Source organism: Olea europaea, chromosome 18, assembly GCF_002742605.1.
Source record: "Olea europaea var. sylvestris chromosome 18, O_europaea_v1, whole genome shotgun sequence".
Taxonomy (NCBI): Eukaryota; Viridiplantae; Streptophyta; class Magnoliopsida; order Lamiales; family Oleaceae; genus Olea; species Olea europaea.
In genome coordinates this window covers 15091326-15158397 of record NC_036254.1, presented here as the reverse complement: position 1 = coordinate 15158397, position 67072 = coordinate 15091326, and the positions used below count along the sequence as shown (strand labels likewise).

The following is a 67072-nucleotide window of genomic DNA, read 5'->3' as shown; positions in this document are numbered from 1 at the left end:
TTAGGTCGAAAGGCATAACCACCCATTCAAAACATCCTAGAGACCCAGGGCATCTAAATGCAGTTTTGTGTATGTCTTCTTCAGCTATATAGATTTGATTGTATCCTGAATACCCATCCATGAAAGAATACATGACATGTCCGACAGTTGAATCTACTAAGAAATCCACCGTGGGCATTGGATACTCATCTTTGGGTGTAACTATGTTTAAATTTCTAAAATCTATACACACCCTTAGTTTACCATTCTTTTTTAGTACTGGCACAATATTTGACAACCATTCAACATATCTGGCTGTTCTTATAAAACATGCTTTCAATAATCGCTCTATCTCTTTCTTAATTTCAAGGAGTACATTAGGAGCAAAACGCCTAGGAGGTTGCCTATGAGGTTTAAAATTAGGCTTAGTTGGTAATCTATATTCCACTAAGTCTCTATCTAAACCAGGCATTTGTTCGTATTCCCAAGCAAAACAATCTTTGTACTCTTTTAACAAAGCGATTAATTTGTAACTAACCTCTTGGTCGAGCATCTGGCTGATGAACGTTGGGTAATCTTCTCCTTCATCGCCAATATTTACTTTGATCAGAGGGTCTTGCGCTTGAGCGTATCCAGGTTTGGCAATCCGCATCACTTCGTCGTCCAGTTCTTTTGTAAGTACTTCCTCTTCCAAACAGTCCACCTTGTTGACTTCTCGGCCAAGGCTTTGCTCTAACTCGAATACTGCCAACTTGTCCTTCAGCGCTTTTAGGGCAGTCTCTTCCTTCGCTTTGTAATTGCATTCCTTATTGAAAGCCATCAGTCTGGCTTTGAAGGCCTGAATATCTGCCATTTGCTTTTGCAACTCAGAATCCATTCAAGATTCCTTGATTATTCTTTTGCCAATCACTGGCTCTTCCAGGGCCACTATATTTGGCCTCATCTGTTTGAACATCTCAGTGAGTGCGTCCACTGAGAATGGTTCTTCGCTTTGCGCGATAACTTGAGTTTCTTCCCCGTCTTGTACCACTCTGACAGGTCCATAGTTTCCTTCGTACATGAACTTTTCCACCGAGTTTGCTTCCGCGACAAAAGGCCTATGATCGGCCTGTACCACCTCTGCTTCGCCTTTGTCATTCCAAAAAATCAGGCATTGATGGAGCGACGAGGGTATACAGCGGCTTCCGTGTATCCAATCTCTTCCTAGGAGCACATTGTAACTAGTAGGGCCATCTATTACAAAGAAGACAGTGGTCCTACTAATCGTACCTATAGTTATGTCTAAAGGCATAACTCCCTTAGCTGAAGTTGCTCCTCCATTGAAGCTAGTGAGGATGACTTCTGTAGGAATCATATCACCCTCTGTCTTTGCGAACTTTCTCATCATCCTGGATGGAATGGTGTTTATAGCCGCTCCATTATCGACAAGCACCTTTGCCACTGAGACGCCGTTAACTAGAGCTTTAACGTATAATGGCCTCAGGTGTTTTGTCAATTTCATGGCTGGCCGTTTAAAAACAACCTTTTCGGCAGCCTCTATTTCTACTTCTTGCTTGTTTTCTGTCGAATTATCCCCTTGTGATAGGTCGACGTGTAGTATGTCACGCTGATCCTCTGTCTCCCGAATTTCCTTCTTACTTTTTTCTAATGCTTCCTCATCAGTTATCCAACCTGTGGGAGGGGGCATTATCCTTGGAGGTGACCCATACTTTTCAGAGCGAGGTACTCTCTTCTTCCTTTTGGGTGTCCCGTATAGTACGTAAAAGTCGAAAGGACGCCCAGATGGCTCCCCCAACAAGTCTACTTCGCGAACTCCCTCTTGGTGTAGTTGCTTAAACAGAGTGTTGCGCGATACTCCCCTCTTTTTCCTTTCTGCTTCTAGGTCGATTTCTTCTTCAATGTCTGTCATCCCATCGTCCTCTTCATCGTTGTAGGCCTCTCCAGAAGTCTGGCCTTCTTTACATACCAGCATGCAGGCTTCTCCTTCGTTGTCCTCCCTTTCTTCTTCCTTTTCTTTATTCTTGAATTCATTGGCCAGTAGGTAATTATTGGCCACGACAGGAGGCAACGTACCGAATTGGATAGCAAGGGGCTGATCTGGATCTTTTTCATCCTTTTTGTCTCTCTCAAACCTTGATCTCCCAGAAGAGGTTTCTGGCAACTCCTTCATTGATTCATCTGTACCAGTCTCTTTACTACCTTTCAGGACGTTTTGATTGGCTACCTTGAGTAGTAGAGGCGCTTTAGGATGTGCATTCCTTGTTGCTGCCTCATCATCCGTCCGTAGTTTCGTTGGAAACACCTTTGTTGGGTCCTAGTCATCTCATCGAAGGGTATTGCCCTTCCTGCACTGTACTGGAATGAATGCCATACATTTGGCCGGCGAGGTTGCGGCCTAAATGTTCTTCCAATATCTGCTGGTCTGAACTACCTTTCAAAAGGCGGTCCTCTATAGAATGATGTACCTCGCCCTCTACCAGGCTGAATGTTTGGGAAGAAGGCAGGGCGATGAGGATGCTGCCAGGTCCTTGGTTTCTCCGTGTCTCCATTTACTTCCCTTTTACGCCTTGCACACAGGACGTTTTCGTCCTTTTTTGGTTCTTTCCCTTTGATTCGTTCGAAGACACTGGGATGTGTTTTAGTATCCTCTTCTCCATCATCTATGACCAACTTGAATTTTGGCAACTTGTTCTTGAATCCAGACGTCACCATGTTTACCCCAAGTGGCTGTGGGAAATGATTCTTGTCCACTGCCATCTTTTTCTTATCATCGAACGTAATTCGTCCTGATTCAATAGCATCCTGCAATACGTGACGGAAAATCAAGCAATTGTTAGTCAAATGTGACCATGCATTATGCCACTTACAATATTTTTTACCCTTTATTTGTTCAGGGTTTGGCAATTTGTGCTTATCGCTCAGCTTTATGTGCTTATCCCTATATAATTTATCGAATATAAGGTCAGTTTTGGTCATATCGAACGAGAACGTTCTAGCCTTTATGTTTCCATCCTTTATGGGCTCATCTTTGCCCGATGGTCTAGGCTTGGCCATTATGGGACAAGTATATGTATCCCCTTTTACCAATTTGGCCAAACACATTTCGGCCTGATCGTATGATTCGTCGTCGGTGATATGAACGTCAAAATTTGGGTCTCTGTAATAAGTCCCTTTACTAGAATTTTTCATTTGTTTTTCTTTTCTTATCAGTCGCTCATACCTAATCACATTCGCACTCAACTGGAAAAGGTCGGGAAATTCCTTGTCCTGGAACTTCTTTTTTAAATCAAAGTTCAAGCAGCCTTGTGCGATCTTGACAAATTCTTTTTCGGGCAGAGGTACAAAACACTTGCTTCTTGCTGTTTTGAACCTTTGGAGAAAACTTTCTGCCCATTCATTTGGCATTTGACGTAGATTCGCCAAATCAACCAAAGTGACTTCAGATTCAGTTTTATAAAACCGAGCATGAAACAACTGTTCCAGTTGTTGCCATGTTTGAACAGAGTTCACTGGCAAGTTGATAAACCAGGAGAAAGCTACTCCTGTTAACGAACTAGGGAAAAGTCTCATTTTATGGTAATCGGTTACATCACCACTTTGCAACGTGAATCGCCCTATGTGTTCTAGAGTAGACACCTCTCCTAAACCAGTAAACAGTGAGAATTCTAGCACTTTGTACCCTCTAGGCCATGGATATGCTTGGTCTACCCAATCAGGATATGACTTTGTGTACGTCGGCCTAATGACAGGACGCACCCCAAAAGGCCATCTGATCCTGCACGATTTCCATAATCTGGTTTCTCAACAAGACATTTGGATCATATGGAATTCCTACAGGCTGATTAACCGGTTGATTTGCATGAGGTCTGATGTTTGGTCCTTGATTGGCAACAAAATTACCATAATTAGGTCCATTACCGTTAGCCTGGGCATCTGTTCCCTCATTACCACGTGGAATATTCTGTCCATTGTTTAGGATATTATCTCTCACGTTTGAATTACCCCCCAAGTTAGGCATGCCACTACCATTATTTTGATTTGGCACTGTAGTACCTCCTTGGTTTGAAGTAGAGGGACCAGAAAGCGGTTCTACCCCTTGATTCGGATTTAAGACAGAAGGATTATGTTCCACAATTGTTCTGGTTTGAAAGTGGTTTGTAAGAGGTATAGTCGGTTGACATATTTGGCCTACTAACTTATTCATTGTTTCGTTTAACGTCTTTAGCTGTTTGGCCATATTGTCATAGTGTGCATTTTCATTTTGTGTAAATCTTTCCATATTATGAATACTTCGAAGATTTACCTGTTCAACGACATCTTGCGTGAGTTCTCCAAGCAATGCACGTATGGTTCGAGGACTCAACTCCGTCATTGGTTCGTAACGACTGTTACTGCTCTGATTTTGTCCATCTGTTCGTGGAGAGGCATGCTACTCCTCATATCGCTCGATTACAGACTGGATTCCTTCCTGACTCGCTCTTTCCTTGTCGGATCTCTGAGGCATATTGTTTCACCTTTTGTACTTTCAACACCTAACACCACTGTCCCACTGGGCGTGCCAAATTATTTCGCGCGGGTTAATTCGCTAACAATTAAAAAGGATCAGACGATTGTATAAGGGACGAAACCTCTTGAGACAAAATCCCAAAAAGGGGTGTTCTTTTATTGGCGATGAACTTTACAATTGGAAACGAAAAACAACGTGCCTCCAAGGGGCGCAAGCACACGAGTTACAGAAAGAAAAGTGTTTAAGTCTAAAAGCTAAGGAAATGAAAGTTACATATTCTCTGTTCGAGAGTTTTGGATTCGGTTCTTTGCTTCTGCGTCATTTCTCCCTTTTATATCTCATAGACGATCTCTTTGTGATTAACTACCCTAAAAACTGCTTGATCGTCCTATAACTACCCACTTTCTTTGTAGTGGTCATTTTGTCATGAAACTGCCTTTTAACTGCTGCCATTATCTTTTCATCGTTCAACCGCTTTCGATTGAATTCCTTGAGTCGTGGAACATGATAAGGCTACTTTAACAACTGTCTTGATAACTGCATTCCTTGATAACCACGATGCGTTATGTTTGTTGATACCTTGGGCGACTTGAAGGTTTGGGCGAGAGTAGAATAACAGTTCTGAGCGACCGTATGACACTCCATTCGTTCAGATTCTGGGCGACTTGCAAACTTGGGCGATGGCGTCACCGCATTCTTGGGCCCCTTATTTGGGCCTTCACCTTGATTCGTTCGATTGGGCTTCCTTCTTTGGGCTATCCAATTTGAGGATCCTCCAATTGGGCTTTACTCCTTGGGCTGTTCGATTTGGCTGAATTTTTATGTGTCAACAGTATCTTTGTGTTTGCACTGGACATCATGGGACTCAAAGATCGATGCCTGAGTGGAGATAAAGCATCTACGTTCGTGGAATCTGCAATGGTGGCATTCAGTGGATTATCAATGGAGACATCAACTGAAATGTTCATGCCTCTTAGTGACAAAAACATATCTCGAGAACTCATGAAAGTTGGAAAAATACAGCTTCAGAAATTTATACAGATCAAATAGAGAGACTCTTATCTCTTTGACTAGTGCTACCCCTTGAGCAAGTAGCAGCTGTTAATTCCCTAAACAGGTATAAAAAGTCAATTATACTTAGAACTTATCTGGGATGGATTTTTGGAGCCTAAAATTTTATTTTTTTGTCCATTGGAAATCGAAAGCAGCCATTATTTTTTACTGATCCTCTCACAGGTGGGACCCACAGTCCACTTCAAAGAATTTTTTTTTTTTTAATGGCTTAAAATCCATTGAAGAAGCAGAAAACAGACAGTTTGTTAATTTACAATAGTGATATCCTGGGAATTATCCATATTTTTCTTAAGAATTTGCTGAGCTCTCCTTTTATTGTCATATTTTTCATCATGCTTGTCACCAAACCAAAGAGCTATTTTCTCAACTTCCTCATTCCAAGGGTTGATTGCCGTACCCGAGCACTTCCTACTATTTCTCAACTTAAATTTTATTGTGGTCCTTTCATTCAATGGAATATTTCATGCATATGAACTATCATTCTTTACTGTAAAAAATTATTTATTTATTATTCAAGTATATAATTACTTTCTATCAACAGGACAATACAAGCTTAAACCATAAACATCTTGCAATGTCACACTATGGAAAAAATTTATCAAAACATCTATCATGAAAGAAAAGAAATAGTGATGACATCTCCTTTAGGCACACCAAGTGTTAACCTCCATGATGTATGGTACACCGGCCAATGAAATATCTTAATTCTATAAAGAATGCGACATTTTTTTTTTTTTTTAATTTCCGGACATCGAAAACCATAAAAGGGAATGGAAAAGATTGAGATATCTCCTTTGGACACAAGCATCATCCATTTTATAAGAAACCAAAAATACCTTAATTTTGTAAGATATGCCAGATTTTCAAATAAAACTGATATTACTAAAGATAAGGAAAATTTATACATATGAATTATGCATGAAAAGATGACTCACTAAATAGTTATACAAGGATCTCATATTTACAATCTTTTTTCCAACTAAAAAGGCTTGAACATAACATTCTCAAGGACAGACAAAAAGAAAATGTCTACAGAATATGAATAAAAAAGAGTTCAAAATGATATCCATTTAAGCCCTTTAAATTGTTTTTAGTAAATCAACATCTTATTAAAAAGAAAGGGAAAACATCAAATAAACACAGCATACAAACATAAGACATGCCATATTAATATAATAGTTCTTAACACTCGTAACAAAACTCAAATTAATTTAACTTCGACATGCCTAGTTAGACACAACTATAAATAATTTGAGCATACCAAAGAGAGAGAGAGAGAGAGAGAGAGAGAGCTCACGGGCCTTCTAACAACAACTCTCAAAGATTGGGAGGTTGTTTTTACTTTTGTGGGAAGTAAAATAAGAAGGCCAAAACACTTCTCCTAGTAAAATTCTTTATTTATACAAGAGTTCAAACCTCACAACACCATGTGTAAATACGTGCATGGAAGAAGTGATATATTGTTGCACAGGAAAAAAAAATTTAAGGACAAATGTGTGAGAATTTGACCAAGAGAGAAGAAGAGGCAAAGAGGCAGCAATCGACAAGGACTAATAGACAAAAACACGCAACAAAGTAGAAATGACGATCGACGCGATGATTTCGGTGGTTGAAATTGTAGCAGCCGATGAATCATGAGGAAGACAATGTAAGGTTTTCAATAGAGGAAGTGTGTGAGTGAGTTTGGGTTGATTTTAATTTTTATGAATGATACGGGTTGGGTTGGGGTACTTTTCAAATTGGCTGAATCAAAAAACAAGTTTAACACTTTGACCCCTTTTTTTTTTTTTTTTTTTTTTTTTTTTTTGTGGCATTCACCACATTGGCCTCTTGTGTTGAAAAAAACAATTGTACCCTTATTATGTTCCATAATTACAAAAAGGGAAAATTGCAGCTAAGGTACCAAACCTTTCGTTTATTAGCAGACTTTGCCCAAACATTTAGTTTGTGCCATCCATGAGATCAAACCTTTCAAAAACTCGCAGTGGAAATCCAAATGGATGGAAATTGTTAATTTGACCGTTAGTTGACCAAATATTTAATATTGACCATTATTTTGACTAATTTTAAAAGGATAAAATGATAACTTTACATTTTTCAATAAAACAAAATAATTACAATATATTAATAATTAAATCAAAATACAAAAACACTGTTCATCTTCTTCTCCACTCACCCACCCCCCCCTCACACCTATCCACTCCCTCTCCAAAACCAAAACACACAAAAATTAGTTCACTAGCTTGAACATGTTCATCAAGATTCTCTATATGTTAAAGAAGCTGACGGGTATTTGACGTAAAGTGGTGGATCAGTTAACAGCTCAAGGACGCCATTTGTGGCCTCCGTTTCAGGCCAGAGATCTTCAGTTCCAACACCACCAATTCTAGAATTGCAGCAGGAACTCGAAGATAAACAACGCGAAAACAGTAATATAAACTGCACCCTAAAGAGAGATCGTGACGAAAAATACGGTGTTTCCACCACCACCACCATCGATAGAAGCGCCGAGGGGAAAGAGCTAGTGCCCGCCACCACCGAAGGGGAAATGACAAGAAGACCTAGACGCAGACCCGCTGGTTCAAAGAACAAACCAAAACCCCCTATAATCATCATTTGAGATAGTGCAAATGTACTCAGATCCCAAGTCGTGGAGGTTGCCAATGACTGCAATATTCAAGAAAGTGTCTCCACTTTCACCACTTGGTAGCAGAGAGGTGTATGCTTTATGAGTGGTAGTGGATTTATTTTGGTGGGTTTTGGTTTTGCGTGGGTGGGTGCGAGGGGGTGGGGGGAGAAGAAGGTGAACAGTGTTTTTTTTTTTTGGGTTTTTCAAATTTAATTATTAATATATTGTAATTATTTTTTTGTTGAAAAATGTAAAGTTACCATTTTATCCTTTTAAAATTAGTCAAAATAATGGTCAATGTTAAATTTTTGGTCAACTAACGGTCAAATTAACAGTTTCCATTTATTTGGACTTCCACTGCGAGTTTTTGAAAGGTTTGGTATAGTGGGTGATACAAACTAAAAGTTTGGACAAAGTCTGCTAAAAACTAAAGGTTTGGTACCTCGGCTGCAATTTTACCTTACAAAAACATGTTAATTCTTTGAAAGACAATAATACCCTTAAAAGTTTAAATAAATTCAATCACTTCCCCACATAAATTTCAAAATCAATTTTGCTTATTAGTTTCTCCAATATAGTTAAAAAGAAATTTCCTCTTCCATCTACTAGAACATTGAAATCCCACAAAATTATCAAAGGTTCAACAAAAAAATTACTCATAGTCGGCACTCGAAATTGGTAAGTGTAAATACGTATTTTTAATTTCGTTTTAGTTAAATTAGTATATTGTTTGAATTTTTAAATCTTATTTCGATAAAGGCAGATGAATTATTATAGTATTAAATATATGTATAATTTTTTTTAACAAAAACGAAGAAAAAATTCATTTATATGCATATTATTTCAAGCAAAATTCATATTGTCTGTAAAATATATATCTAAACATTATTTCATTGAAAAAAAAAGGATCGAGACTTTTCCAGCCGGCCCAGAACGTTCGGCTTTTATTTTTAATGTTTAAGATTTTACAATTTGTTTGTTCATATTTAATGTATATTGTTTATTGAAGTAAATATTAATGAATATTTAATACTAATTGAAATAAATATTTTTGAAACAATTAAAATAATCAATGAATTATTGTTTATTGAAGTAAATATTAATGAATATTTAATACTAATTGAAATAAATATGTTTGAAACAATTAAAATAATCAATGAATTATTTTAAATAAAAAATTAAATTAAATATGAAATGAACAATTTAAAAAATTATATATTAATTCCTTATGTTTAATCTAATTTCTAATTTTTTAATTTGTGGCAGATATGGCAGCATGTATCCCAATTTGTTATTTCAGTAAATTCCAAAAGAATGAAAATGCTCAATGGGAATGGAAATGGACGAATGAATGAGATGGGGTTAAAGCAATTTTTATAACAATGAGTACATCGTTTACGGAAATGTCTTAACGTCGATCCCTCTCAGTACGATGTGGAATTGAGATTTTTTTTATAAGCATTCAACCATTCTGATTCCACCTATGAAAGTTACTTCTGAAGTAGAGATGAAGCATCTAATTAAATTGAACCAAGGCCGAAAGTCGATTCCTATTTGCATAACTTTATTGAGGAAGAATGTCTCCGAAGATGAACACGAAGTTTTCGATTAAGAAAATCGTAATGTAAATGATGTTTGGGATACAATTCAGATTGTTCATGAAGATGATGTGGTTATTCCCGAGACCACTGTTATTCACCATGATCACACTATTACGCACAGAATTTTATCGACAATTGAAGACAACGAGAATGAAAACGTATTCACAAACGAGGATTTGATTGCTTTATCCTATAGGAGACATGAGTCGAGTGGGAGCTCATAGGCTGGACCGAGTACACGGTCCTGTAATTGTTTGTGTGCGATTCTCGATGATGAAGATATATATGTCGAGCTACTGTTCAAATCAAAGAAAGAATTGCAAGAACTTGTATACCGGATTGCTTTAAAGCATAACTTCAAGTTTAAAGTGAAGAAATCAAACAAGTCGACGTACACAATTATTTGCATTGACGACAGTTGATATTGGCATTTGTGAGCAACGAAGATGGACACGAATGAGTTCTTTGTAGTTCGTAAGTATGCACGGGAACATACTTACAAAGTGGATATTCGTCGAAATGATCATAAGCATGCCCTATCATGATTCATTGGTTGAGAAATAATGCACAAATTTCAGGACCCACGAACGATGTACAGAGCTTCATACATCATTAATGACATTCGACGAGAGTACGGTGTGGGCATGAGCTATCAGAAAGTTTGGAAGGCCAAAGAATTCGTATTGGAGGATTTGATGGTTTCGACCGACGAGAGTTATGCTAAATTGGTAAGGTATTTTATTGTTTAGGTATTTATTTATTTGTTATTTTAATTGTTAATTATTTTATTTCAATTGTTTATGTAATTGTGTAATTCAATTGTTTATTTAATATGTAATTAATTATTTAATTGAATTGTTTATTTTTCTATTCATTTAATATTTAATAGATTAGCTAAATTATGATTATTATTTATTTACATTGATTAGGTATTGCTATAACATGGGAAGAATTAATACTTGGTCGGCATTTTTTATTGAGAATGATGACGAGAATCGCTTCAAATATTTCTTTATGGCCCTTGGACAATGTGTTCGAAGATTTCAAAACGCAATGCAACCCCTAATTCTAGTCAATGCTACAATCCTTAAGGTAAGATACGGGGACAAGTTGACTATTGCAATATGTCAAGATGTCAATATCCAAATTTACCCTCTTGCGTTCGACATAATCGACGGAGAAAATGATCTAGCAATGAGTTGATTTTTTACGAAGTTGATGAAAGTAATTGGGAATGTCAAAAACCTTGCATTCGTAGCCGATTGAGGGAAGTCAATAATAAATGGTATCCCCGAAGTCTTCCTCGAGGCACATCATGGTTATTGTATGTATCCTATACAGGGAAACTTGAAGACCAGGTATCAAGGCAAAGGCATCGTTGCGTTGTTTAGGAGAGCTGCAGAGGCTTACAGTTTTGAAGAGTTTGAGCAGTTCATGGTCGACATAGATAGTAAATCGCATGTTGTATGGGAGTATCTAATAGAGATGGGGATCGAACATTGGGCACGATTACATTTTCCAGGACGTCAATACAACATGATGACGTCGAACAATACAGAGTCGATTAATGCTTTATTCAAGAAAGATCGAGAGTTACCAATTCTCACAATGATTGAGAACATTAGTGACAAGCTACAACAGTGATTTCATGATCGACGTGAGGAATCACAGAGTTGTACAAGTGTGTTAACCACGGCTCAGGAAGATAAACTTTTTAAAACTCTAGATGTGGCGAGAAAGGTATATAGAACCACTGGATCAGTTTTCGCTTCTCCGTGAGATGTGCACGTTATTTCGGATACATTGTGGACTTGAATGATAACACGTGCGCGTATAGACGGTTTCAGTTGCAGAGTTTTCCGTGTACACATGCAGTGACAGTGGCTATGCATAAAGGATTTCCACCACACAGCTTATGCAGTGCTTATTACATGACTGATTATTGGAGAGCAGCGTATGCCGAAACAATATTTTCTGTACCAAACGAAATCGAGTGGGAAGTTCCCGACCATATTCTCTCACTGAATAACTTGTTGCCACCAACAGTCAGATCACGTACTCCCGTACGTACACATACGTGTAGAATACCATCTTCCGAAGAGTTTTTGCAGCCTCGTAAGTGTGGTGTAACAGGGCATACTAGAAGATATTGTATAAGTCGGATTCCTCTGCATGACAATGTAATAGATGTGTAATTTTACATTTGTTAATAACTATTGACAATGTAATTATTTATAACACTAACATTAATTATTTATGCATATTATTTATGTTAATTATAAGATTTAGTTTTTTATTTAAACATTTCATTCATTAGTTTCATTTGTTACTCATACTATTTATGCATACTATTTATGTTAATTATTTGAAATCGTAGTATTCGAATTTTTTTAGACACTCTGCGTTCTCCACAATACACACAAACATTATAAATAAACACATAAACTGTAAAATAAATAATTAAATATTACATAAATAATTAACATTTTACAATTCTTTCTTAATTATAAATGAATGAATGAAATGTACGATATTTAAATAAATGTAAAAATATATACAATTATTTACAAATTCTCATTAAATTCAAATAAATCACACCAATTTTGTATCTATGCCTGGTTGATTGCATCAACCTTATGTGCTACACTTAAAAATTCTATGTACTTGATGACGAACATGCGGCAATTACCTCTACAATTAAACAATATTGTATTAGCACATCACCATCTAGTTAGAACCTAAGATGTAAATTAAAAAAAAAATACAAACACTTATGATATTTGCTGCCTCGCCGTCGTCGTGTCCTGCACGGTGGCCAGACTGTCCTGCACAGTAATATTCGCTCATCTAGCCATCATGAAAACGATCACAGACACCGATTCCAGATTTCGTTCGAGCTGACCTTGTGTTAGGAATGAATGATCGGGATCGTACACATACATGGAGTCGGCGAATACAATCTCTACTGCGATGTAGTGATGATTTACACACACTGGCATGTACAGATACATACAGCCCTCCTATGGCTTCTCTCCGACACTCGGTCACAACCCTACGACCCACTCCATCATATATGCCGGCACCGTATACTTGTTACCCATAGTTTGGTGCGACTGGTACTCAATGTCAACGATACGGGTGAACTCGGTGTTTAATATAAGTCGCCCAGGAATGTTGAACGATTTTGAATGTCGTTCAACTCGATCTTGTAGCAAATCCATGATCGAGTCGATGTGCAACATCAAGAAACACCAATAAAAATGGAGCTATTCCATGAAATTGATTCAAAAATCAATATTGAACGTACATAATAAATAACAATATTTTAATTTCTCTTATATCGTCGGATAGTCAAGCCCCCGAAGTGGTGATGTCGTGGAACCACTTGTAAGCGTTTGAGATTGTCTTCTGAGCAATCGTGCAGCTGGCTCTGAAAAATAAGAACAGAAATTTTAGTTACAAGAAGTATATATGTGTCAGCATCTGCGTACTGTACTAATTCTATGAAATACAAAACTTACTCGGGCCTAATTGTTCTAACTCCGTCTCGAAGGCTTTTCAGTTGGAGTGGTCCACCTCCCTGAATAAATTGGGGTACGTCCCATCGACGAACCTCCTTCTCTTCGCCTCCACGATAAAGGGAGAAACGACGTACTGTGATAGCACTCTCGGTCTCTTGCTGACCACCAGCTCAAGCAAGTGAACATCACGCGTCCTCTCCTCCTCCGTCTCAGGGATCTCCATCTCCTTGACCATCGGGACCACCTCTTCGCTCACTATCGGGATCACCTCCTCCGACACAAAGACTACGTCCGGAGAGTCTAGCGTCCTCTCAGGTACCACCTCCACCTCTGGTGCACTCTCCTCCTCTGGTACACCTTGCATGGGAATTCCCTCCTTCTTGGGTATCCTCTCTGCCTTGGGTGACGTCCTCTCGGGTACCACCTCTACCTCCAGTACCTCTTTGACATCCTTGGGTATCCCCTGCACGGGCACCCCCTTCTCCTTGGGTATCCCCTCTCGCTCCTCCATCCCCATCGTGTCATTTAAAAATGAATCGAATGTAGCAACCGATGGTTAACACAAAAATTGAAATGACAATCGATAAATTATTTTTAAGTAACATACTCTATCTTGATTGACGCTGGACTTAGGCATCAGAACCTCTGGCGTAGCCGGACGTGATCTTCTCAGCGGAGGTGACATTCTTGCTGGACGTGATCTCCTTGGTAGAGATGACATCCTCGACGGAGATAATACTAAACAACCCTCCTGAAAAAATAAATATTACAAGTGAAGCACTTAATTACAAGATCAACGCGATATTCAACAAATCCTGCACAGTAACATACCCTATCTCGATCCACCTTAGACTTAGGCATCTGATCGTCATGCGCAGTCGGAACGACAATTCGTGAATATAAAGTTGATTCTCCTCCTCGATCGACAGTGCCAACTTGGTGAGAACTTCAAGCTGACATTTTGACATTTCATAATTAATGACTATGTATTGAGATTGTAAAATGACATACAACATAAATTACAAATGTATAATACATAGCTCAGGATCGTTGAGGAAAGTCGATAACTGTCTGGTAAGTAGCTGGTCTTGTGCTCGTCAGTGATGCATCCGAGGGCAACGTGTCTCCCCTCTCATCGCATGCCGACTGGCAAAGATGGGGACAGTCTCGTACATTCATATTTGCAGGAATTACAATTATTATGTATAGAATTCAATAAAAAAGCGTAGGTAATTCATTAACTTAAACATATACCTGCAGCGCCAACGACAGTCTATATACATAATAATTGCACTCGGGCTTATCCCCCTTAGGCATCGAAATCCCCATCATGAACACGCATAATGTATCTAGAAAACATCTCCGGCCCATGGGTAGTTGTTGAAGGCATCAATGTGATCAACAACCTCTAAATGGAAAATGTCAATCGATATCTTCTTGTGATGACACCGGAGTACACTCTCGATGATAAGCACCAAGCCTAGCTTTAGCCTATTAAACATCTGATCACATCTTCTTAATGCATCTACCAACTGCGCTATAATAATTGTCGTCTGTCCACGAAAATATTCATTCAACATCCTCCTATTCTTCGAAATACGGACCCTCATCGCTTCTTCGTCTATACATTGCAGTCCGGTGATGAAAGCAAACTCAAATATGGAGAACGTCGCTACCTTGCCCCCAAGATCAAAATGGAGGGTGTCTCCATCAACTGATTTCAGCAACTGACATAGTAGGACATCAAATAGCTGTCCAGACACTGTACATCACGCAACGAATACAATGACCATAAGCATGATCGACGTAATATATTCGCGTACTCGTCATCCAGCAAATCTAATACTAAAGTGAAGTTGGTAAAGTTACAATTCGATGTAACTTTACAGGAATCTATCTGACAGCGTCGTTCAGATGATATTCCATCCTGCAAAATTTCAAATATTAAAACCCCATGCAAATGATGTTTGATAAACCAAAATTTTTTTGATAGGTAATCAATAAACAAAAACATTACAAAAATAAACAAACGCACTGCTACTATATGCAATAATCAAGAGATAACAGAATAAAGGAAATGAACGTAAATTACTATTTTTCGTATACTTAATTTGTTAATTTGATTGATATTTTAATTTCTTAATTTAATTGCTTATTTTTATTATTTTACTGATGTTTAAATATTTATTTAAATTCTTTATGTATATTACTTATTTGATATTTAATTATTTATTTTAATTATTTTACTAACACTTATTTTGATCGTTTATTGTAATAATTTAATTGTTTATTTTAATTATTTTACTAACACTTAATTTAATTGTTTATTTTTAATTAATGTTTAAATACTTATTTTAATTCTTTATGCATATTACTTATTTAATATTTAATAATTTATTTTAAATGCTTTGAAAATAATTAATTTGATTAATATTTTAATATTTTAATTTAATTGCTTATTTTTATTATTTTACAAAATGTTTTAATATTCATTTAAATTCTTTATGTATATTACTTATTTAATATTTTATTATTTATTTTAATTATTTTACTAACACTTATTTTGATAATTTATTTTAATATTTTAATTACTTAGTTTAATTATTTTACTAATAGCTAATTTAATTATTTATTTTTTTAATGTTTAAATACTTATTTTAATTCTTTATGCATATTGCTTATTTAATATTTTATTTTAATTGCTTTGCAAATAATTAATTTGATTAATATTTTAATTTCCTAATTTAATTGCTTATTTTTATTATTTTACTAATGTTTAAATATTTATTTAAATTCTTTATGTATATTACTTATTTAATATTTAATTATTTATTTTAATTATTTTACTATTACTTAACATAAAATAAGTAATTGAACTAAATTAGCAAATAATAAATATTTAGATAAATAATAAAACATTTAAATTTAGCATTTCAAAGAAATAATTTTAAATACATAATATACATTAAAATTAAACTATTCAAATAAATAATTAAATATTAGACAACAAAATATAAGCAACCAAAATAAATAATTAACTTCAATAATTAAAGGAAATAAATAAATAATTAATTAAAAATTTAAAAAAAATTGTCTTGGCCGTCCAGTCATGGAGATCAACGGAAACTCTATTTTCGACGATCTCCACTCTATTTTCACTATCCCAATAATCATAATTATCCAAATTCCACATTTAAACCATAAACACAAGGATTTCTCAACACATATACATAAAATTATGTTTTTTTTTTCCAAAAATTAACATAAAAACATGCTTTTCTACTAAATCAAAAACTTACATTCTTCAGAGAGAAATGGTCAACTAGGTCGCGGATTTTTCCTTTTTTGTCGGTGTTTGGGTTGACGGTGCTACAGTAATTTTCCTCTTTCCTTACTCTCTTCTCTCTCTTCTTGAAATGGTAAGGATAAATTTAAATTTTTCTTGATTTTCAAGATTTTAAACATTTTTGCTTTTTTTTTTTTTTAAATTGGTCAAAGGTCTCTTTGGAAAAATGATCGGGTGAACTGGCCAATAGCCACTATTTCCTCAATTGGGGGTTAACCCATAACCCGACTTACCCAAAAAGATCCCAACTTAAAATAATACAAAAAAACTGAAGGATATAGGGAAAAGTAGCATTTAATGCGGTTTAACATGTGTATTTTTTGAAATAAATAGTGTAGGTTGTCTCAAAATTTTATTGGTCAACACACTTTTTAATTGTATCAAATTTTTTGTCTTTTGAGCAGGGTTAAAAACGCTAACAAGTGTATTTTGGTCTAAATTATTTCAAAATTGACATTGAAGAAATTTTGGACATTTTTACAAATGACCATATGAAAAGTAGACATTTCTTGTAATTTCATCAAAAATAAATTATTTATAGTATAAAAAGATTAAATAACCTATTTATAGTATAGAAAGATTTAAAAAGACATGAATAAAAAGATAAAAATAATAATTTTCAATCTGATTAAGCCTTTGTTAGACAATCAATAAAATGATTTTTTTTGGAAAAAAAATAATTTTGTAATAATGATTTTTTGGAAAATGTTTAGTTAAAAACTAAGAAAAAATTTTGGGTTACACTCAAAATATATTATTATGAAAATTTGTAGTTAAAAATGTGTGAAAAAAGACGGTTCTCTTTTAGTGATTGTGGGCTTAGTGCCAGCTGGATTCGACCGATAGCCCAACCCAAAGTTCAGTCACCCGGCCCAATAAGGTATTAGGGTTTTGGAATAGTAGCAGTCAGTCATTGGGACCCATATAACCTCCCCCAATTGCGAATTGTTTATGCCTTTCTGCTTTCAGTGCCATTTATTTCTTTCAAAAGCTATTCTAATCTCTCTCTCTCTCTCTCTCTCTATATATATATATATGTAAGCAATTTTTATGTATTGCACGATTTTAATAGTGCAATTTGAGTATATTATATTCAATTATAGCTATTGGATTGGATGATGCAAATGACGACAATTACTTCGAATTATGAGAAGCGCCTGCTTTTTGAAGCCGAGCAATGTTTTTTCCTCATACTTCCATGACTCTGATGCATCATATATATTTCTTATTTTTAATTAATTTTTTCTGATATTTTAATATTTCTTCACTATTTATTCTACGACTTTTAATTCTGGGTTTTCTCATCCTTTTTTTTTCTTTTTTTTTTTTAGGATTTTATTAATATGAAGCAATATTTTTTATTCCTTTGACTGTTGGAGTAATTTTTCGAAATTTAATCTTATTGAAATTATAAATAAATAAGAATGGTTGTTACGTATGTAGGTCTTCAATAAACTGGACATGCTGAAGAACAAGATTTCTATTTTTATCTTTATGACGGAATATATGCTATCACATGACGGTAAACTAGTTAAGATTTTGTTTTATTTTTTTTACTAATGTAAATATTTAATAAATAATAAATGAATATTAATATTCATTAAATTTCCTTTTTTTTTCCGAAATATCATATATAATATCATTTTATTGTATTTAGATAAATTAAATATTTCACACTATGTTTTTAACTTTTATCTACATTTTTAAACGGCTAAACATGAATTCAGCTTTTCCAAAGTTTAAGGATTGCAACAGGTGAGATCACCTGTTCTGATCCCCAGTCCCTGAAATTTTGGGATGGGAACAAGATTGACATTAATAAGTAATAATTTACGTTCGGTTTGCATTCTTTTATTATTAAAATGAAAAATATGATCGTTATCAATTACATCAAATCATCAAATTTGAATTTCTATTTCTTGTGTGGGGTTTGTAACGATTATATTTTTCATTTTCATTCTTTCAAAAATGAAAAACAAACAGGGGTTAAATATATTTTTTAAAAATAAATTGAAAATACAAAGAAATACAATAAAAAGATTCAGGGTGGATATTATGAATTTTTCCGTCCCTATTCTAGAAAATATTTAAGATTAGAATAATATAGAGGATTGAGCTACATGACCTACACGGATGACCGAGGGGGATAATTGCACTCACTCATACATAGAGGTTGGTATTTTTTTAATCACTTGGGACTCACCTCGGCATGTGAGTGTGCGGTCACCCATTATGTCAACCATAATGTTTGTTTAGCATTTTCCTAATATAGAATTGATATCCTATTCTGATTGATAAGAATCTTAATTTTTTATGACCGTTTCAGAGATCCTTAGACATGATTTTATGAATTTATGACTTTTTCAGATATTCATAATTAAGGCTCCTTTATCACATGTCAACGATGAAAATTTTTGATTTTGTCCTACAAGTACAAGAGATCAAGACTATAGAATAATATTATTCATCTAAAATTCATATGATTATTTGTTTTTGTCAATGCGATCATTGTCACATTATCCAATGTCTAAAAGTGCATGGAATAAAGTGACGATAATCCTATTAATGATGAACATCTAAACTTCCGATAAATAACATTACTCTTAGAAATATGCCTTTTAAGGGATGTAAAACAAACTAACAATGGATAACTAAGTGTCCTTACTTTACGTCTAAAAAATGCTGAACACCCTCTAAGTGCATCCCATTGTCTTTTTTATCAACTTTCACGAACTTTATGTCAATAATTTGGCCATAGAAATAGAATATAATTTTGCATGATGAGTATATCGAATTGGACGAGATTGAAAATAGTTATACATCCATTGTCTTGTTTAATCCATCTAATCGAGAAAAAGTGAAAATAAATCTATTGTGTATCCAACATTCATATTAAGAGAATTGGGCAATTATGCCCCCCGGGCACATCTCCAAGTGGTAAAAGGGGAGGGTGGAGAAATCCAACTTTGTTTGAGGCTACTGCATCAAGGGTTCGAATCCTGAAATATGGATTTGGCTCTTGGGTAAGTGCAAGTGTACAAGCAGCCTTCCACCCTATACCCTTGGAGGCATAACCTGGGATTTACCTCCCTCACGATGCTCCAGGGCAGGGGTGGTGGGGGACCCTTAAGGTTAGGGTTTAACCTTTTTTTTTAGAATTGGGCAATTATATCGGATCAAAACACTGCTTGTACATGTAGATTCTGCACCAGCTTAATGCAGAATATAAGCTGTAAATATTAAGATATTAATGTCAACACTTCAGGATAAAGAAAATCCAAGAAAAACAAAAGACAATCATTCAAAGTACACAAACAAGAAGAATTAAGCAGTAATACTGAGCTTTTAGCGTTTATTCCTCATAATGCTCTTCCTCACCCTCATCATAGTCTTCCTCCTCCTCTACAGTGGCATCCTGGTACTGTTGATACTCAGCAACCAAATCATTCATATTGCTTTCAGCTTCAGTGAACTCCATTTCATCCATCCCTTCCCCGGTGTACCAGTGCAAGAAGGCCTTGCGTCGGAACATGGCCGTGAACTGCTCACTCACTCGCCTGAACATTTCTTGAATCGATGTGGAATTTCCTACAAATGTGGATGCCATCTTCAGGCCAATTGGGGGAACGTCACACACACTGGACTTCACGTTGTTAGGGATCCACTCGACAAAGTATGAGGAGTTCTTGTTCTGGACGTTGAGCATTTGTTCGTCGACCTCTTTGGTGCTCATTTTTCCTCGGAACATGGCAGAGGCTGTCAGATAGCGTCCATGGCGAGGGTCAGCTGCACACATCATGTTCTTGGCATCCCACATTTGTTGAGTTAGCTCGGGGACAGTAAGAGAGACATAATGCTGTGATCCGCGAGAGGTGAGGGGTGCGAATCCTACCATGAAGAAATGAAGACGTGGGAAAGGTATCAAGTTCACAGCCAGCTTCCGGAGGTCAGAGTTCAGCTGGCCTGGAAACCTCAAGCAGCAGGTCACTCCACTCATAGTTGCAGAGATCAAATGATTCAAGTCACCGACTGCCAACAAAAGGATAAAATAAATACAAGCATCACCATACAATCAAACTTCCCAGTGAACATTTGAAAATGTGAAGTGGATCAAAAAAAGAAACTAAGATCTTGTATATTGAACTGTACAGTCACGTTTGATACTGCATATTTCTTTAGTAAACATGCGGGTACTCACAGCTTGGATTGCTCAGCTTCAATGTCCTGAAACATATGTCATACAATGCTTCATTGTCAAGAACCATGCATTCATCGGCATTCTCCACCAACTGGTGCACTGAGAGTGTAGCATTATAGGGTTCTACGACAGTGTCTGAAACCTTTGGTGAAGGGAAGACAGAGAAAGTAAGCATCATTCTGTCTGGATATTCCTCCCTTATCTTTGAAATCAAGAGGGTCCCCATGCCAGAACCAGTGCCACCTCCAAGCGAGTGACATACTTGGAATCCTGTCCACATGAAACAATTTGCAAAAAGAAAGGTATATCAGTCAATCTCTTTCCTCTGTCGTCGATTCATTTTTCTTTCATATTATTAGATTTGCCATTATGATCGCATCAATGCATTGCACAAACAAATGTAATTGATCATTTTGAGTATATTTAACAATTGAAGTGACAGACGTAATTGACACAAATCAATCTGGAAAAATCTCAGTCAACCAGCAGATCCAATCAGGATGCAGATGAATCGACTACAGACTTGAGACGGTTATTTTATTTTATTTATTTAATTTTAACTTTATCCAATTTACTTTTTCCAACTCAATGTGCAGATCAAGCTTAAAAACATTGACTACTGAGACCTGAAATTTCACACTCGTTGGCAATTGGTGAAAAGTAATAGAACTCTCCGTGCCATAGATTGATGCCATTACAACAACACAATAATTAATGATGGGGCATCAATAGTTTCTCCAAAAATGACAATAATAATGCTCAAGACATGAAGGCTTCCTACTTGAAACAAATAGGGGGTCCACTAATAATGCATCATAGAGAAAATATTAACCAACCAAATAAAGAAAAACATATGATTAAATGAAAAAAATGTACAATAAAATATTCCTGGTTAGGATTTATCAAATCCTTTTTTAAATCACTGTACAAGCTAAGTTCTAATTAGAACTACAGATAAGTTACTCTCTTTCATGCCTCAATTGCATGGTAATGCATATTGACCTTACCTTATCAGAAAGAAACAAGGAGTAAATAAACAAAGTTTGAGTAATAGGATGTTTGGTAAGTCGACTTGGACAGAAAGGGAAAAAAAAAAAGAGAGAGAGAAATAAACCAACAAATCTATCATTACGAGTTATATATTCGCACTTTATCTTGTCTTTCCTGTTGATGTGATCCAGTCATGTCTAGATGAATGTACCACAATACATCTATATCCTTAGAACTGAGTCTCCATTCCCGGTGGTCCTAACATTTGGCTATTCCCTTCATAAAATGAGAATATCATATGTAATGAAATAATTGTCATAAAAATCAACAAGATCACCTATTGATAGATAAATATGTACCATAGAAATCTGAAAAATAAGTATCTAACTTAATTCTAAATTCCACACGCCTTTTTTTTTATTTCCACCAATGCATGTCGAATTATCCAAATCATGACATTAGAGATCTAGAAACTCATATCTAAAATTGATCAAATTCCTCAAAAAAATCCAAAGATCCAACACCGCATTTCAACGACTACAAAACAATATAGATAGATCCAAAAATATGATATGAACAAGACAATTAACATATCTAGATCATGAGAAAGATCAAAGATGCACGCAAACATTCATACACTCATGCATATACATACAACCCCGCTAACATCACTTGGCATCGAAAATTATGAAGACGTATGTATGTACGAACATAAATGAATATAATATAAATAAATATATGAAAATAGAAGTAAAAATATTATTATGACCTTGCAAGCAGTCACAATTTTCGGCCTCTTTCCGCACAACGTCCAGGACGGAATCAATTAACTCGGCTCCCTCAGTATAATGCCCTTTCGCCCAATTATTACCCGCACCGGATTGCCCAAAGACAAAATTATCCGGTCGAAAGATTTGTCCAAACGGGCCCGATCTGATTGAGTCCATGGTACCGGGCTCGAGATCCATGAGAACGGCCCTCGGAACATACCGTCCGCCAGAAGCTTCATTGAAGTAGACATTAATCCGCTCCAATTCTAAATCGGAGGATTCATCACCCTGGAACTGACCCGTGGGTCCAATCCCATGCTCGCCGCAGATCACCTCCCAGAATTTGGACCCGATTTGGTTACCGCACTGACCTCCCTGAATGTGTAAGATTTCTCTCATTTTTGTGCGTGAATTTTGTGTGTGTTTTGCAGAGAACGTCGAGGGATGAAAGAGGGAAGGAACGGATGGAAATGAATAGAGAACAGAGACGCACACACAGAGAATGGAGGTATGTCGCTATGAGAAGAGGACAAGGAGGCGAGATTCTTCTAAAATTACAAGTCAGGTACCCAATCTATTATTTTTATTATGTTTTTATCGTTAACATTTTAAAGAAACACTAATCTGTGATTTTTGTTGTACCTATGTGCTTGGCACATGATATTTGTCTAAGAGCCTGTTTGAAAGTGATTTTGAGAATTGATTTTTTGACCATTAGGAAAAAAGTGAGGTCTATTAGTGAGAGAAGAAGTCAAATATGACGGTTATAATAGTGAAATAACGATCAAAAATCAATTTTTTGGGGCAAAAATCGCTCCCAAACAAGCAATAAATTAATCTTCAAATAACACATTTACTTCACACTATCAATGGTTTTTTTTTCTTTTTTTTTTTTCCATTAGTTTTGTTTTCTTTAATTTTAGCTAAGTAAATTTTAATTTATCCCAAAAAAAGGACATGCCTTACATGTCATTGAAAGGTAATTTTGACATAAAATCATCTTTTGAGATAATTGGTGCTACTTAAGTGCAATAGTTGAGCAAAACACCTCGCTAACTCAAGAAAAATGCAAGATGAATATATGACTGTTAAGAAAAATCATTCAACTCTATTAATCCTCTCCTTATTGCAGACATGATTGGAGTGAGTTTTATTAGACCTCAGAAATTGTTTTCTCATTGTCATTCTTCCTATGCGTTTCTTTGGTAGGGATGTTAAGTAAATTAAAATTAATTTTTTGATCGTTATTTCACTATTCTTGTCGTCATTTTTGAATTCTTCTTTCACAGGTAAGACCCATTTTATATCTAACGGTCAAAAAATCAATTAACAAAATCTCTCACCAAATAAGCTCTATATAAGTACTCAAATGAAAGAGAGAGAGTGAGAGAGAGATATATTATTGGTGCAGCAAAAATTAGAAGGTTGGGAGCAAAATGTTTTGTTTCAAAGGTTGAGTGTGAGAATGCAATGAGAATAATAGATTATGGACTGTCGCTGCTATTTTTTTCTTAATACATCATTCGTTGGGCTGTAATCAATTGAGTTAAAGGTGCATTATACAAAATAGAGCTCAAGGAAAGTGCTGAATAACCAGATGCGACTACAGGGAAACTGGAGAGAACCGGAGGAAATGGTACAAGAGAGGATACCAGGTAGGCCAAATTGACAGCATGAATCCAGACAGGACAGCGGCTGGATGTGGACCGATGGTCCCACGTGAGCACCGGATCGTGGCTGGGAACATTTTAATTTGACGATGAGGATGAGAGGTACTTTGTATGATGTTTGACTACTTAAACTTTTGAATGCAATTTAATTTAAAAAAATTTCTTATTATATATTTAACTAAAGGAATTGCCAGAAATCCACCAAATGCTTACACTTGGTTCACGTTTTTGTTTGTTTGTTTCCCCGTTTTTACCATTATCCAATAGATTGCTACCAAGTGTCTTTTGGTGGACTTCTAACAATAATTTTCTATGCATGTAGCAGGTTTGAAATGGAAATGGACATTTGAGGACAGAATTTAAATGTTATTAAACATGTTGCCAAGAACTTTTGACCATGAAATTGATCTTGCTTAAGAATATAAACACACATGATATTCATTAACGAAAAAAATTAATAATAATAACTAGTTTAGGAACTAAAGATAACAAATTCTATATAGGTGGATCCATCGGTACTAAATTTGTTTTTGACATCAATGTATATACTTCATCCGTCTCATTTATATAGACTGACTTTTCTTATTTTTTTTGTCCCAATTATATAATCCTGTTTTTTATTGAGAATGGTTTGTTTTGTTTATTTACTAATGGACCATTATTTAATTTACCTAATTATACAAAATTTTTCCATTTAATATTGAAATAGTAAAAATATAAATAAGTGTAAACTCTGAAAATCTTTGGCAAATTTTTTTTTCAATAACATTAAATAAGATTTCTTAATCTTTGTGAAAAACAAAATCAACCTATACAAATGGGATAGAGGAAGTATTATTTTGGATATATATCTATAATTTCGCTTGTATTCAAATAATTCATGTAATTTAGTTGGTTAGAGCACCCATTTAGTCAGTGAGAGGTCTTGCATTCGACACTCTATGAGTGCAATCCTTAATGCAATTATTTTAGTTCAATATTTTTCACAATTTTAAAGCATAGTTATTAAAATTCAAACATGTAATTGTTTGTCAAAATCCTGCGAGCGTACGAGTTCATTGTACAAGCAATAATCGTGATGAGAGAGTTATCATCCCATAAGGAATAAAGATCAATTTTAGTATATTTGATTATATTTAAATTTGTGTTTGTAACTAAAAGACGATCGAGTGAGTAACTCATAATTTTTATAACTAAAACTTGTGAAAATAATGAAAGTTGGTTTAAAAATTAAATGTGCGAACATATTAGATTTTCGATACCACTGATCAATTCTTAGTTCTAATTCTCAACCAGTGATAAATATCTCAATTCATACAATTGTGACGATCGATAATTTCACTATTATTTATTATTATTTCCCAAGATATAATAAACTTATAGTTACCACGAGACGATTCTATTCCTAGTTCGAATTTATATGACAAACATGCATTGACATTTAGGATTATCACATATGATCACACACACCACAAATATTATTCCTAACATTTATTGTCCGTGTAATCCAATAATAGTATTCTACTTATCGTGAGTTTTCCAACATAACGAATAAGTAACTTATTGTCCTAATGGTACTCAAACATTAAAACAATATAAATAGGCATATTACTGAAATCACAACACAAGAATTAAAATAAAAACACAGGTCTCGAATTAAAACTAAGAATTAAATAATTTTGTCATTCATCCAATACATGAGAAGACCTAGCCTAGCATAATGTTGGGATTAAACACATAAAAGTGGAAAGAAATCACCAAAAATCGACGAGAAGTGATTAAATTCCAAAACTGTTCTCGGCCTTTGCACGTGTATTTATCAATTCCAGGCTCTCCCTCAATTTTCTGTTGATTTTACCACCACCATTTGTTTGTGAGTCTCTCTAATTAATTCCACAAGCAGCCACCCAATTTTCTTCTAAGAAACTCCAAATTCAGCCGCCAATGTATGTATAAAACTTGCAATCGCCCTTTTTTTGCCTCTTCTCAGTTCGTGTGTAATTCCCCTCCAAACTGCTACTCAATTATCTTTGTATATGTTTTCTCCCAAGCAGTCTTCTGTTTTTTGTGAATTCTGGCCGGCAATTTCTCTTCTCTTCCGTGCGTGTGCGTGTCTTTTTATATGGTTTTATCTCCAATTCTCCTCCAGTTGGCGTGTGAAATCTATATAATGGCAGCCATTTTTATTTCTATAATTTTCCCAAGATTTGCAGCCGTCCTCCCTTCTAGCAGCTCTAATTATCGTGCATATATATATAATGAATCCTTGGACAACCCTTTTTCTGTGGTTTTTCTCCAATTTCCAGTGACATCCAATTGTTCTTCAATTTCCAGCCCAAGAGGCCCATTATAATTCATTTTTCTTCAAATCCTCAATCATTTTAAAATCATACAATTTAATCCTTGAACCCAATTAACTATTCAACCAATGTCTTTATTTAGTTCAATTCAAATCCTTAATTTTTCAAAGTGTAGAATTTGATTCCCACATTTTCCATCCAATAGCTAATTCAATCTTCATCCTTTTCCAATTGCTCCTAATCGGGTCAAACACTGAAACAAACAAAAATTAACTAAAATTCAATAATTTCACGACAGAAAAGTTTAATAATGTGGTCTAAATAAGTGCGAACATTGCACTTATCAAACACCTCCAAACTAAACTTTGTTCATCCTCGAACAAAATTAAGCTTAAGTAACAACAAACACATAGGCATGCAAAAATTTGGTTGGACAGTTTAACTTTTTTAAATCTACAAACTATTTCAAAATCACAATACCAAACTAATATCCACATTTACAATGCAAAACTGGCGTGTTAGTGTGAAGAGCTAAGTTGACATTAATGAATTCACAAGTTGTTCCAATTCTTGACTCTCTATGGTCAAATATATCATTTCATGTCTCGTAAGATTCACACACCCTCAAACTTATTCATTTTCACTCTTTTCCCAGTGTGTGATCTAAGACCGAATTTTTCATTACTATCCTCACCCTCTCCAATTCAGGTGGATGTCACTAGTTGCAAGTCAACACATCTAAGAATTCTCTAATTATTTGATCGTTTCAACCGTCAAGATTCAATTAGGCTAATTATCCTTTATCGAAAGTCAAATTTTCTCGAACAAATGTTGGGACTTGCAAGGCATTTAGTGCTTTATTTTTTTGCACTCCCCTTTAAACTTTCTAGATGACTCGTGTAGCAGGCTTTAGGTTGATGACTCTCAAGTCAAATGACTTTAGGGCACTGGGTTTTCAAATACCCTTACAGGCATAATAATTCGAGTAAAAAAGGCTTCGAAGAGAATTATATTTTTATTTTTTATTTTTTTAGTGCAACTTCATCTCTGATTGCTTTTTAAATGACCCTCGTAATGAGTTTTAAACCGATGACTCCCAAGTCAGATGACTTTAGGGCATCAGGTTTTCAGACAGCATTGCAGGCTTAATTGCTCGAGTCATAAAAACTCCAAAAAGAAGTTTTAAATTTCAAAATATATGCCTTGATTAGTGTAATGCCTCTTATCACACACCCATTCAAGCAAATCAACCTCTAATTTAAAATTTTCACCCAATTTTATCTGTTAATCTCAGGCAATCCACACAAACTTTTTCACTTAAGAAATCCACATTCACATCTGTATCTTCCTACAACAGTAAGATCTCCCCAAATAGTACTAAATTAGGTCTAAGGACAAATAATTAGTATGGTTTGGTTAAAGTATCTATGTCCAATTAAAAAACCTTATCACATTTATGAATCAACTTATTTCATCATAATGTCGAACTCAGTTCTAGTGCATGTATGATATCAACTTCTGCAAGTTCAAGTTTCAATCAGTCTAGCATGCATCTTATCCCCAGTTCATAAATCAATACCAAATCTCAAATTTAATCATCATTATTAGCCAAATTGTCTAACTCACACAAGCACAACCAAAAATAAACAAAATAAAAATTTAGCTTTTGTTTTATAAGCACAAACATCGCACAAAAAAGACATACAAAAATAAAAAAACACAAAGTGTTTCCCACCCCCAAATTTAAATCTAACATTGTCCTCAATGTCTTAAAATATAATTAAGAATGTAAAGGTATGGAGAAGAAAAGGACGAAGGTACTTCTCAAATTTTTCCATTGAACATGGAAGATATTATAGATGACGGCTAGACAATCTTTCTCATCATGCTTTCCCCTTGGTCAATGTTGGTTTGAGTGTTCTATGATATCATGTTCCTACATCTTGCAATCAAATCAAACATTAGAAATCAAATAATCTAAAACATGCGTTACTTAGCCCCAACACTCGAAATAACCAACATTATATTTAAGGGCCTCAATGAAAACATGATCGGATGATGATACTCTATAAATTTAAATGTGCCTAAATCTAATGCAAACTAATAATTCAAACAAATCTATATGCAGTGTGATAAAGAAAGCAAAATAAAAAAGGATTAGAAATTGGGTTGTCTCACACTAAGCGCTTAATTTATAGTCTTTACCTAGACTTTGTTGTTCTGACTACTCTGCATTGTCAAGTGGCATGGCTATTTTCTCATTGAAGTAGTCACCTTCCCAATAAGCTTTCAACTGTTGTCCATTTACTTTGAACCTCCTTTGCTGATCTTGAGACACTACTTTCATAGAAGTATGTGGAAACATAGTTACTACTGTGAAAGGACCCGACTACCTAGACTTGAGCTTTCCGAGAATTGAACATCAATACTTGCTGACCAACCTCAAACTTCTTCTCCCTTACATGCCTATCATGCCATATCTTGGTTTTTTCCTTGTAAATCTTTGCATTCTCATACGAATCCAAATGAAACTCATCTAGCTCATGAAGTTGTAGAAGCCCCTTTTCTCATACTGCCCTCATATTGAAATTGAGCAAGTGTGTCGCCCAGTATGCTTTATGCTCTAACTCAATTGGCAAATGACAAGCCTTTCCAAATACCAACCGATATGGAGACATGTCAATTGGAGTCTTAGATGATGTTCTATATGCCCAAAGTGCGTCGTCCAATTTTTTAGCCCAATCCTTATGTGATGCACTGACTATAGCTTTAATAATTTTCTTTAACTCCCTGTTGGAGATTTCCACTTGCCAACTAGTCTAAGGATGGTATGGAGTCGAGACACGATATTTTACTCCATATTTGGCCAACAGTGAAGCAAATAGGAGGTTATAAAAATGCTTTCCACCATCACTAATAATCGTCCTCGGGGTACCGTATCTCGTGAAAATGTTCTTTTTAGGAATTGAGTTATCGCTCGATCATTGTTAGTTGGCAAAGCCACGGCTTCAAGCCACTTAGACACGTAGTCCACTGCCACAGTATATATTGTTGACCGTAGGATGGAGGGAATGGTCCCATGAAGTCAATGCCCCAAACGTTGAATATTTCCACCTCTAAAATACTGTTCAAAGGCATCTCGTTCCTCGTTGAGATGTTTTTAGTCCTCTAACACTGATCACAATATTTCACCATATAATGGGCATCCTTGAACAAAGTAGGCCAATAAAAACTCGATTGTAGTATTTTTGATGCTGTCTTGGTTGCTGAGAAATGACCTTCACAGGGTGCAGAGTGATATAATTCCAATATTTGATACTGCTCTACTTCTGGTACACAATGGCGTATGATTTGATCTGGACTCTTTCTGTAAAGAATTGGATCATCCCAAAAGTAGTGTTCTAAGTCACTAAAGAATTTCTTCTTCTGATGACTTGAGTAGTACTGTGGGATGATGGAGCGGGCCGAATAATTTACATAGTCGGCATACCATGGTGTAGTGATAATCTGAAAAAGTATTTCATCAGGAAAACGTTCATTCATTTCCTCCGTAGGGTGTAGCTCATGTGATTCAAGGCGAGATAAGTGATCTGCAACAACATTCTCGCTCTCATTTTTATCTCTGATCTCCAAATCGAATTCTTGCAATAGGAGTATCCATTGAATAAGTCTCAACTTTGTGTCCTCCTTGTTCATTAGATATTTTAAGGCTGAATGATCTGTGTAGACAATCACTTTTAACCCAATCAAATATGATATGAATTTATCAACGACGAACACCACTGCCAAGAGCTCTTTCTCTGTATTAGCATAATTCATTTGAGCCTCATCCAAAGTCATACTGGCATGGAGAATAACATGAGAAATCTTCTCCTTGTGTTGACCCAACACTGCCCCCACTGCATGATCACTGGCATCACACATAAGCTCAAATGGATAATCCCAGTCTGGATGAGCCAATACTGGAACAGAAACCAAATTTTCCTTTAAAGTGTTGAAAGCAATCAAGAACTCATTAGAAAAGTGAAATGGAGCCCTTTTTTCCAATAGATTACATAATAGCTTCGAGATTTTGGAAAAGTCTTTGATGAAACGACGGTAGAACCCAGCGTGACCCCAAGAAACTTCTGACTCCCTTCACTGTTACCGACGATTGTAGTTTTTCGATGACTTGTATCTTAGCTTTATCCACCTCAATACCCTGTGCAGAAATCCGATGCCCTAATACAATTCCTTTCTGAACCATAAAATAACATTTTTCCCAATTTACTACAAGGTTTGTGTCTTCACAACGCTGTAACACTTTTCCCAAATATTTAAGGCACTCCTTAAATGATTTTCCAAATACTGAGAAATCATCCATAAACACCTCGATGATATTTCCCACCATGTCCGAGAAAATAGATATCATACAATGTTGAAAGGTGGCAGGAATGTTGCAAAAATCAGAGGGCATCCTCCTATAAGCAAAAATGTCATAAGGGCATGTAAAGGTCGTCTTCTCTTGATCATCTGGCACTATAGGAATCTAGTTGTAGCCCAAATAATCATCCAAGAAGCAGTACTAAGCATGTCCAGCAAGTCTCTCTAGCATTTGATCAATGAAAGGAAGGAGAAAGTGATCCTTTCTCGTGGCGTTGTTGAGTTTGTGATAGTCAATACAAACTCTCCAACCCATGACTATGCATGTCGGGATGAGCTCGTTGTTTTCATTTGGAACCACCGTGATCCCTCCATTTTTCGGTACGACCTGTACTGGACTCACCCAATGACTGTCTGATATGGGGTAGATGATCCCTATATCCAAAAGCTTTAATACCACTTTTTTGCATAGTCGGATTTAATCTAGGTTGATGCTCAACTGAATCTTTGTAGTCTTCTTCCATCAGTATCTTGTGCATGCAAAGAGAAGGGCTGATCCCTTTTATATTTGATATCATCCATTCTATTGTTGTCTTGTGTTCTCGAAGTACCCTTAGCAATTGATCTTCCTCTGATTCTGTAAGATTGTTCGAGATAATTACCAGAAATGAATTCTTTTTCCCCAAGTATGCATAGCGAATATGAGTGGACGACTGTTTAAATTCAAGAGCCGGAGCTTGCTGTATAGACGGTAATGGTATTGTAGGTCTTTCACCGAGCTCCAAATGTGGTTGTTTGAAGAATGGTGGTAGGGCTGCCAAATAACGTGCACATTCTTTTGCTTCCTCATTTTGTGATGGTAAATCCTGAAAATGCACTAAACAAGCCTCAAGCAAATCCTGATGGTGATTTAATTTGAATGTCTCTGACACCACTTCTTTTATTACAACAATCTGCATGCAAGAATTCTATTCGCTCTGAAATCTAAAAGTTCTAAACACGTTGATTGTCAGTTCCTCTTCGTTTAACCTCAATATCAACTGACCTTTTTGTACATCTATCAGAGCTCTTTCCGTAGCCAAAAATGGGCGACCCAATATGAGGGGAACGTCCCTATCTTCCTCCATATCCAAAATAATGAAGTTCGCTAGGAAGATAAACTTGTCGACCTTCACTAAAATATCTTCACAAATACCACGAGGGTGCTTAATCGACCTGTTAGCCAACTACAGTGAAACTATTGTCGATTTTGCTTCATCCAAACATGGTTTCTTGAAAAGAGATAAATGCATTAAATTAATGCTAGCTCCTAAATCACACAATGCTTTATCTATATATAAATTACCAATGTTACAAGGAATATTAAAACTCTCTGGATCTTTTAACTTCAACGGTAACTTATGTCGGTGAATTGCCTGCACTCTTCAGTAAGCGTGACTGTTTCATTATCCTCCAGCTGTCTCTTATTTGATAGAATATCTTTCATGAACTTGGCGTAGCTGCGCATTTGAGCTAAAGTTTCAGCAAACGGTATGTTAATATGCAGCTTCTTGAACATATCCAAAAATTTCTGGAATTGCTTATCGAGCTTATGTTTTTGCAATCTTTGTGAAAATGAGATCGGAGGCATATATGCTTTGACAGGAGTGGTTGCTTTCACCTGTGGACTATCTGATAACTCAACTTGAGTTTCTGTGACTTTGTCTGATTCATCTACTTGCTTCTCGCCCGTGGTAGGTACATTTTCTATGATAGTTGCTGGCCGCTTTACATGTATTTCTAGTAACTAGATGCCATTACGTGTAGTGATTGCTTTGACTTGCTCCTTAGGATTTGTCTCAGTATTACTGGGTAATGTCCCTTGAGCTCTACCTGATAGCGCGGCTGCAATTTGTCCAACATGTTGCTCCAAATTCTTAATTGAGGCTTCTTGGTTCTGAAAGTTGGTCTCAATTTTAGTAATGTATTGAGCTAGCAAATCTTCCAATGATGCTTTTTTCCTTGCTGTTGGAACCCTGGTGGTTTATTCTGATTGCTTCTTTCCTATTCTTGTCCCTGATTATTGGACCATGAAAAATTTGGATGGTTCCTCCAACCCGGATTTTATGTGTTGGAGAAGGGAATATTTTTGCTATCTCTAAAATTTCTGCGCGTAGCTTACTTCTTCAGACTAAATAACATACGTGGACGCCAAAGGGCAGCGTGTACTAACATGATCCACTCCACAGTCTTTGCAAACAGGTGGCAGTTGGTATACTATGTTGACTGCCTTAGATAGATTGTCCATTTTCATTGTAAGAACTTCCATTTGCACGGCCAATGCTGTCACTACATCAACGTTGTGTAACCCTGAAGTTTTCCTTAGAGCTTCTCTATTGGTTGGCCACATCGATTGGTTTTCAGCTATTTTTTCATGCAAGTCATATGCCTCATCCACATCAAGTTTCATCACTGATCCTCAAGTTGAAGCATCTATCATATTTTTGAACTCTTTTTTTAGACCGTAGTAGAAAAGATACTGTTGAGCCTGCTTGGGAATGTCAAAGCTGAGGCATTTTCTGAAAAAAATTGTTGAACCTCTCCTATGCCTCAGGATAGCTCTCTAAATCTTTCTGTTTGAAGGCGTGGATGTTATTTCTGATTTGGTGAACTTGAGAAGGTGGAAAGAATTTCATTGTGAATTTTTGAACCATATCTTTCCATGATTGAATGCTCCCTAGTGGTAAACAAAGAAACCATTCTCTAGCAGCGTCCTTCAAGGTATAAGGAAATAACTGCATTCAAAATGCATCTGCTGATATCCCTTTGTGACTGATCACTTCACACAACATGAGAAAAGTAGAAATATGCTCATGAGGATTTTTCGTGGCTTTTCCAAAGAACCTGATGTCTTGATGATTTTGAAACAAATTGATGACATCTAGTTTGAGGTAAAAATTAGTTTGTCCGAATGGAGGATATACCACAGCAGGTTGCACTGGTGCAAAAATTGGATTGGCGTAATCTCTAACTAAGACATGAGCTTCGTTCTGGATAGCTCTCGGTTGATTTGACTGTGGTATTGGCTCATGAAACTGAACCTGATTCTATGGTTGATTTTGGTTATCAACCATTCTCCTTGCTTGATGTTGAACTCTTCTGCAATTTCTATGTCCTTTGATTTCGTGGTCTATCGGAACAAGATTTGGCTCATCAAGAGTTTGCATAGACCAAGTTCGCTTGAAAAGTGTCAAGACACAAGAGAATTAAGAAGTGTAATATTAGCCTAAAAACAACATATTAAAAAAATAATAAAATAAAATAAAAAAGAATATAAAATATCTAATAACTAAAATTAACACCATTATTCCCCGACAACGGCATCAAAAACTTGTTCGTCAAAATCCCGCAAGCTTACGGATTTGTTGTACAAGTAATAATCGTGATGAGAGAGTTATCGTCCCACAAGGAATAATGATCAATTTTAATATATTTGATATATTTAAATTCGTATTTGTAACTAAAAGACGATCGAATGAATAGCTAATATTTTTTATAACTAAAACTTCTGAAAACAATGAAAGTTGGTTTAAAAATCAAATGTGCGAACGTATTGGATTTCTGATACCACTGATCAATTCTTAGTTATAATTCTCAACCAGTGATAATTATTTCAATTCATGCAATTATTACGATCGATAATTTCACTATTATTTATTATTCTTTTCCAAAATATAATAAACCTATGGTTACCACAAGACGATCATATTCCTAATCAGAATTCATATGGCAAACATGCATTTACATTTAGGATTATCACATATGATTGCATACGCCGCAAATATTATTCCTAACATTTATTGTCCGTGTGTTTCAATAATAGTATTCTACTTATCATGAGTTTTCCAACACAGTGAATAAGCAACGTATTATCGTAGTTGTACTCAAACATTAAAACAATATAAATATGCATATTACCTAAATCACAACACAAGAATTAAGATAAAAACACATGTCTCGAATTAAAACTAAGAATTAAACAATTTTGTCATTCATCCAATACATGAGAAGACCAAGCCTAGCATAACGTTGGGATTAAACACATAAAAGTGGAAAGAAATCACCGAAAATCGATAGGAAGTGATTAAATTCCAAAACTATTCTTGGCCTTAGCACGTGTATTTATCAATTCCAAGCTTCCAAAGTGCCCTCTTCTCCCTCAATTTCTATTGATTTCACCACCACCTTTTGTTTATGAGTCTCTATAATTAATTCCACAAGCAGCCACCCAATTTTCTTCTAAGAAACTCCAAATTCAGCAGCCAATGTATGTATAAAAATTGCAGCCACCTTTTTTTTAATATTCTCAGTTCGTGTGTAATTCCCCTCCAAACTGCTACTCAATTATTTGTGTATATATTTTCTCCCAAGCAGTCTTTTTTTTTTTTTGTGAATTTCGGTTGACAACTTCTCTTCTCTTCCGTGCGTGTGCGTGTCTTTTTATATGGTTTTATCCCCAATTCTCCTCCAGTTGGCGTGTGAAATCTATATAATGGTAGCCGTTTTTATTTCTATAATTTTCCCAAGATTTTTAGCCGTCCTCCCTTCCGGCAGCTCCAATTATCGTGTGTGTGTGTGTGTGTGTGAGTCTGTTTGAGCCACATTATTTCAAAAAAATGCATTTTTAAACAGTGATTTGATATCATTTCAACCACACATTCTTCAATAAAATAATATTACATGCAAATCAAAAATTTTTCCTTATTTTTTAACCACACATTTCTCATCAATACACTATTCAAGAATGCATTATTACCAAAATAATGTGGCTCAAGCCACACACACACACACACACACACCCACCTTGGACAACCCTTTTTTGTTGTTTTTCTCCAATTTCCAGTGACATCCAATTGTTCTTCAATTTCTAGCCCGAGGCCCAATATAATTCATTTTCCTCCAAATCCTCAATTATTTTAAAATCATACAATTTAATCCTTGAACCCAATTAACTATTCAACCAATGTCTTTATTTAGTTCAATTCAAATCCTTAATTTTTCAAAGTGTAGAATTTGATTCACACATTTTCCATCCAATAGCTAATTCGATCTTCATCCTTTTCCAATTGCTCCTAAACGGGTCAAACACTGAAACAAACAAAAATTAACTAAACTTAAATAAAATTCAATAATTTCACGACAGAAAGTTTAATAATATGGTCTAAATAAGTGCGAACATTGCACTTATCAGTAATCATCTTGAAAAATATGGAAACTTTAACCACTATGACATTTGGTGGATGTTAACATCAAATGTAACAGAAAACATATATGTTCAGTTTTAGCAAAATAATAGATATATTTGATTTTTATTGCGGCCGTTAACAGTTAACTATCAACGGCCTCATGTGTTTACTTGAGATCCTGGATCCGCCACGATATATATTACACTTGTTACCTTTGATATTTGACTATTTTTCTTATTTGTAGATTAAGTTCATCGTCATGATATTTATACTATTTCTTTAACTTTAATTTATTCCATTGATACCTAATTATTCAGCCTTATAGTTTATGCGTGTTTTGTGATTTTTGTTGTAGAAAGAGAAATAAGCATTTGTTTAACACAACTTATTTAAAATTTTTTTTCTCAGACTCATTTTCAAAAATATATTCCTCCATTAGAATAATTTTGTTGACCTCGATTATTGCAAGGAAATGTGGTTAAGAGATCTAGACTTGATTTAAGTCTACGTAGATAAGCTCCTACATACTGGGACAAAATTGTTGAAACTTGTAACCATCTTTGAATGTGGCAGAGATGGTCGTGTGCGCTCGACGATCCAGAAAGTCAACGGCACGAGTATATTTGAGTGTGGGATGATCGAAAGACATGAGCCACCTTAGTATTCTGACGTCGAGAGTTTACAAGATAATATAAACAAGATTAAGAACATTAATTTGAGTGTGTAGAATTGCATTGCATTCAAATGGTACTAAGTATGGGCTTTTATAGTAAAAGAGGAGGAATTATAATCGTTGGACGAAGACACACGTAGCCTCATCTTGAAATGTCATCTCCCAAGTGTTTGATAAGTGTGTTTTTACACACTTATTTAGTTCACAAATATGACTTAATTATGATCAAAGAGTTTGAATCATGGCGTAATCCTATGTAATTATGTTTTGTAGGACTAAATTGATGAATGTGGTGGAATTCAAGAGAGAAAAAAAGAAAAAGAACCAAAAATAAAGAAAATCCAAAGTATGAGGACTAAGTTGTGACATTTCAATAATTGATTCAGACCATAAAATGAGGATTAACGATGTTGTGGGTTCAATTGGATGCAATTAAAAATCAAAGTGTTGAAAATGCAAGAGAAAGGGTTTGAAAGAATAAAAAATCAACTTCGGGGGCTTAAATGCAACATTCGAGAGTTTTTTTATAACTGAGCGACAGTCCAATTACTTTGTGTGGGCGACTGCCCAAAGCAAAAAAATACTTACTGAAAAGAAAAAGTTGGCCTGGGTGAGTGCTTGGGTTTTGTCTGGGTGACAGCCCAGTTCAATCGCGACGAGAAAATCTGGTTTCCTTTTTTGATTGAGATTCTTATGGAAACAAATCTTGGGAAGTTTTTTTAAAGCCCTAGGGACGTCCAAAAACATAGACCACGCATTATATATTATTTTGGGAGGATTTGAAGAGAAAAAAAAGAGGCAAGAACGAGAGAATTCATTCCAAGATTCAAGATTTCAAATCAAAGGGTGATTGGGTAATGTTCTTTCCTTATTTTTTTTCTGTTGTTTTTCTTTTCCTATCATGTCTAACTAGATTTTCATGTATTAAGAGATCGATGTACCATGTGATATGATCTTTAAATTTCTAGTTTGCAATTTTGACATTAAACACGTACTTGAATGTTTGAATGATTATATACATTAATTTTCTTCTATAATTAAGTGTACGTAATTATGTAATGTTTGGTAGTTTATTTCATCTGTTCGAGAGAATAGAAATAAATTCGATAAGATATAAATCATCGTAGAGTTCGATAGGGGATAGAGATATACTCCTATGCTTTCATGAATCGTTAAATGTTCATAAAACCACATGCATTCTTATATATACATTTGTCATAGAGATATGGGTCGGTGGTGTATAAGAATAGGTTCAATTGTCTTGAGAAAGAGTGTTGGATAGATTTAGGAGCATTGATTCATTAACAATTCAATCGTGTTGTCATTTTGTGAAATTAGGGTTTATAGTGATTATTGAATGAGAATTCGTGATCCTAGTGCGTTTAATTTTCATTGAATAAAACTACTTTGCATTCTAAACATTTGATTTGCATTTTAATTCGTTAAAACATCATTTTGAGTATTGAGTTAATTCCAATCATCAAGCTAAGATTTTCTTTCCAAATTAGGATTTCGTTTAGGTAAAAATTTCACTTTGGTAATTTAGTTTCTATTAAGGCTACGATAGATAGGATTAAACTAATCAATCTCTGTGGGGCGATATTCAGACTCAATTGATCCACTTTATTACTTGTTAATGAACCGTACACTTGCGGTGATTAGCATTCAATATTTTTGAAAAGTGGCCGTTGTAGTGCATTGGTCTAACTTCTAAAATGTAGATTGACAAGTTAACCGTTTATGTATCTGTTATAGAGATGTCACAAGAATCAATTATAAGAAGATATTGTACGAAAGTCTATTGGAAGAGTTGAAGTTGGAGATTTTTTTTAATGAACAAATAAGCTAATTGGCTCAGATCCCTTCTGTAGAAGGTTATAGCACCTAGCAAAGCATGGAGGGTTGGCCTCTACATGGCACCACGACCAAGATGATGCACCACCTCGACTATCTTATATATAGTCTCACCTTGGCCAGATAGGATAATGATGTGGAGGGGTGGATCTACTGAGCTTGCTAATTGATTGCCATAAAGAAAGACAACAAATTTTACTCGTGAACCTAGAACTTTTTTTACTTTTCAACCATACATTCTAAAAAAATTTATTATTCACTTCAAATATTCTCTCCAAATAAACACTTAATGAAATAACAAAAATAGAATAAAAATTGTCAGGGAAAAAAAAATATAGAATAGGAATATTCCCTATTGTGATTGAACAGTTGCTACTTGCTACTATAAAATCAGCCTCCCCCATTCAATAAAAGGACTCTATTTAATAGAAAACAAAAAGGTCCGGAGAATAGATTTTAAACGGACAGAACTAGTTTTGATAATTCAATTGAAAAACCTATAGATCAATCCTATTGACTATGTTGGATCGTCAAAATTCATGAATAGCTCTTTCACAGTCTAGTCAAATTTCAAAGAAGGTTCAAATTAAAGCTTTCATTAAAAATAGAATAATGATACGTAAGATCACTAGTATTCACTAATACTACACGTCATCATATATGGTACATAAGTAATATTAAATGATAAGACCAATTAACTAGGATGTTACGAGACTCATTTAATAGCACTCATTATGTGATGTCACACAGAATAATGTTTCGACGAAAATTATAAATTCTAATACTATTCCATCAAGAACAATCATTAAAAAAAGAAAATAAACTCAAAAAAATTATGCAAAATTTATAGAAATTCCTCTCTATGCGAGACTACGTGCTCTCTCGACACTGCAATAAATCATTATGATGAAAAACGGTTTACAAGATAATATCGTACTCTTGTCTTCTTTAGCTTTATTCTCTTATTTTTAATGATAATAATAAAGTTTAAGGATGACTTCCTATTTATAAAATAAATTGAGGAAAAATCAAATTTTACTACGAGTTCAATTACTTAATACAATTTTACAATTATACAAATTTCTAAACAATCCTTAATGTAATTTTGGTTCGAGACTCCGTCTTTTGCAACCCCCTAGGAGGGGACCTTCTGCCCCCTTCCAACCCCCATGGGGATCTCATTGCGCAAGATGATCTACGATAACTCCGCAAAGTGATAATAATTAAAATCAATAATAACTTAACTCAATAACTTATTGCTTGTAAACATATTAAGCTTCAAATGCCAAGCAGTTGAATTTGTTTAACATTGCTTGGTGACATTTGTTTACTACTCACTATGAGAAGTTATTTACGCGTTTATTAGTTTTTTACTATTTACTTATATTAATTAATAATTATGATCCACCAATTACCATTTACAAATTGAATATTTGAGCACAAATTGTTTTCGGAAAAATTCGTATATGCATTATTACAAAAAACTATTTTGTAATTTACTATGTTATATTTATAAAACTAAAAATACTTGTTACGATATGAAATATATTTACATTATTCAAAATTGAACGTGCATTGCACGTTATTCTAAAATACTTTATAAATGATGTAAAAATAATATTTGGTACCAATTTGTTGGAGGATTTGATAAGTTTCGGGCGAATTAAAGAAAAAAAAATCATAGAAATTTAAGAGAAAAAAATTGTACTTAAATTGTACTCTCAAAACTCAATTTTTATGATTCAATTTTTTTTGGAATGATGAAATACTATAAATGAGCAATCTATTTATATTACATATAATACATATAAATTAATTGTTATTACATAAATTTAAATACCCATTAAAATTTCTAGATACATGAATATGAATAAATTTATCTATAGTAACTCTATATTTATATAACTCAAGATTTATCGAGTGAAAATTCATTGAATCTAGATTAATATGAATGTTAATTAATTGAGAATTAATAATACAAATTTCATAAATGACAATAATTTTGTGATATTTATTACATATCGAAAAATGGAAAGTAAGATATTATTGAAATTACTAAATTGTAGGGAGGGTTAAAATTGTCCAAAAAATTATTATTCCTTGATGTGACATTTTAATATATTATAGATATACTTCTAAAAATAAAGCTTCCAACATATTTTGCAATGGAAGAATTTTGAAATTGGCACATATCACACATCTCTTTAATACCATTCTCTAAAATAAAAAATGAAATTCAAAAAATTGAGACCGCACAGAATCATTCAACTTCCTCTGTTCAATAATCAACGTTTCACATCCTTTCATCTACATTTCAGAAAGTTGCCGTCTCTGTACTAGATTTACAGGATTTCTGATAAAAAAATTTCAAGGTAATGTTCGGCTACTGGTTGCATGTCTCCATTATATGTATATCATGTTAAGTTTTTTAATTGGATCATGTAATGATCAAGGTGCACTTTCTTTCATCTCAATTATAGAACTCGTCGCATCTGAGATAGGTTTCCAGAATTCTATTTATTGAATTTTCAAGTTAATAACAGACAAATTGATTAGTTTCAATTATATGTAAATCAATATGAATTTCTGGATTCATTTGATTATGTAATTTAATTGAACACTGATTAGCATATCTCCTCTGATTCAATGTGTGCTGGTTGGAAAATGTCTAATTTCATAGAAGGTTTCATCACATGAAAGTGGAAAATTGATTTGTAGTATAACTCAACATCTGGGCATTCTAAAAAATGGAATAAAAAAAATGACGAAATACGTAATTAGTAGAAATTTTATTTGTAACATATGAAATGCATTTTAGTTCTCAATTATTGCCTATTTTATTATGGTACGAAATGCATTATAGTTTACAATTGTTGCATATTTTATTATGTGATTTGTAACCGGATGTCTATGTATCAATCTCAATCTCCCAGAAAAATATTAATTTTTGTAAACTGAGAAATACTTGTGCATTTTGTCTTGTATTGTTAATTATTCATATCGTTGATTATATTAGACAGATGTGGATGATATAAACATATTTTTAATGTACGGGGGAGATAAGTTTGGACTTTTCGTACTTTTTGTTATAGTTACATTCAGCTGGTTGAAATGATAACAAATGAAATAAAGGTTGAAAAGAGGGAAGCCGTGAAGTCTATAAGATATTGTCCCTGTTTGGCCCCCATTCTTGCCAAATTTTAATGGTGGGAATAGTATTTTTTGAATAACATGTGGTTGAAAAAGAATGATAACGTTATTTTATGGAAGATTGTGTGGTTGAAAATAAGAAAAAGAGAGAAATAGAATGAGAATGAGAATGGGGGCCAAACGGAAGCATTATAGCTTTTGAATCACGTTCATTCTGTTTGGGCTTCTCCAGAGCAAATTGCATGGTGAGTGACGGGTGTTGGTAAAACTCTTATCCCACAAGAATGTATCTATATGCAGAGAGTGTACAAGTCCTATCAATGCTTCACTTACATCGGTGGGTTGTGGGGTTGTGTAAGAATGTTGTTACAAGGTACAGTATTCCCAATTTCATAACGTCCACATTCAGAGTGTTGGGATGAAGATCCAGAAATGTTTGTTCCACATCCCTTCAATAGACACTCTTTATTTTGCTGAAATATATATATTTTTTAGTTTGCATTTGCCAATTTTTAACATATTTGTGTTGTTTTCTCCAACACAGCTCAACTCGATTGTTGGATTCCTAGCAACCTTGAACCACATTTCATTAACATGTTTTGGGCACTTCCTTTGAATGAATCATATTCGGTTACAACTCCAAACGATTTACAAAATTGCCTTCTGTCTATCAATTGGATTCTTTTTCAAATCTGAGATAACATCATATTTGAAGAACACATTAATGCTAGCACCTACTATGTTTTTGGATATATGAAATATACATAATCTTGAATTATTAAAAAAGAATAAAAAATGATATCAGCTTATGTGATACAGTACATGCAAATGCAGATTGTCAAACTTATAGACATAAAATTACATAAAAGGTTCGTATAAAATATATAACTAGATGCATAATCTAAACATAAAAAAATAAAATAAAATCTAATGCCGTGAAATATTGCAGCAGTCAAAACGAACAAAACCCAAACAAACAAAACCAGCAAGAAAAACAACATAAATACACGGTGCAAAAATAGAAACAATACCAAAAATGTTCACCCAATTCGGCCAAGCCTAATCCGAGGGTCTCAAGGGTAAAAGAGTCCATTGCCATTTGCAAGAACCTCCCGAGAGAGAGTTAAAGATCAGTACAACCAAGACGCAAGCCACACACGGTCATCAATCCAAATGATATTCTAAAAATTAGCCTTTACTATATAAGAATCAAAGAAACATTGTATAGGTTTATCGGCTCAAATGGAAGCCTAAAACATTGAATACAGCAAACAGACAACCCAATAGACATCTCTGTTTCTAATCTATAAACTGAATGAAAGATTATTTAAACCAAAGAAGAAGATTGTCAAATTTCAAAGAAAAAGCCCTCGTGAAAACCAGAGAGAAAAAACACAAGAAGAAAACTTTTCATCCAACTCATATTTTCAAAAAAGAGCTCTCTAGATAACTAAGTTAAAAAAGGGTCTAATTTCAGCCGTTGATCAAAAGTCAACGCACTAGATCTCTCCCCAAAAAACACAGATTCGGTTAAAGGTCAAGTGTCCAATAAAAACTCGTCAAGTGGACACCATAAGTGAAAAACGTTTTTCCACTTTCAAAAAGGGTTTTAGAATCACTATTTTACAGCATAAAATAGAATACAGGGTGTTCATAAGGTTTTGTGTCAACAATTACACGATATATTCATTTGAATAGTTGATTCATTAATCTGTATGTTCATAAGGTTTGTGTGGGGGTCACGATCTTTTTTTTTTTTTTTGTTGACAAGGAAATCCACAGCCGCTACCCAAAGGTGCGCACTAAGTAAACCCCGCCTTGTGATCCTAGCCGGCAAATGAACACGATGTTTTTCTTTTTAGTGCTTAGGTTGGTAGCTGTATCATTGATGAGCCTTTTTCAATTGTCCTTTACATGGGTCTTTATCCCAATTCGTTCAAAACTGTTGTGCACGCCTGTTGCCATTGATGGAGTGCTGCCGAAATCTTTTTAATTAGATGATACATTAATCTAATGTGTAATGCGATGAGGAACCCAAGGACAAACGGCTTTTGGAATCGTCAAAATCGAAGTCTCTTTGACGTTTTGTTGTACTGATACAGAACCCAGCGAAGAAGTATTTATAACCGCATCCCTGGATGTTTTCACAATAGATTTCTTCATCCTTTCCAGCAAAAGTATTGTCCCCACTTCCATGTGTTGTCATTTTCGCAAATGAACTTTCCATAACTCGTGAATCACTGTGTATTATAGCTTGTGTGTAGAAATTTCTGAAGACGGATGGTTGTATTGTGCCTCCGACTAGGGATTTATACGCGAGCTTAAGCCCTAATCAATGCAAAGAGATCATTCCATGGTGGATTTGTTTGATGGTGGCATGGATTATACGGTGCGATGGATCTGCAGAATATCAATTTGATCTTTGTGTTCTGTGATTGTGAGTTTTTTTGGGTAGGTGATTCTGAGAAAGAGACGAAATGGGTTGGATGATTCTAGATAGAGAAGATTTGGAAGGAGAATGGTGTTTAATACGGATTGACTCCTTAGGGATTTAGATATTAAGGGCATGTTTGTTGTAAACTTGGATCAAGGCAACGTTTGATGGAGTATATTTAGCTACGTAATTGAAGTGATTGCATGACTTGGTGTCAAGGACCGCAGCTTTACTTAGCCCCTTGACACTATCGCAGCCGCAGTTTGCCCAACTTCGGCCGCACATTGTAAATATTACTTCAAGTTTGAGTTGTAATTTTCGTTTAATTGTAATAGTTATTTTAATTGTAAAATAGCTCTGATATTGGTAAAAGATTAGTATGATTCCTCGTCTTTTAAACGTCTACTCCCGTCACTTGGGTTTTTGTTCAGAATGCTATTATAGGGGGTATTAGTCATTCAAAAATCTGTCAAGCTCACTGGTGTCCGCCCCCTGCACCAGCATTTGTAATTTTCTGCTTTCATCAATTGTAATGTTCAGTTTTCAGCAATCAATGTTCAATTTACTTTCAATGTATTCAAATTCTCAATTGTAAGCTTTCTACAAAATTGCAATCAAATTTTCTTTCGTCCCGACGCGATCGAGAAAAGGCGGAAGGTAGTCTAGCGGAGCAGACTACTGCCGCACGGTGTCCCTTTCTGTGTCAAGAAGAAAGGCACCCTGTGAAAGTTGGTATCAGAGCTGCGGCTCAAGACCCTCGATAAGAAAGCTATTGATCCAATTACATCACACACCACTGAAGTGGTAGAGCCTCAAAAGAAGGGTACTACGAAACAGCGCGTGGATGCGCTTGATGAGACTGCTACTAGGTTGTGCTATGCTGTGGAAGGTCTCGAGGAAAAAGTCGAGATGGCCGAATCTGAGATTCGTGGATTACACATCCAATTGGATGAAAGCCAAAGAGCTTGCGCAGCAATGACGGAAGCTGCTGCAATCATTCCTGATCTGCAGGATGAAATGGAAGCGTTGAGAGCTCAATTGCGAGTACTCCAACGTGCGGTGGGCAATGGGCAAGCTCCCGCACACGAGTATGCTCCTAGACTCAGAATTCCTGAACCGTGTACCTATGGAGGGGCACGTGATGCAAAAGAAGTCGAAAACTTCTTGTTTGATATGGAACAGTACTTTCTAGCAGCTTCGATCGAAGATGAAGCTAGAAAGGTAACCACAGCTACCATGTATTTGGGTGGAGATGCAAAATTATGGTGGCGAACCAAATATGCAGACATTCAGGCCCACAGGATTCGAATTGATTCTTGGGATCTCCTCAAGGAAGCGATCAGATCGCAGTTTTTCCCGGAAAATGTCGAGTATCAGGCTCGACGGGCTCTTCGAGACCTGAAACACACGAACTCTATCAGGGAGTATGTGAAATCCTTCTCAGGGCATATGCTGAATATTCGAGATATGTCCGAAAAGGACAAGCTCTTCACCTTTATGGAAGGGTTGAAACCGTGGACACGCACGGAACTTCAAAGACAGAAGGTTACTGATTTAAGCACGGCCATGGGAGTCGCTGAATGCTTGAGCGACTACCAAACAGAATCTAGAAAAGATCGACCTTCGGGGAGTAATCAAGCAATTGCGGGTGGTAACAGATCTTACAGACCCAGCTCGAACCCAAATGGGGGAGAGCGCTACTCTCAAAATAGAGAAGGAGCCTATCAAAGCACCCGTGGCTTTCAAGGAAATTATCATAACAGCCGTCAGGGAAATTTTAACGGCAGTAATAGTAACAACTGGAACAAAGGGAAAGCAACGGAGGGCCGAACTGATGCCACTCTCAAATTGAAGTGCTTTTTATGTGAAGGACCTCATCGGGTGTCGGAGTGTCCTCAGAAGCGGATGGTGAATGCATATTGTCAATTAGCAAGTGGCGGGCCAAGTTCGAAACAAGAGGTCCCGCAAGCTAATTGTAATAATGAGACTGACTCTGAAGAGGATGAGGAAGTAGTTGGGGCATTTTCACATCGGTACAACACACTATCGCATCGGGTTGTCGAAAAGGATGATGTCCCATTGAAGCAAAGATGGAAGAAGCGAAGGCTCGTATTTGTAGGGCCAAAGGCTTAATGTTCATTGATGTAAAAATCAATGGGAAGCCAATCAGGGCTATGGTGGATACTGGTGCTACCCACAACTACCTTGCATGTACCGAAGTAGAGCGGCTCGGACTGGTTCTAGAAAAGGGTAGTGGAAAAGTCAAAGCAATCAACTCCGCTGCTCAACCAATAGCTGGAGTGGCAAAATCGGTGTTGATCAAAGCAGGTCCTTTCGAGGGAAGGACAAATTTATCTGCAGTTCAGATGGATGATTTCAAGCTTATTCTGGGATTGGAATTTCTTCGGGATACTAAGACAGCAGTGTTGCCATATTCCGATTCGTTAATGATGATGGGTAATAAGCCGTGTGTCATCCCTACACAGGTTGGGAGGATGGGCGAGAAGAGTATCTCAGCCATGCAATTTAGTAAAGGTTTCAAGATAAATGAACCCTCTTTTTTGTGTACTCTTCGATTAGAGGAGTTCGAAGAGGCGAATGGTCCTATTCCAAAACCCGTTAAAATGCTTATTTGGGAATTTGAGGACGTCATGCCGGAAGAATTACCAAAGAAATTACCACCAAGAAGGATGATTGATCATGAGATCGAACTTATTCCATGCGCTAAAGCCCCCGCCAGGGCACCATACCGAATGTCTCAGCCTGAGCTTGAAGAGCTTAGGAAGCAGTTGGGGGAAATGTTGGAGAGTGGAATCATTGTACCTGCGAAGTCGCCATACGGAGCTCCTGTATTGTTTCAGAAAAAGACTGATGGTTCTCTTAGAATGTGCTGTGACTATCGAGCCCTGAACAAGATTACTGTAAAGAATAGCTATCCTATCCCACTGGTTGCAGATTGCTTCGATCGACTGAGTCGGGCGAAGTATTACACAAAAATTGATCTTAGGTCCGGATACTGGCAAGTTCGGATTAAGGAGGGAGACGAAGCAAAGACTACGGTGGTAACCAGATATGGAGCCTTTGAATTTAAGGTGATGCCTTTTGGTTTGACAAATGCTCCAGCAACATTTTGTACTATGATGAATCAGGTACTTCACGGGTTCTTAGATGATTTTGTCGTGGTGTACTTGGACGACATAGTAATCTACAGCGAGACATTGGAGGAACATGTTCAGCATGTGAGGCAAGTTTTTAATCGGCTACGAGAGAATGAACTTTATGCTAAGCCGTCTAAATGCTCATTTGCTCAGACATTTATCCGTTTCTTGGGTCACATCATTGAACAAGGCAAAATTCGCATAGATTCGAAGAAGGTTACAGCCATCAAAGATTGGCAACCACCAAAAACCGTACATGATGTACGTTCATTTCTTGGGTTATGCAATTACTATCGAAGATTTGTGAAAGGCTACTCAGAAATTGCACTGCCCCTTACTGAATTGACAAAGAAGGATAAGGATTGGGATTGGTCATCCCAATGCCAAGCTGCTTTTGAAAGGTTGAAGAAGTCCATGTGGACGAACCCGGTTTTAGCTTTACCGGATATGGCTAAACCATTCGAAGTTCATACAGATGCTTCAGATTTTGCCCTTGGTGGAGTCCTCATGCAAGAAGGACATCCGGTAGCATATGAGAGCCGAAAGTTAAACCAGACAGAACGTCGTTACTCGGCACATGAAAAGGAATTGTTAGCAGTTGTCCATTGTCTCAGAGGATGGCGTCACTATCTGCTTGGGTCTCCATTTATTGTGAAGACAGATAACACTGCAGTTAGTCACTTTATGTCCCAACCAAAACTGTCGAGCAAACAGGCTCGTTGGCAGGAATTCCTTTCGGAGTTCAATTTTATGTTAGAGTATCGTCCCGGCTCTAGTAATCATGTTTCTGATGCTCTTAGTCGACGGGCCGATTTAGCTACCATCTGCTCTATAGCTGCTCTTTCAGGGAGCGCAGTCTCCACGAACACTAGAGACCAAATTCGGGCACTTATAGATGGAAAACTAGTGAAGACAAAGGGAGACCGCCTATATGTTCCTAAGGGTGGAGATCTGAGGAAATCACTAATCACGGAATGCCATGACACAATTTGGGCGGGGCATCCTGGAGAGGAACGCACTTGTGCACTACTACAACGTGCATACTACTGGCCTCAAATGCGGGACGACATTGCAACATATGTAAAAACTTGTCTTATTTGTCAGCAAGATAAGGCAGATCATCAGAAAAAGGCGGGCTTGCTGGAGCCCCTTTCCGTTCCATCCCGACCATTTGAAAGTATATCGATGGACTACATTATTGGGTTGCCAAAAGTTGAGGATTTTGGCACTATCATTGTCATGGTGGACCGTCTATCAAAATATGCAACTTTCATTGCAGCGCCTAAGTATGTATCTGAGGAAGAGACAGCTCAACTCTTCTTCAAACATATTGTCAAATACTGGGGGCTGCCTAAGGACATCGTCAGTGATCGAGATCCTCGTTTCACTGGCATATTTTGGACTGAGTTGTTCAAACTTCTTGGTTCAACTTTGAGCATGAGTTCCAGTTTTCACCCACAATCTGACGGACAGACGGAGCACTTCAATTCTATGCTAGAAGAATATCTTCGGCACTTTATCTCTACTTCGCAGAAAAACTGGGTAAAACTTTTAGATGCAGCCCAGAAAAGAAAGAATTAACTAAAATTGTGGGACTTCTTGTTTTGTTTCTCGAGAAAGGAATAAAGCAGCCTATGCAGTAGCATTGTTTAATTCTTTAATTTTTGGTTCCATTAATTGGATTCATTGTATTCCTTTATTCTTACCATCCATTCTTCGTGGTGATATTAGTTCATGAAAATTTTTGGTGATTCAATACAATATTTATTGTATCAATTATGATGTCAAGTATAAAGTATCATTGAATCATAATTATATATTTTATATATGTATTGCATAAAAGTCTTTGTTTTGCCAAATTTATAAATTATTTATGAATTGTTTAATTTTATTTTCAATTACATATTTCAATGGACCTCGAGTACTATTCATTTCTTCATCACTCATTTTTATTTATTGATAAATTAAATTGTTCATAAATTCTTCCCATAATATGGTATTATCTTCGGCAACATCTTAGCAAAAAAAATGCAATTGTGCATGTTGCTTTTCCAAAACAACAAGTTTGATGCAAAGAATTGATTGACTTAACATTTCAATTTTTCAAAAGAGAAAATTTCATTGGGTGTCAAAATTTGGCATTACATTATCAAAAATGTCACCTTTTAAATTTTCTATAAAAAATGTCAATTTAGGACATTTTTTACCCTCTGAATTATTTGGATACCTTATATATTAATTTTCAAGCAGGGCCTGCAAATTATGAATTTGCACAACAAGCCCTCGTGTCAAGGACTGCAGCTTTACTTAGCCCCTTGACACTATCGCAGCCGCAGTTTGCCCAACTTCGGCCGCACATTGTAAATATTACTTCAAGTTTGAGTTGTAATTTTCGTTTAATTGTAATAGTTATTTTAATTGTAAAATAGCTCTGATATTGGTAAAAGATTAGTATGATTCCTCGTCTTTTAAACGTCTACTCCCGTCACTTGGGTTTTTGTTCAGAATGCTATTATAGGGGGTATTAGTCATTCAAAAATCTGTCAAGCTCACTGGTGTCCGCCCCCTGCACCAGCATTTGTAATTTTCTGCTTTCATCAATTGTAATGTTCAGTTTTCAGCAATCAATGTTCAATTTACTTTCAATGTATTCAAATTCTCAATTGTAAGCTTTCTACAAAATTGCAATCAAATTTTCTTTCGTCCCGACGCGATCGAGAAAAGGCGGAAGGTAGTCTAGCGGAGCAGACTACTGCCGCACGGTGTCCCTTTCTGTGCCAAGAAGAAAGGCACCCCGTGAAACTTGGTTAAGATTTCATATTTCCATTTTGGGTAATTAGCACAAAAGATCCCTATCTTTTAATGTTATTGTCCAAAATGTTTATACCTTTCTTTTTTGGCATTTTCTTCCTTATTTCAGCATTTCATTGTAGGAAAACGTCATTTCCACCATTTTTAATGTAAAATGACAAAAATAGCCTCCAATTTAAATAAAACTAAAAAAAGAAAAGAAAAATAAAGAATAAATTATAATCTTACTCCTAAATGTTTTAAAAAGTGCAAATAAGTTCAAATAATTATTAAAAGGCCTAATAGTACAAAACATTCATGCGTTTCACTTATAGTGTGTAAAACGTCCAAACGTTTCGAATTGGTGAAAATGACATTTTTCGTAATGAAACGTGGAAATAAGAATAAAAACACAAAAAAATTGAAACGTAAAGACCTTTTTCGCAAAAAGTATCAAACGTAGGGATTTTTTTTGCTATTAGGCCTTATTAAAATATTAAAAATAACAAAAAACTCTCTCTATCTCTCTATCTTCTTCTCCAAATGAAACTGTCATGTTAGAAGTGAAAAAACTCTGACCAACCATCGCCTAAATTGTCGAACCTCATACCATTGAACCATCTATTGATATTTTAAAACTGTGAAGAGAGACACTCTAGTGAGTATAGTCATTTGATGTGTTGGAAATGACATGGGTCTTTCCGGAACAGGTAATGCCATTAGTATTTACATTCGCGGGTTGGGTATTTTGACTTGCTATTTCGAACAATTCTATTGGCAGAAGGTTTCAAGGTTGGACGTTGGGTGGTATGTGTAGAAGAAAATGATGGCTTTTTGGTAGTATGATGGTTCAACAGTTTGGGTGGTGGTTTGCTAGAGTTTTTTGACTTCTAAGGTGGCTAACCCATTTGGAGAAGAAGAGGGGAGAGAGAGAGAGAGAGAGAGAGAGAGAGAGAGAGAGAGAGAGAGTTTTGTTATTTTTAATATTTTAATAGGGCTTAATAGCAAAAAACATTCATACGTTTGACACTTTTTGCGAAAAACGTTCCTACGTTTCAAATTTTTTGGCGTTTTCATCCCTTTTTTCACATTTTATTGCGGAAAACATTTTTTGACCAATTTGAAATGTAGGGACGTTTTGCACACTATAGGTCAAACGTAAAGACGTTTTGTGCTATTAGGTCTTTTAATAATTATTTGGACTCACTTGCACTTTTTAAAACATTTAGAAGTAAAATTGTAATTTATTCTTTATTTTTCTTTTCTTTTTTCTGTATTATTTAAATGGGAAGGTAGTTTGATAATTTTACATTAAAAAACGGTGACTTTTTTGCAATAAAACGTTGAAATAAAGACGAAGATATCAAAAAATGAAAAGTAGGGACGTTTTGGATAATAACATTGAAAGGTGGAGATCTTTTGTGCTAATTATCCTTTCAATTTTATTATATGAAATGACGTATTTATAGATTAAAAAAAAGTGGAAACATAAATTTCAAATATTAATTTAAATATAGCTATGTGGTATAATTCCCAAAATTGATTTTAATACCAAGTCATAGTTGTGTCCATTTCCCACATAAGCCTCTTCTTACAACTTATAAGCCCGATTCCAAGGTTAAATCCATGAACTGCTTTTGGGTACTCAGAATGGGCTTACCTTGAAGTGGGTAGTCCATAGACAGAACAAAGCTATGGGCCGTGAAGGGCAAACTAGTAAAGATAATATGATATAACAAAACTAAACCCTAATCAGACCACGACTCTCCCTTCAAATAGCAGCTCAAACACACATAAACTCACGATTCTTTTCCAGTTTTTGATTCAATGTTTGAAGTCAAATTGATGAATTAGGGTTAATTGTCTCTAATCACACACATCTTTTTCCAGTTTTTGTTTAAATGTTTGAAGCCAAATGATGTATTCGGATTTAAAATCTCACGACGGTCGTCTGAGCACGATTTGATGCAGTAATAATCCAATTTCTCTGATGGTTTCTTTCTATTCATTTCTCGAAACAGTTTTTTATTTTTATTATTTTTTTCTGTTTAAATTATTTCTCTTAATTACTATAAATATATTTTTTAATTTCTTAATCCTACTTTTGCTTTGACTTAGATGAAATCGGCGTAATTTGAATGAACTCACTGATTTGGCCTACTTTTGTATTTCTTATGATTTTCATTATTTCTAATTTTTACTGCCTTTAATCCTTCCTATACAACAAAGACAGTAGGATAAAATTTATTCAATTCCTTAGCATTTTTGGGGCTGAAGTTTGGCTCTTGGGCGACTGATACAATGCCTTTGGGATGAATCCAGCACCCGAGATCAGTTCATTCATTCAGTTGAATTCAGGTATGTATTTTACATGCCTACCTGACCATCAAGAAGGAAAACAAAAATAAAATAAAATATTATAATTTTCCTGACTGTGGACTGTGATGAATCTGAATAAATTTCAGAAATTTGTTTTTATGTGGGCAATGTTGAAAAAAGAAATTTTGGGTGTCTAATTGATTATTAGGTAGTATAAAAAAGAATCATTGTGCAGAAAAAGAAACCTTTGGAGATTATTTAAAGGACTAGTTATGTAATTCGCTGATTCGGGGTAGCAATGTTTAAATTGTGTTTCTTGCTGCTGTAAATAACTTTACTACTAACGGATAGAATTAATAATCTTCTAAAAAGGGTTAAGCGTGGCTGCTTAAAAGTTAAATTTCAAGCTTTACATGCCTATGCGAGTTCTAGGTTAAAAAACGTTTTTTATTTTTAATATTATTTTAAAATTTTAATAACCTTCGTAATCGCATTTTATAATAAATACCAAACATCTAAATTTAAAAAATATTCTATTTAATTAATAATATTTATAATTAGTCAATTATGCAATTTTTTTAATTTTTCAAAAACTAGACCACCTTTCATAGTTTTGGCTTTTAAGTTTCAACTAGACAAATCCTACTTTAGTTAATGGATTTATATGAATTTTATACATATTTTCTAAATTTTCAAAAAAAAAGATAAGTTTCAAAATCATAATTAGGTTAGATAGCTCTTAGCTTAAACCTTTTCTAACTCTTTACTAGTTTAATATCCTCTTTCTTCATCTAATTCATCCTCTGTGTTATTAAAGACCAAATCGTCATTCTCGAGTTCCCTTATTTCATTTTGATCATTTCTAGTACCTCTTGTAAGTTGTAAAATATCATTTTCCACCCCCCGTCAATCTTCCCCTCCTCATCATCATAACCCTCTACAATCCAAGATTGTCTATTAGTAACATCTCTTGCTAGCAATGCCCTAATTTTGCCCTTTCCTCTTCTTCTTGTTAATCAATCTTGCATTAAAATTGGATATAAATAAGATTGTTCATCCTCATATCAAGTCTATTCCATTTTTTGGTGTGCATAAAAAAAGGTACATTTATGGAGCAAAGCACATTCAAGTAATTATTTATTGGCCAAAAGAAAGGAGTTGTAGAAATGATGTCGTAGTAAAAAAATAGTAATTAAATTGTAACAACCTAACTAATACTTACCCCTTCAACAACACTCCAATTTCTTTCACAACTGACGAACTAATAGTCAAATCAATGATCCTTTTTACCATTGTTTTTAAATATGGTGTTTCATTGTCTTAGAAATCGCACCAACTCACTAATAAATATAAATAAGATAGACACATTTAACATTTTAACTATCGATCATCTAATATGATATATATTGAGTGGGAAACATCAATACCAACTTGTAAACTCAAAAGATGACTTACTCTGAAACGAAAAAATATAACTTGCCATAATAAACGATTAATTAATACATGTCTGATAGCTGGAACAGTGACGGATCCAACACTCGGCGAGGTAGAGCAGTCGCCAGTGCTGGATCCGTCGGAATTTACAGGTTAGAATTGTTGGATGAAGCCTTACCATTTTTGCCGTCTCCTGGGAGGTTGAAGGAAAGGGATGAAGAATTGGGCCACTCTCTCCATTTTTTTTTTTTTTTAAATTAGGCCCATTATCCAGGCCTGCAAGCTCATGATATGAATTCCAATTAAGCTACTCCTATGTATCCTTAAGAATTTTGCAAAAATCAAACAAAGCAAAAAAGCCCTATCTTCCTCCGATTGCACAGTCGACGCTGAGCCTTCGGCCTTGTGAGTTGTGATCTTTTGATGCCGAGCCTTCACCCTAAACCACTGCTTGCTGCAGCCGCCCCCTGTGTGAGCCTCTCTTATTTTATTTTTTAGTTCATTTTTTTAATGCCATTTTCATTGGAAATGTTTTATGATTTATGTATCTATGGTTTATGTTTTATGACTATGAGCCTGCTACTACTGAGGTTTGTCCGTTTATGATTTTTGAAATTTTGTTTTGGTTGGGCTGGTTGTGTGTGTTGTAAGATAATGACCTATATTTGTTTTTTCTCCTCTTTATAGTGTGTTTTGACAAATTTTATTTCTTTTCTTTATTATTAAATTTCATTTTGTTCATTGCTTCTAATCTTTTTGGTGACTTGTATTCACTTTGTATAGAAAGGATGCTATTGGCATTACAATTGGATTACTTCTGAACAATTCTCTAGTCGCATATTGTGCAAATAGTAGTTATGGAACAAATTATACACATCAAGTACCTACATCAGTGCCCCAAAGTGATGCTTATGGAACTTATCCTCAAACTTATTCAGCCTAGGTAACTTAAAACAATTCTCTAAATCATAGCTAGGAAATGGATAGTTCCTTTTGTTGGGTATCATTATATACTCATAGATTTGAGTCTTTATAAAACCACAAGTCAACACCCCATTTCATTTGTTTCAAGAAGTGGAGTTTCTTGATTTGCCATCATTTTACTTTAATAGTATAAACCGTTAATAGGTCTGCATCAGCATATGCACTAGTTTGTGTTTGGCATTGGAGCATTCTGGTCTAGAATTAGAAATGATTTACAAATTTACTTTTTCATAAATGGGGAAATTTGTGAAATGATAAATTAGTGCATTTACATATAAATTGAAGAATTTTTGGTATTATCCAATTAATTATTAATGAACGATCGTGCTATTGCGATTGTTGACTGTCAATGGTCAATGATCGCCCTAGCTCATCTATATCCTTGGATCCGCCCCTGCTGAAGAACAAGGTAAAATTCAAATTTCAATGCAAAATTTTCCGAACAGCTTTAATAAATTTATTGACCAACTTATATGGAAACTAAAGCTAGAAAACAACAATTTATATGGATTGTCCAGGTTCCTTCCTCTTTGATCAAATTTATCTCCATAAAGTGTATAGAATTGAAGAACGCATAAAATGAGCTCAAGATTTTTCCAAATGCTAGATCTAGTCATAAGATCTAAGATGCAGAAAATGAATGAAGAGATTAAGTTAGGTATAGAACTTATCCAAGTGGCTCATAATTTAAACCATTAGGTTGTGACACGAGAGAAAATGACACGAGATGAAACATAATAAATTAATAAGTTAATGACACGTGAGAAAAAGAGAAATATGTTAATATACCTGAATTGTAATTTGCATCATTGTCGTGACGTTCACTTATTGCTAGCTTTCTTCAAAGTGAACCTTCATATCTTTATAACTATTTATCCCATGATGTTGCATTTGATCATTAGAAAGAATTTCTCAACGCTAGAAATCAAATTATTTATTATCAATCAATCATCTTTGATACATGAATTCTTAAGAAATAGAACGAATTCAAAAAATAAACCATTGTATGAAGTGGACTGTCAAAGTGACCATTGCTTTTAGCATCAATAATGTCTAAAATTATAATCACACTCTCTATAATACTCGCACCCGAATTTTCGGGGTCTAATTATCAAAATTGTAAATTTAGGGGTTCATTTGAGGGTTAATCCATCTTCTAGGACTTTGTTGCAAACTTACCATAAGTGCTAATTCTCATATGTTTTTTATTAAATTCTTGGTAAAAAACTCACATAGAAAATTCTTGATTTATGCTTGATTGACCAAATATAAAGGAATGTGCAGCGTGAATGCTTAAATGTAGGAATGATGGAGAGATTCTTGCTCATTTCACAAATTTCAAGGAACAATTTTTACAATCATGAATTTTTCCTTAAAGATGCATGTCTAATCTTATCCTATTTAAACCCCTCATTCGCATTCACATTCACATGTTATAACTCACTATTATATTTTTTAAATAATATACACATTTATAAGCCGAGGAGGAAATTGTAGAGGGATCAAGTGTATATTTCTCTTTCTTTCAAACTTCACAATAAGTACGCTGTTTATGTTGAATTAGTGTTATGTTATGAATTTCAAGAAAATTATTATGGGCTCCATATGTTATAATATGATTATGATTATGTTAAGGGGACTGGAGTTTAGTAGCGTTTCACATAAGAATTCTTACCACCTATGTTCGGTAAAATTCTTATGTCTTCATTATGTTAATTATGATTATTATGCTCCTTTAAGTTATACACAATAATAATTCATGGCGTACTTATTGAGATTCTATAAATCTCACTCTATGATAATTTTCCTTTTTAGGCAATTAATGATTCAAACACAACACAATTTATTAATCCTAGCCTCATTGTCATCTCCATGTTGACTGTCTCGAACCATTAATTGCCTGAAAGGAGGAATTATCATAGAGTGAGATTTATAAAATTTCAATAAGTACGCTATGAATTATTATTGTGTATAACTTAAAGGAGTATAATAATCATAATTAACATAATTGAGACATTAGAATTTTACCGAACATAGGTGGTAAGATCTTATGTGTAGCGCTATTAAACTCCAGTCCTCTTAACATAATCATAATCATATCATAACATATGAGACCTATAATAATTTTCTTGAAATTCATAACATAATAATATTTCAACATAAGTAGCGTACTTACTCTGAAGTTTGAAAGGAAGAGTAATATAGATTTGATCCCTCTACAAAACCCACCTCGACTTATGAATATGTATATTATTTGGACTAAAAAATATAATAGTGAGTGACAGCATGTGAATATGAAAGAGCAGTTTAAATAGGACAAGATTATGTTTGCATCTTTAAGGAAAAATTCATGATGGTGGAAATTGTCCATTGAAATTTGTATAATGAGTAAGAATCTCTCTATCATTCCTACATTTATGCATTAACACTACACATCACCTTATGTTTGGTCAATCAAGCATAAATCAAGAATTTTCACTGTAAGTGTTTGACCAAGAATTTAATAAAAAACATGTGGAAATTAGCACTTTTGGTAAGTTTACAATAAGGTCCTTGAAGGTGGATTAACTCTCATATGAGGCCCTAAATTTTCAATTTTGATAATTAGACTCGGAAATTTGGGTGCAGGTATTATAATATATCATCCTAAAAAATAAATTTCATCCTCGAAATTTACCTGGAAATTCATCGAAGAGTTGTGGGTATTTTGCCCGCATCTCTACTTCTCGCTCCCATGTGACCTCTTCGGTCGAGTGATTTCGCCATTGTACTTTTATTAGTAGGATCACTTTGTTCCAGAGGGCTTGAAATTTCTGATTAACAATTCTTATTGGTACTTCTTCATAGCTTAAACTTTGTTGTAATTCAATAGATTGATGGTTGAACACATGACTTGGATCGGGGATGTACTTTCTAAGCATTGAAACATGAAAGATGTCATGTACTGCTGGAAGTTTGGGAGGTAGCGCTAACTGATATGCGACATTCCCAATACGTTGCAAGATCTCAAACCGGCCAATAAACCTTGATCGCAACTTACCCTTCTTGCCAAAATGTAGCACTCCTTTCATTGGTGCCACTTTGAAGAATACCTTATCATCAACTGGAAATTTCGGTCTATTTCTCTTTTTATCAGCATAACTCTTTTGTCTATCCTGAGCACTTTACATGCTGGCATGAATCTTTTCAATTGCATGCACCGCCTGCTCAATAATCTTTGGTCCCAAAATCTTTCGCTCACCATCTTCATACCAATGCCTCGTATGGTGCCATGTCAATTAAAGTGTGGTAACTATTGTTGTATGAGAATTCAACTAAAGGTAAGTGCTTCTCCCATTGTCCCCCAAACTTGAGGATACATGTCCGTAGCATGTCCTCTAATGTTTGAATTGTCTGCTCAGACTGCCCATTTGTCTGAGAATGGAATGCCGTACTAAACTTTAGTTTAGTTCCCATAGCTCGGTGCAGATTTTTCCAAAAGGTCGATGTGCACCTTGGATCTCTATCTGATACAATAGAAACAGGCACACCATGTAACCTTACTATCTCATTCACATATAATTGAGCGAACTGTCTATCGTAAACGTCATCTGAACCTGCAAGAAATGAGCTAATTTGGTGAGTCGATCCACTATGATCGAAATAGCATTGTGACCTGTTGCTGACCGTGGGAAATCAATCATGAAGTCCATACTCACATGCTCTCACTTCCACTTTGGGATCTCCAATGGTTCAAGTAACCATGACGGTCGCTGGTGTTCGGCATTTACTTGCTGACACACCAAACATTTCTGGACATACTCAACTATATCCCTTTTAAATATTGCCTTTAAACCTTTGTACATTTTTGTGCTTCCTGGGTGCACTGAATAAGGAGAGGAGTGAGCCTCATCTAGAATCTCTCTTTTCAATTCTTCGAAATTTGGTACACATCTGCCCTTGATAATATAATGCTTCATCTTTAGCTATGGTGAAATCCTTCCACTTTTCTGAGTTAATCTCAGACTTGATGTACTTAAAAGACTGATCACTCTTTTGATGTCCTTTAATTGTCACGAAGTGTGGGTTAGATAGAGAGAGCTGTTACTTGAATGACCACACCTGGTTGAGTGGTGGCAACCTTGTGATTCAAACTCTCAAATTTTCTCCATAGTGGTTCTTGTGTAGTCAACATAGTTAATTGACCTGCCGTTTTTCGGCTCAAGGCATCAGCTATCACATTTGCCTTACCTGAGCGATAATGAATTTCACAATAGTAATCATTAACTAACTCAAGCCGCCACCTCTGTCTCATATTCAATTCTTTTTGGGTGAAGATGTACTTGAGGCTTTTATGGTCCGTATAAATGTCACATTGACCTCCGTAAAGATAATGCCTCCAAATTTTTAATGCATGGATCACCGCGGCAAGTTCTAGGTCGTGCGTGGGGTAGCTTTGTTCATGTAGTTTTAATTTTCTTGATGCATAGGCAACCACTTTGCCGTGCTGCATTAAGACAAATCTCAAACCTTGTTTCGAAATATCACTATAGATACCTGTTGGGTATGGTTAACACTCGGGCATTTACTAGTTTTTGTTTTAATTCTTTAAAGCTCTGTTTACAATTCTTTGTCCAGTCAAACTTCACACCCTTGCGTGTTAATTGTGTCAACGGTCCAGATATTTTGGAGAATCCTTCAATGAACCTTCGATAATATCCTGCTAAGTCCAAGAAACTGTGAATTTCTCCTACATTGATTGACCTTGACCAATTCAACACTGCTTCCACTTTACTAGGGACTGCCTCTATCCCTCAGGCTGTGATAATGTGTCCAAAGAATGCTACCCTTTCCAGCCAAAAATCAAACTTTTTAAACTGGCATAGAGCTTCTCCTTCTTCAAAACTTCCAACATAATCTTTAAATGCTCTTCATGTTCCTCATTACTTCTTGAGTAGATCAGGATATCATTGATGAACACGATAACAAACTGATAAATACTCATGGAAAACGCGGTTCATCAAATCTATAAAGACTCCAGGAGCATTAGTTAGTCAAATGGCATAACTAAGAACTCGTAGTGTCTGTACCGAGTTCTAAAAGTAGTCTTAGAGATATCACTAGCTTTGATTCTCAATTGATGATAACTAGACCTTAAATCGATTTTGGAAAATACCACTGCACCTCTGAATTGATCAAACCAATCCTCAATCATGGGAAGAAGATACTTATTATTGATAATGATCCTATTCAATTTTCTGTAATCGATGCACATCCTCATTGATCCATCCTTCTTTTTAACAAATAGCACCGGTTCTCCCCATGGAGATACACTGGGTTGGATGAAACCTCTGTCCAATAGTTTCTCCAATTGTGTCTTCAATTCTTGTAATTCTTTGGGTGTCATTCTATACGGGGCTTTAGAGATGCGTGTTGAGTCGGGAGTAAGGTCAATTGTGAATTTTACCTCTCGTTCTGGCGGCATGCTTGGCAACTCCTCTACCACCCTAACTTCGTCAACTGTTAATCTATTTTCTTCCTTACTTATTACTGACATCAGGAGTCCCGTAGTGATTTCTAATTGTACGACCTGTCGAGCTTTCAATGCAGACAAGATGCGGGGTACGGTTCCACATCCAGCCATAGATAATCGAAATCTCTCTTCCCCCAATCTTTGAAAAATGACCTCTTTTTCAAAGCAACAAATTATCGCGTGATTCTTGGATAGTCAGTCCATTCAAAGAATCACATCGAACTCGTCCATGTCTAATATATAAAATTCCGTCTCCAATGATTTACCATTAATTTCTACTCTTATCGTTCTAACTATGTGATTAATATTCACTATATTCCTAGTGGGCATCGTTACTACTAAAGAGAATTGTGCATATTCAACCATAACATCCAGTTTACATAGAAACTTAAGGGCTATAAAGGAGTGAGTTGCACCAGAATTTATCAATACATAGGCTAGTAAGTCGGATATGAGGACTTTATTTGCTAAGACATTTCGATTCTGATCCTCCTCCTATCCTGCCAGTGTATAAACCCTAGCCTATCCTCCTAGTGCATGACCCTGTCTATGTTGGTTGTTTCCCCGTGGTTTTTGCTGGTTGCTCCCATACTCAAGGCAATACTGAGCTATGTGTCATTGTCTTTCACATCGAAAACATGAATTCGTTCCCAAAAGACAAGCTCCCTGATGATGCATCTAACATTTTCCACTGCGTGGATAACTCTTGTTGCCAACTTGCGTTGAATTTCCTCTGCACTTTTTGGCATAATCTTGTTTCCCTTAGCCCATGTTATCCATCCACTTTTTCTTCTTTGACTGTCCATTAAGTTGTTTTTCCTCCCCACTAGTGTGGTTTTCTAAATCTGCTAATTGTGCCCTTGCCAACACATCACGATAGTTTTCAAGCTGAAGTACTATGACAGTTCGTTTTAAATCATCTCTCACACCCTGCTCAAAATGTCTCGCCTTCTTGTCTTCTGTATCCACAAACTCAGAAGCATAATGAGCCAACTCTTCAAACTTCTGCTTGTACTCGATCAACGTCATTGAGCCCTGAGTCAAAGTGAGGAACTCAACCTCCTTTCGACTTTGAATACTCGTGGGGTAGTACTTTTTCAGAAAGGCCTCCTTGAATTCATCCCACGTCCAAAGATGACCAGGAGCCCTTGATTTGGCAGTGGTGTCCCACCAACGCTTAGCTCCTTTACGTAGCATAAAGGTTGCATATATCACCCTTCTCGATCTCGGGCAGTCATTGAATTCAAAAATTCTCTCTATACATATCAGCCAGTCCTTCGTTTCCAAGGGGCCCGTACTACCATGAAAGATAGGGGGATGCTGTTTCCTGAATTGCTCAACCACAGTAGCAGTGGTCCTAGTGTCGAGGGTAACTTCGTGCTTTGTTCAGGTTGAGGTGGCGGATAAGATGGTGGTGTTGGCTGTTGAGGAGGTGGTGGTGGCATCGTAGCTTGAACAAAAGTTTGCATCATAGCAAGAAACTGTTGGGCAAACTGTACTGAACTGGTTGTGCAGACTCTTGATTTTGGTCATTGCTATTATTAATCCTTGTGCTTCGGGGTGCCATAACCTTAATTAAATGATAGTAATTAGAATTATGTTATTTGAGGGTATAAAATATAAAGAAATGGCATGCTTTTATTCATAAATATTCATAAGTTCACATAAATAACGAACCACCAAGCATACTCAATGTCCATTTCAAAAATTGAAAAACGTAAAGTCAATTAGGCATCATCTAATAGTTCTTCCTAGTACCCTCCCTTTTTTTCCTCAGGATTTGGTTTCGGATCAATCGCGAAATACGACACGGGGTTGTATTCTTCACTTGGGTCTTCTTAACATAATTTCGCTCGTAGTCAACTTCGGGTATTGTTATGACGTTGCTCGGATTGAGTTCATAGCCTGGCATCTTACTGGCATCTCTAACGTCTTCACGATTCACCTACCACCTTTCCCTTATGCATCAAAGTAATAAATTAGGAGAGGTCTGGTAGTCGAAGGTCTCTTCGATTCCCTTAATAAATTGCCTCCAGTAAGGAGTAAGGGTTTGGTCAAGATGATACACGATCTCATCCCTATGAAATTGATATCCATTCGCCCTTGCCCCTCAGTAAATCTTTTCCATGGCATCTAAGTGTTGTATCAAATCGTGGTTCAGGTTTCTCTTGTAATTCCTATGCAACCAAGTAAAAATGATTGCGTCTCTCAGTTCGACTGGTTTGACCTTGTCCATTCACCATCTATCAGAAAGAAAGGAACGCAATTACTTTTCTTTGCAAAAGAACTTTTTAATATTTTTTTTTGGTAGTGGCAAAGGAATCAATTATTGTACCAGAGTTGATTTTTTTTTTTTTAAAGAAAACGTATTAATGACCCTCCACAGTTTTTCCCTTATTTTTACAAAGGTAGTGATAAATGGATGAATTAGCGTACGTGGATTCATTATTAACCTTCTTCATGTAATATGTGATTCTATATTATCGAAAACTTAATCTCTAGTTGAGTCATTTCCATTAAACTTAACATGCAATTAAAATCAAATAGCTACCATCTATATATTTCATGATTTCTACGTTAGTATAAAATCTAAGATTGAGGTCTTCTATCAATTGCATAATAATAAACACTTATAACATACAAAATTTCATATTTTTATTGACTTTTATGCATAACAAGTCTGAATAAATTGCAACTATATTATTATTTCGTCATGATATTCATGGTTGCTATTTTACGTAATAAGCATGCTTTCATAAGTGAGATGACATAAATACTTAAAGTGTATACATACTTGGTTCAAGGAAGTCGAGACATGGAGGATGACATAGTGGCTAGTGACTTAGAACAACTTAAATTCTCATTTTAAATATGAACTTGTTTTCAAAAAAATAAAAATAAATAATAAATAAATTCTTCTTAATCATTGGATCCAAACCAATTCTTGGACTAAAGCTTTTAGATAGTATTAGGTTGTTTATAATAAAGCCCAACTAAATAAATAAATTCTGAAATGCATTATATATATATTTTATTTTTTCCTGCCTTATTGTTCACGTGACGTGTTACCATTCATATGAACATAATTTTTTTTTTTTTAATGGAAAATTCTTAAAGCTCAAAATTTTAAAATATATGTTAAGTCTATAGGATCAATTTAAAATTTTTTTAGCTCTGATACCAACTGTGACACTCAAATAGTCAAGGATTTGGATCGTCACACTCCCTCTTTAGTGTCCTTTTAATGTTATTCTTCGCCTATAGTAGCTCTTTATAAACAAAGCCCATTAAAGGCTTTTCTTCTTTGTCAAAAAATCCAAGCACTTTAAATAGTAAAGTGCATATCCTCAAACACAACTCTATCAAGTTCTAAAAATTGTTTGGAACAACAATTTTAAATGCCTCTTTTCTCTTTGTACTCTTGGACCATTTCGGTTTATCTCATTTATTGCTAGTCATCATATTTCTCAAACTCTTATTTATTATTATTATTTTTTTTATAAAGAAACTTTGCAATGTTAAGAAAGAGGTTGCAAACCTAGTGACTCCAAGCCTAACTATCCTTTTTTTTTTTTTGTGAACTTTCTTATCAATACCAAAGTATGTGATGTACATAACGAAAAATAGTAAAGTATTTTGCCTTTTTAATCACTCCCTTGAGGCTATGAAGTTTAGAGATTCCTTCAAGTATAAGATTTAAAATGCGAGTGGCGCACAACATTCAAAACATGTTAGGTTTATGTAATTCCAACAATTTTGTGGCGTCCATATTATTGGAAGCATTGTTGGTTATAATTTGAATCACGTTTTCAGCCACAACATCTTTAATCCATTCATTAACATAGTCAAATATCTATTGATCGGTACGAGCATCATTTGAAGCTTCCTTTGATGAAATAAGCATGGTCGGCAATTTACAATTCACAAAAAAAATTCATGACGCTGCTTCTTGTTCAATTACCCTAGGTATTGGTCACGATTGAACATCCATTACTTTTTCTCTCTTCCTTTTAATTCTTTAAAATTTCTCGTCCTCTCTCCCTTTTCCTTCAAAATTGGCTCCATTTGTTGGTATTGGGAAGGAGTGTAACCCAATTTTCGTATTGACTAATAGTTTTGACAAATAGTTTAAAACTATTATTGTTAATGTCATTAAAAGGAATTCTAGTTTCATAAATCCGTCTTGCCAAATATTGATGAACTTCTAATAGCATTTTCTTAGAAATTGCGCCATTTAGGCCCAGTTTGATCCACATTAATGTAAGAATGAGAATTAAAAATATAGTTGTAACGAGCTCCACACAGGAGATAGAAAGTCAAATATGGTGGCTTGATATAATGGATAACAGTCATATTTTTTATTTTAATGAGCAAATAATGGGAAACGAACGAGGCTTACATTTTGTTGTATCCATTCCTTGCACTTGTAGAAGTATCATTGACATTGATAGACCTTACAAATTAATTTACGAATCCCACATTAATATGTCTTTTTCAAGTCTCTCTTTCAATAATAAAAAATTCATCATCTTCTTTGTCCTCTAGTTCCCCATCTATTGTAGGCAAAGATATATCCACATCTTCCCTTAACTTAGCATTATTCACTAGCTTCTCTATTTTTCAGACTTGATCCTTTGAATCGTCTCAATACACTTGACTTTTTGTTCTTCACTTGCCCTATGACATGATGTCATACATTTTTTATTGATTCCTGCTACTTGAGGTGTTAGTAGATCATAAAAATCTTATTAATTTGAAATGCATATTATGTGATTTTAAATCTCAGTGTTGGTAGATCCTAAAAGCCTTAATAATGTGAAATGCATATTATGTGATATGGTTACCAAGGGAAGAATTTATAGACATAAAATTCATGTAACAGTTATCAAGAGAAGATGTATGACATCATGTCATAGGGCAAGTGAAGAATAAAAAAGCCAAGTGTATTGAGAAGATTCAAAGAAACAAGTCTAAAAAATAGAGAAGCTAGTGAATGATACTAAGGGAAGATGTGGATATATCTTTGCATACAATAGATGAACAACTAGAGGAGAGAGAAGATAATTTTTTTATTATTGAAAGGGGGACTAGGAAAATGCATATTAATGTGGGATTCGTAGATCAATTTGCAAGGTCTATCAATGTCAATGATGCTTCTACGAGTGTAAGAAATGGATACAACAAAATGTAAATGATGTAATTTCTAAGAAAAAAGTTATTAGAGGTTCATCGATATTTGGCAAGATGGGTTTATGAAATCGAAATTCCTTTTAATGCCATTAAGAATTATAATTTTAAACTATATGTGGAAGTTCTTGATCAATATGACTTGGGTTACACTATCCCTTCCTAATACCAACTAAGAGAGTCACTTTTGAAGGAATAGGTAGAAAGGACGAGAAATTTTAAAGCAGCAAGAAGAAGAGTGGAAAAATAATGAGTATTCAGTCATGATTGATGCTTGAAGTGATAGAAAAAGAAGCATCATGAATTTGTGTGTGAATTGTAAATTGGAGACCACATTTATTTTATCAAGGATGCTTCAAAAGATGCTCATACTAGTCAATATATATTTGACTATATTAATGAATGTATTAAAGATATTGGGATCGAAATGTGATTTAAATTGTAACAATTCTTCCAATAATATGGACGCTACAAAATGGTTGAAATTACAGACGTAACATGTTTTGGACATCATGTTCCACTCTTACTTTCAACTTATACTTGAAGGATTTTCTAAACTTCCTAACTTTCGGGAGTGATTGCCAAGGCAAAAGTCTTAATTAGTTTCATTTATGCATGTCATAATATTTTGGCATTGATGAAAAAGTTAGTAAAAATGGAGATATTTTTTCGGGAATTACTAGATTTGTAATCTCTTTTTTAACATTGCTAAGTTTGCTTGATAAAAAACAAGAGTTGAGAAATATGATGACTAGCAGTCTAGCAATGAATGTGATAACATGAAATGGTCTAGGAGTAAAATGAAAGAAATGGGAACTTGATATTATTGTTCCAAGAGATTTTTAGAACATGATAGAGTTGCATTTTAGAATATTCACAGGACTAGCGAAAGTGCTTAGATTTGTTGATGGAGAAGAAAGCTTTTAATGGGCTTTGTTTGTGGAGAACTACTAAGGGCAAATGATGACATTAAAGAGATATTGAAGATGGAGTGTGATTATAGGCCAATCTTAAGCATTATTGATGCCAAAAGCAAGCATCCCATTGAATCCGTTCTATTTCTTTAAAAATCTATGTATCAAAGATGATCAAATGATATAATACCCGCACCCTAAGTTCTAGGTCTAATTATTAGAATTGAAAATTTATGGGCTCATTTGAGGGTTAATCCACCTTCTAGAATTTTGTAGCAAACTTATTATAAATGCTACTTCTCGTGGTTTTTTTTTTTTTTTTTTTTTTTTTTTTTTTTTTTTTTTTTTTTTTTTTTTTTTTTTAAAGAAATGTTGAATTCTTAATCAAACACTTGCATAGAAAATTCTTGATATATGCTTAAGTCACAAAACATAAGGTAATGTGTAGTGCAAATGCATGAATGTAGGAATGAGAGAGATTCTCGCTCATT

The 67072-nt window shown here is 35.1% G+C and overlaps 3 protein-coding genes and 1 long non-coding RNA gene across 4 annotated transcripts; 1 reads left to right on the top strand and 3 right to left on the bottom strand.

Annotated features, from left to right (window-relative positions):
* Nucleotides 1-19830: 19830 nt before the first annotated feature.
* On the bottom strand, nucleotides 19831-23105 carry LOC111367589 (tubulin beta-1 chain-like). Its single transcript, XM_022988543.1, has 3 exons — nucleotides 22615-23105; nucleotides 20856-21125; nucleotides 19831-20686 (listed from the first exon to the last, which is right to left on the bottom strand). Exons 1-3 carry the CDS (start codon nucleotides 23012-23014, stop codon nucleotides 20010-20012), a joined length of 1347 nt encoding a protein of 448 aa, XP_022844311.1. The 5' UTR covers nucleotides 23015-23105; the 3' UTR covers nucleotides 19831-20009.
* Nucleotides 23106-28809: 5704 nt separating this feature from the next.
* Nucleotides 28810-33396, bottom strand: LOC111366787. Its single transcript, XM_022987482.1, has 11 exons — nucleotides 33160-33396; nucleotides 32748-32883; nucleotides 32363-32705; nucleotides 32003-32162; nucleotides 31336-31900; nucleotides 30691-31103; nucleotides 29759-30569; nucleotides 29521-29618; nucleotides 29230-29404; nucleotides 29023-29121; nucleotides 28810-28922 (listed from the first exon to the last, which is right to left on the bottom strand). The coding sequence occupies exons 1-11, from the start codon at nucleotides 33394-33396 to the stop codon at nucleotides 28810-28812; spliced, it is 3150 nt and encodes a 1049-aa protein (XP_022843250.1).
* An 18617-nt stretch (nucleotides 33397-52013) lies between these two features.
* On the top strand, nucleotides 52014-54690 carry LOC111367588. The gene is made up of 2 exons (XR_002697854.1): nucleotides 52014-52589; nucleotides 54074-54690. It is a non-coding gene; the product is annotated as an uncharacterized LOC111367588 (long non-coding RNA).
* Nucleotides 54691-61242: 6552 nt separating this feature from the next.
* LOC111366785 lies at nucleotides 61243-61677 on the bottom strand. Its single transcript, XM_022987480.1, has one exon. The coding sequence runs from the start codon at nucleotides 61675-61677 to the stop codon at nucleotides 61243-61245; it is 435 nt and encodes a 144-aa protein (XP_022843248.1).
* Nucleotides 61678-67072: the final 5395 nt, after the last annotated feature.

Excerpts from the sequence above, each read along its gene's own strand:
- LOC111367589 (XM_022988543.1), bottom strand. The coding sequence starts at position 23,014 with ATGAGAGAAATCTTACACATTCAGGGAGGTCAGTGCGGTAACCAAATC. Across the intron at positions 21,126-22,614 it reads AAATTGTGACTGCTTGCAAG|GATTCCAAGTATGTCACTCG; the intron begins GTCATAATAATA and ends TCATGTGGACAG. Across the intron at positions 20,687-20,855 it reads GAAGCTGAGCAATCCAAGCT|TCGGTGACTTGAATCATTTG; the intron begins GTGAGTACCCGC and ends TTTTGTTGGCAG.
- LOC111366787 (XM_022987482.1), bottom strand. The coding sequence starts at position 33,396 with ATGAAACTTGATGTGGATGAGGCATATGACTTGCATGAAAAAATAGCT. Across the intron at positions 32,163-32,362 it reads ACGCTTACTGAAGAGTGCAG|GTCGATTAAGCACCCTCGTG; the intron begins GCAATTCACCGA and ends GTTGGCTAACAG. Across the intron at positions 31,104-31,335 it reads ATTGGGTGAGTCCAGTACAG|TGCCAGATGATCAAGAGAAG; the intron begins GTCGTACCGAAA and ends AGATTCCTATAG.
- LOC111366785 (XM_022987480.1), bottom strand. The coding sequence starts at position 61,677 with ATGCTACGTAAAGGAGCTAAGCGTTGGTGGGACACCACTGCCAAATCA.